The 72,089-nt window shown below is 44.7% G+C and overlaps 1 protein-coding gene across 1 annotated transcript; it reads right to left on the reverse strand.

The window, feature by feature from the left end:
* Nucleotides 1–5,460: 5,460 nt before the first annotated feature.
* LOC137427469 (delta-type opioid receptor-like) lies at nucleotides 5,461–56,320 on the reverse strand. The gene is made up of 3 exons (XM_068116994.2): nucleotides 56,046–56,320; nucleotides 8,910–9,265; nucleotides 5,461–6,559 (listed from the first exon to the last, which is right to left on the reverse strand). The coding sequence occupies exons 1-3, from the start codon at nucleotides 56,198–56,200 to the stop codon at nucleotides 6,033–6,035; spliced, it is 1,038 nt and encodes a 345-aa protein (XP_067973095.2). The 5' UTR covers nucleotides 56,201–56,320; the 3' UTR covers nucleotides 5,461–6,032.
* Nucleotides 56,321–72,089: the final 15,769 nt, after the last annotated feature.

The following is a 72,089-nucleotide window of genomic DNA, read 5'->3' on the forward strand; positions in this document are numbered from 1 at the left end:
AAAATTACATAAACAAAGAGAAGATTTCATAAACAGCCACAACATTGCATAAACAGAGAATATTGCATAAACAAAGAGAAAATGACATAAACAGAGCAGATTGCATAAACAAAGAGAAAAATACATAAACAGAGCAGATTGCATAAACAAAGAGAAGATTGCATAAACAGAGCAGATTGCATAAACAAAGAGAAGATTGCATAAACAAAGAAGATTCATAAACAGCCACAACATTGCATAAACAGCCACAACATTGCATAAACAGAGAAAATGACATAAACAGCCACAACATTGCATAAACAGCCACAACATTGCATAAACAGAGAAAATGACATAAACAGAGCAGATTGCATAAACAAAGAGAAAATTACATAAACAAAACAGATTGCATAAACAAAGAGATTACATAAACAGAGCAGATTCATAAACAGCCACAACATTGCATAAACAGAGAAGACTTGCATAAACAACGACAACATTGCATAAACAGAGAAGACTTGCATAAACAACGACAACATTACATAAACAGAGAAAATTGCATAAACAAAGAGAAAAGGGAACTAGACCCTAATTTAAAGGTCCTCCAGAAAACTCTCATGTCAAGTTCGATTCTTTTAAGCCTGCCGACCAGAAGGTGAATTTTCCTGGTGGTCAGAAACAGACGGCGGGGTTCTCGTCCAGGCTTCCGTGTGCTTATTGCATGAGGAGAGGACACCTAATCTCTCGGTGTCGCATTTTGGAAAGGAGAAATCCGAGCCGAGCGATTAATCAGCCAAAGGCTACATCACCTTTCATTACAGAGGGTTTTGGGTCAGCAGTAGGTGACAATGCCAATCAGAAACCTGTTAAAGTATTGAGAGACATGGGGGCATCTCGGTATTTGATGTTGGAGGGCATTTTGCCACCATCGGAGAAGATGAGGACCGGTGGCCAGTGAACAGTTGCAAGATGTTAGTAGCTTTGTTAATGCACCTCTTCAGGTGGTTCACCTAAAGTCTGAGTTGGTGTCAGGACCTGTTACTGTAGGCTTCCAGTCTACTCTTCCAGTGGAAGGAGTTTCTTTTATTATCGGAAATGATTTAGCAGGTGGTAGAGTCTCGGTTGAACTGCAGTCATGGAAGAAGTGATTGCTGAGTCCAACACAGAGCAGCTGGAGCAGGAGATCCATGATATTTTCCGTCATGTGTAGTGATTCGCTCCAAGTCTCGGAAGTGCTCTGAAAAGGGTAAAGTGAAAAAAGATGTGGACTCAGAAGCCATGTACACCATAGAGGATATGTTTATGGGCCAGGTCAGAGATAACTCGGATAAGAATGAAACTATTGATGATCATATTCTTGGACCAGAAGCCAAATCTAGTAGCCAATCAGAATAAGTCTGGGAATGCATTAGGACAGTCTGGTCTCACACCAGAAAGACTTATGGAAGAGCAAAGGAAAGAGTTCAGATTTCTAGCTAATGGAGTCCACACAGAGGAGGATATTACCAAAGTAGCAGTTTGTTACTTTAAGAAGGATGGGGTCTTAATGGGGGAAATGGAGACTTCCTGATGTACCTGCAGATGTTGAATGAAAGGTATGTTATCAAATTGTGGTTCCGTAACCACAACATGAGATATTGAGTTTGGCACACGAGACACCGTTGGCAGGTAACCTACGGGTAATCATAACGTGTGACAAAGTTTTGACACATTTATTTTGGCCCAGCTTGCGATGTGATGTTGTGGAGTTTTGTAAATCCGGTCACTCATACCAGGTGGCAGGGAAACCCAATCAAAAGTTCCATCAGCACCGTTAAAACCCATTCCTGATTTTGATGAAACCTCCAGTCGGGTTATCAATGATTGTGTAGGTCCCTTATCCAAGACTAAGGCAGGTAACCAATACATGTTGACTATTATGTGTGCTGCCATGACGTTCCCAGAGGCGACACCTCACAGGAAAACTGTTGCCCCAAACGCTGTCAAGGCATTCATTAAGTTCTTTGCTCTTGTTGGCCTACCTTAGGTCATAGAGTTTGATCAGGGATCAATTTTCATGTCAAACCTTTTCCCAACAGGTTTGGCACCATGTGGGAGTGAAACACGTTGAGTCAGATGCTTACCATCCTGAGTTTCAAGGTGCCTTAGAGAGATCCATAGGTGATGCCATGCCAGTAAAACAGAACCCATACAGGGACTTAACCAGTATAAAGTTCTTCCTTTCAAACTAAAGAATGGCCTCGCTACAATTCACTGCCTCATCAATGACCTTACCATGGATTTGATGGGGGAGGAGGCGTACACTGACAATGCCATCATCCATTCCATGACTTAGGATGATCACCTCAAGATAATCCGTGCTTTCTTTGTGAGACTTACTGGTGCCAAACTGACCATAAATATGGTAAAATCTGAATTTGATAAAGCACAAGTCGTGTTCTTAGGTCATATAGTGGGTCAACGTCAGGTTGAGCCAGTAAAAGTAAAGGTGGGAGCAATTGATAGCTCGGCAGCACCTTAAGGTAAAAAGGAAGTCGAGATTTCTGGGTATGGCTGGATGGTATCGGAGATTTTGTAAAATGTATCTGACATTGTTGTCCCTTTGACTAATCTGCTCGGTAAAAAGGCCAAATTTGTATGGGATTGCAAATGTCATTCGCATCCCATAAGTTTAAAGCTTAATTGGCACCAAATTGTCAGAAACACTTCAATTTAGCAGTAGATGCTGGCGATGTCGGGGCCGGAGCTGTTTTGCTGCAGGAAGATGCTGCAGGCATCGATCACCCTGTATGCTATTATTCAAAGAAGTTTGACAAACACAAAATAACTATTCTACCATAGAAAAAGAGACCCTTGATCTTCTACTAGCGTTGTAACAGTTTGAGGTATATGTAGGTACAACTATTTTTCCAGTTGTAGTTTTCACAGACCACAATCCTTTAACTTTCATCATAAAATGAAAAAGAAAAAAAAATCGGAGATTGATGAGATGGAGCTTGTCTTCACAAGATTTAAACTTGGAAATTATACCCATCAAAGTCAAAACAATGTAATTGCAGATGCTCTGTCAAGATCTCAGTAACTCGGGGATTCTTCCAGCTGTCTATTGGGAAGCATTACTGAGGGTAGTCTGTTTTTATTTTGTATTTCTGAATGCTACTCTAGGCTATGAAAGTATTTTTGTTGTTGTTTGGATTTTGTTTAAAGGGTAAGAAACTTCTCACTCTGTTCAAACTTTCTTCCTTGAAGGGGGAGAGTGTTATGGACCAGTAAAACCATTTAATTGTGCTTTGGTGAAGGTAATTATATTGGCTGTTAAATTTCCTGTTAAGTTACAACAACAACAATGACAATAACAACAATACAAGGGATAAAAGGACAGCAGTTTGAGAATGGAAGGAGAACGATAGGAAGAGATGAGGAGGAGAAGGCAACGACATTTCTCTGGAGCTGTTATGCTCATTTTCAAGCGTTAATTCATTTTAAAACCGACTTATCCAGTGAAGGAGGAATCAGGGGTCTTCTGTATGCGAACCTGGGAAGGTTTAGTGCCTCGATTATTCCCTGACCACGATGGACCAACTTCAACCCGTGGTGCATTGGTCTATGGAGATTCACCTTCGCCTCTTATATTGTACCCTGTGAGGTATTATTCGCTGAACTCCCTCTACTCATTGAATCTATTTGTCGTACATTGCACTGCTGTTATCTCGGTGATGATTTCAAAGCTTGTATATCCTCGTGCCATTTCAGGTGATTTACGTGCCATTTTCGAGGAGGCACGCAGCTGATTGACCCGTGCATAATCTTGGAGCTTATTTGTCCCTCCAATCTCTTTCTCCTTTTCTTCAAGTAACACATTGTCCTTTATAGCTTGGAGTTCCTGTCTTTATTATCTGTGATACAGCTTTATCTGTGGACTTGGGTTCTTCTCCATGCTTCTGCGATACGAGGACTTCACCTTCTGAGGACTTGTAAGATGCGACTGTCCAGTCAGCTTCACAGCCATTTATAACCCACTGTAGTGGGGCGGCTTAGCCCAAATATTCAAAAGAATTGTGCATTTTGTGAAACAAGCACCAAATTTGGCACAAATGTACATTAATATGTTGCGAACATTTTCAGATATTGGGCCACTTGAAATTGCGTAATTTTTTTTTCAATTTTTTTCAAATTTCGTAATTTCAAATTTTTCGGGTGACACCGTCACAATTTCGGTCTTCGAGACCGGCCGATAGGCAAAGTGTGACCGGAAGGGACGAGGTTCTCCTGACCACGTGGCCCTCGATCTGGGAAGCGAGAGGCGTTCCATTAGTGGACGCGCCCCTCACGCCCGACTTTTGGGCGGCCCCGGCAGGCCGTTTGTTTTGACGTTCCGTGACGGGCCCCGCACTCCCACCTCCGGGCCGACCGGAAGCTTGTGCTGAGTACATCATACCTGAACAACTCAGTGAGGCAGAACACAGCAGTGCACACCAGGGTGACCCCTTCAGTGCATAAACCAATTAACCTGTCCACTGCAGGGCATATAGAAATGAAGTTATTTTCTGCATATAATAATAATATAAGTTCAGTTCTATATAATAATTTCTGTTATCACCACTACCACTACAACTACCACTACTACAAGCTTTGTCTGGAATTTTGTGGACTAACAGACAAACAGACATACAGACAAGCTGGGATCAAAACATTACCTCCTTCCACCATTGAGTGTAGAGGTAAACATCATGGAAATTATATCATGCCCTAGATTTAATTCATGCTTACCCGTGTATTTGCTTCACTGGTTCACAAGGTCTTTTGCATACATGTAATTCAGACTCTCGTCTTCATTGCTGACCACACAATGTTCGCAACATATTAATGTACATTTGTGCCAAATATGGTGCTTGTATCACAAAATGCACAATTCTTTTGAATATTTGGGCTAAGCCGCCCCACTATATCGGCTGGCCTCGAAGACCGAAATTGTGACGGTGTCACCCGAAAAATTTGAAATTACGAAATTTGAAAAAATTTGAAAAAAAAAATTACGGAATTTCAAGTGGCCCAATATCTGAAAATGTTCGCAACATATTAATGTACATTTGTGCCAAATTTGGTGCTTGTATCACAAAATGCACAACAGGTTTGCTATGCTGCTACACTACTGGGGTTTACTGTACAAACGGCTTGCTTGAGAAAAGGTACCACATCAAGAGTCCCGAGTTAGCTTATAGCTGCATTGGCACATGAGACACCGTTGGCAGGTCACCTTAGGTGGCAGGTCACCTTAGATTGCATGACCTTAGGTAGGACAATACGAGTTGGCTGTGATGTTTGTACATATTTAATTTGATGATTCTTCAGAAAGTCATTAATTGTTACATTTAATTTGTATTATTGTGCTTAAGATATACAGCAGGGATTAATCAATTTTCCTTATAAAGTTACCCTTCTGTCTCCTGTGGTATTTCGTTTCACCATTAAAACAACACTAAGGGCACATCAGTTTCTTTATTTATTCTCTGCTGTGACACTCTTCGGGGGACGGATGCACCACCTGCGGTGGCCGAGGTCGATACGTCAGAAGGTTACTTTACATGTAAAGAAAATCCAGGTTACTGTACACCAAAACATGCCATCACAACTACAAAGTTAAAAGCCAGAGCAAATTAAACAAACAATTTTAACATTTCTTTATCAAGGAGTTTTCTAAGTCCATCTCGTATTTATTCGGTGTGGTTGATGCAACAGATTGTGGACGTGCTTTGGGTTTGTGACATCGAGGAAATTCTCTACGTGAAGCACCGCATGTTATGGTTTGTCCCAAGTTTGCACATTCTCAATGGAGATCATCTATCATTGATTCATGGCCCTCCCATATTTCGATGAGAAATGGCCCTCCCATATATAGATGAGAAATGCCCCCCCCCCCCCCCCATATATAGATGAGAAATGGCCCCCATATTCACCCTCATGCGGACATTTCTTTTCACCACAAAGACAATAACCACAATGATTAACACAAGACAAAAAACGATCATTAACAAATTTCTAAATGTGGGCCTTCACAGCTGCTCTGGAGTCTTGTCCGCCGTACGAACTGTTGAGGTCTCCTTCACCAGGCTTTGGACGTTTGTGCCCAAGTTGAAGCTGTTCTGACGAGTCGGGGAAATCACACAAAATTCCCGATAGCAGCGCTTGAAGTTCTCGTCCAGGAAAGCATAGAGAACGGGATTGAGACAACTGTTGGTGTAGCCCAGCACGATGCAGATATGCCACAAAACTTGAGTCGCGACGTTCGACGGAACGGCGACGAGGGCACGGATGATGACGAAGATGTGGATGGGCGTCCAACACACCACGAAAACGGCCACGATTACGAGAACCATACGGGTGATTCTTCGTAGGTTTCGGTCCTTCTCTTTGGAACCAGAAAGGAGCCGCACGCGGCGGAGGCGCAAGACCATGAGGCCGTAGCAAACTGTGATGATGCACATTGGCATGACGTAGGCAAACACGAACACGCAGATTTTGAGTAGGTTGGACCCATACCATTGTGGCTCAGGGAAATTCATGATGCATTCGATTTTTCCTGGGGGTAAAAACAGCATTCTTTTACTTCCCAACTATTATCGAATCAAAGTACATAGTATGCGAGTAATACAATAGACTCGCGGAAAAGCACGTTAATGTGACGGGCAATCCGTCTGTACTTTTACACGATTAAGCCTTGAAAACGTAGGCTAAAATCGAAATTACACACACAAAAAACCTTCATTTATCACAAAAATTGCACTTCCCTTTATTTGGGCGGTGTATAGGCAATAGACCACTGCAACCTGGATTACATACATGAAGCAAAAACATGCCTAATGCTTACGACGGGCGGCCTTACTATATTTTCACACCAATCAGCCTTGAAAACTCTGGCTAAAACCGAAATTACGTTGGAAAAAACTTTTGTTTATGATAAAATTTACTCCTTCCCTTCTTTGGGCGGTGTATAGGCCACAGACCACTGCCGCGATCGCTCCCGGAAATAATGAAAACTAGAGCGAAGTCGATGGCGCACCATACTGTAAATCCCCATGCTTCCCACCAAAACCAAAGTTGAAAGATGGCAAAAGGTTCCACCAGGAATGACCCCATATCAAATTTTGAGTTATTTTTCTATTTTGACCCCTGTGACCTTGAGTCCACACCCCCTGGGGGCATGATCAAAAAACATCATTACATATTTCATGCGTCCCCAATGTTGATACTTATACAAAGTTTCATGAAGAAATGTTTCGAAATGTGCTCGTAATTGCATTTTTTGGGACAGTATTTGACCTTTTGACCCTGCCTCAGGGGGCGGGGCCAGAATGATGCTGCTCTTGCACCTTTGTGCCTTGTGCTGATTCTAACTACCACATTTGGTGAATTCCTGCCCTACCGTTTAGGCGGAGATAGTGTTAGAAACGGACAGATGGATGGACAGACAGACAGACGGAGGCGATTACAATGTCCCTCCCATTTTTTCCAAAAAGCGTGGGGATAATAACCCGGGTTGTATACATGAAGCATAAACATACCAACTGCTTATGTGCATCCTATTTAATAATACGCTTGTTCGTGTGTCCGTGTTCCTGTAACAATCCTTCCCACCCATTGGTTGGACAACTGGCCTGACTAACAAAAATTAGTTCTTAATTCGTGTCTTCTTCGGTACGATTGCAGTGTGCTGATGGCTGGTGGAGTAACAAAATGGCGGGTATCACGACGCCATACTTAAGTTGACCAGACTCTTTCTCTCCCCCTCTCTCTTTAAATATATATATATATATATATATATATATATATATATATATATATATATATATATATATATATATATATATATATGCACTGCTCTCACTCTCCCCTCCGTCCCCCCTGAGTGTTACGTAATTTTTGAACGGCCCCCATGTCACCTGAAACTTCAGATCCCCTGAAACTTTGGATCCCTCCTCGTCCCTTATTTACCAACCGATTGCTCTGAAACCCGATACAGCCCTTCTGCTCGATCAAGCGATGATTGTCAGCCCACTCGGGGCTATTTATTACTCAATCCGTTCCATCCGAACAAATGACACCTACCTCACATGGAGTTCACAGGTGAACGTTTTCTTGAATGTGCAATTGATTTTCTGAAATAATTATTTGGTCGCTCTTGTTGAAGAAGAATTTCAAAACTTTATTTCCGTTAATTGATTCCAACTATTCTCACGATGCTTTGAGCATGTAGACCAGATGAAGCCGTGTACGTTTGTCTCTCACCTGGAGTAAAATACCCACTCAATGAAATTTTCTTATTTGTTCTAAACATCTAATTATTATCCAGGTGCACAGTTTAGGGTTTGATGAGTAATGGAGTTGGTCCAGCAGATCTGCTTGGGCAATGCTGTTGATTGATGACTTGAACGTCCCAAATTATTTAAGATTGTACTGGTGCTGCCAGGCGGGCAGCGGTTCAGAAGCGGGGTACAGCCACGTAGTTTGAATGTGGGATCAATGAGGGGGGGGGGGGGGGGGAGGAGAGGGAGAGGGGTTGAGGTGGTGGAGATGGTTGAAGATGGAGGAGTAGAGGTGTATCGTGTTCAAGGTACAGCAGAAGCTTGGTACCATTGGGCCTCGCCTTCTACAAAGGGATGAGGGGAAGGAAAATAATATCTAATTATTAGGTACAACGTTTAATGTTCTCCCATCTAAGTAGATAAAGATTCGTTTTATAACATCAATAGACAATATTGTGCCCTTGGTTGTGTTCACATTGTATATGTATAAGTTTACCGTACTGGACTTATTCCATTTCACTGCAATTTGAGCGATAACTTTTTAAACCTATCCAAACACAAACGACCAATGTTTTCATCTTGGCACAAGATCTACTCGTTAAACACCTGGAATTGGATGGCACACACCGTTTTTTTTGCACCTGGTGACCGCAATGATCATGACCGGCAATCCGATGGCCGAGGATATGAGCCAGATGTAAATGTTGACGAGCTTGGCGTTCCGGGGCGTGCGGAAACCCAGAGCTCGTACCGGGTGGCACACGGCGATGTATCGATCGATGCTCATGGTCGTCAGTGTGAATATGCTTGTGAACATGTTGTAGTAATCGATACCGAGAATGATCTTGCATAGGCCCAGACCGAAGGGCCAACTTCCAATCATGGTTACAGCCCCTTGAAAAGGTAATGTACTGGTGGCCAGCGCGTCGGCCAAGGCAAGGTTGAGGATATAGATGTTGGTTGCTGTTTTCATCTTTGTGTACCTGGAGAAGGAAGAGGGTGGGGAGGGGGGAGATTTGTCAATTTGAACAACTAGTACACCCGCAGACTCTGGGAGGGGCAGGAAGGGTCATTCCTCTTTGGGGTATATAGGGGAAGGTGGGGCAAAATGGCACACTTAAGCTTTCTTTGAAATTTTATCCAAAATGATGCAGTATATCTGAAATCAGACAGTGTCTTTACAATCATTATTCCATTATAAATACACAAATTACTTGGTATTAGAATCAAATCAACCATTCACTGGTGAGAACCAAAGACCAAAAATGTGCTAAGTGGGCCATTTTGTACACCACGTTGGGCAAAATGGCCCCCACATATGGGGCAATATGGTCCACCCGTGGGGCAATATGGTCACCCCATTGAAAAACATAATAATTACCCTCAGAGTCACCAATCAAAACACTTTGAACCTGAAATAATATTTATTGTGAAAAATTACAGACTACAAGGTGAGATTATGCACATAATTAGGCACAAAAGTCACAGATGAAATTCACATCTTCTTCATCCACACCTGCACAACCATCATGGGCCCAAAGACGACAGACTGTGCACTTTATCCATCCTTCTCCTATCACACTATAACTTTCCCGGCAGAATAAGCACATTGTTCCATCATCATCCTCAGACTCGCTAGATTCTTCTGGTGCCGTAAATATAGCCCGTTTACCCTTCACTATCTTCTTTTTTGGCTTTTCTGCAACTTTCTTTTGCTTCTGAGGTTTTTTTTCAGCTCTCTGCTTTGCCTTCTCTGCCTTCTGTGCTTCCTGTCTTTTCTTTTCTTCAGCTGCATCAGCAAGTCGTTTCTTGTATGGGCTTGATGTTAAATGCTCTGACATTGACCTTTTTGATTGACGTGTTGTAGGCCTACCCTTAGCAGGAGTAGCCTTAGGTGGGGGACTGATTTGAAAGGGTGAAATGAACTCCCTACTGGTGCTTGCAACAGCAGGTCTTGGAACAGCAGCATGTCTTTGAGTGTTACCAATGGGTCTCACAGTATTTTCGGGGCCTCTCACAGCATTAGCATCAGGTGCAGGAGCACCAACAGGTCTCACAGCATTTTCAGGGCCTCTCACAGCAGATGTCGCTTCAGGCTGACGGATGGAAAGGTCTTGATGTCGTGAAAAAAAGCCTCGCAACCAATCTTTTCCAGCGATTGCATTCTTGAAAGGATGCTGGAGGTGATTCTGTTCTGCCATCTGGTACGCCAATCGACGGACCTCCACTGTGGTCATCCCAAACATCATCTGCTCCATACTCAATATATACTGCACTAGTGCTGTTTCCATTTCTGTGGAGAAGACCATCTTGTAACGACCAAGAGTTTTTGATGAGCCCTTAGCACTAGCAGTCTTGTTCCCACCCTTGTGGCGTCGTTTAAGTGTGGTTTTGGGGACTCCAAATTCTTTCGCAGCCTTTTTATACCCCATGTCACCATTCTCTATTGCTTGAAGGGCTGCCTCCATTGCCTCCACAGTCCAAGACTGCCTGGTTGATTTCCGTACATAATTGCGGGGCATCTTCACCTGCAAATACACAAATGTGTGTATAAATACTCATGCATTGTTCCAACTAGGCAATTGTACACGGGTGCCCTCTCAGATTTATTATAATCACCCTGCCCCTTTGTGAGAGTAAGGTCCAATGTTTCTATCTTACTTCCACAGAAAATCAAAATTCAAACAGTGACCATTTTGATGACCCATAATCCCTTATTCCTAACCCTCATTACCCGACTTGGTGAGAACAGCACTAACTAAAGCAGACAACAATCATGAAGCACCCTGCCCAATAGATGAACTTATATTTCAGTGCATAAAATGACATGGTATAAGTAGATATGTATAAGTTACATGCATGCATGCATGCAGCCAGCCAGCCAGCCAGCATGCAAGCATGCATACATACAGACATACATACATACATACATATAGGGTAGGCCTACATGTATACATAGGCCTACATATTTGTAACAAAAATAAGAAACATGTATGGGGTAAAATGGCCCACTAAAGGGTAAAATGGTACCCCACGGGCCATTTTACCCCAGGGAAATGGACCGTTTTGCCCCATGAACGACCTCCATGAAAACCTGACATCATTGGAAACCACATGTACTGGGCAGAATGTTTCAAAGGTCAATTTTAGTGACTGACTTATACTCTAAAAGCATGCAGTAACACTAGGAAATATGAGTCACTCTGTCACCACAAACACAATTTTCTCACATACCTACCGATAGATCCTAGTAGGTGTCAAAATGTTGGATGGTTCAGCTCGAGTTCAAGACTGGATAGGGATGGCCACCATGTTGTTACTTTCTGCTAATCCACAAAGGAATGTTTTAACATGAACAGCCACAAGATGGCAGCAGCTGCTGGTGGAATATACCAAGGGGTCCATATGACCCAAGGGGTCCATTTTGTACCACTTTCCCCTATACACAAAGAATTAAGTTAAGCACCCCTACACAACGAATTAAGGTAAGCACCCCCTAATATATATTCTTTGTGTATATGTATACATTGGCATATATTCTAAGGTATGTGAGATCAAATAATGATTGGTATGACATTAGTTATTGACGTTATTGACGTTATTGACGTTATTGACGCAAAGATCGCTAGAGGTCTTCTCAGAACAATGACTGTACGTTAGAAAACATAAACGTCATCCACACTGTCCGTGATGGACCTATAGCTCCATACTTATATTGAGGTGAAAATATGCCTAAAATTCCCAAAAAATTTCACCTTAAATTATTCAGAATAAAATATTGAAAACGGCATGATTGTTATGTTTTTATGTGACCATAATATCACTTCTCCAGAAAATATAGCAATATCATGGGTATATTACACTGTTTTGACGACAACAAACTTGTAATGTGCGAGGTTGTAAAAAAACGGGGGGGGTGCTTAACTTAATTCTTTGTGTATATATACATTACAGTCGATCTATGGTCTGGTCTCAAGTACATTGGGTGTGTGTTCATTTAGCAAGTTCATTGTGAAGAGATCGCCAAGTGGTTTAAGCATTTGAGCAAACACTCCATTCAAAACCGTTAAGGAACGGCTGGCTTGGCAAGCGCTAGCTAGCTGCTTGGTAAATGAGCACAATCCGAGCTTCTACCTTTCAGTTTCGTATGAAACAGCAGGAGCGAGTTTCAAAAGTTCGCTACGAAAAATGCCATGGTAACGGCAGGAAGGGCCATGTTATTAACCCAACATTTGTGGGTTATATAGAGTACAGTAGATCTTCGCTCAGTTCTGTAAGTAAACCTTACTTCACGGATGTCGGGATTCCTCCAAATTTCTTCATTTAGTGTTACTAGGGCATGCCCGTACTATATATATGCCCGTACTATATATCTATCTAAAATTATATCCCCCCCCTCTATTTACATGAAATGGTTTGGTCCATTCGCAACGCCAAAGCGAACGGCGAACGGCTTGCAAGTACAGTGACAATCCCCCCCCCCTCTATTTACATGAAATGGTTTCGTCCATTCGCAACGACCACAGAACCCCCCCCCTCTATTTACATGGAATGGTTTGGTCCATTCGCAACGCCGGCACACGCGATCGTTCGCTGCTCTCTGATTGGTTGAATCGTTTTTTGTACATAGCTCGGTAAGTAATTGTCCGATTAATATGAAACCTTGAAAAGGCACATCCTCGGGTCCCCAGCAATATACCTGGCAAGTTAAAAGTATATCGGACCCGTGGTTGTCGAGAAACAGCGGTCACAGACAGACAAACGTACAAACGTACAAACGTACAGAGATTACTGGAATTATAGATAGACTAGGGCATGCCCGTACTATATATATGCCCGTACTATATATCTATCTAAAATTATATCCCCCCCCCCTCTATTTACATGAAATGGTTTGGTCCATTCGCAACGCCAAAGCGAACGGCGAACGGCTTGCGAGTACAGTGACAATCCCCCCCCCTCTATTTACATGAAATGGTTTCGTCCATTCGCAACGACCACAGAACCCCCCCCCCCTCTATTTACATGGAATGGTTTGGTCCATTCGCAACGCCGGCACACGCGATCGTTCGCTGCTCTCTGATTGGTTGAATCGTTTTTTGGACATAGCTCGGTAAGTAATTGTCCGATTAATATGAAACCTTGAAAAGGCACATCCTCGGGTCCCCAGCAATATACCTGGCAAGTTAAAAGTATATCGGACCCGTGGTTGTCGAGAAACAGCGGTCACAGACAGACAAACGTACAAACGTACAAACGTACAGAGATTACTGGAATTATAGATAGATAAAGAGCATTAGCGACTGTTTAAAAAGCGAATCATACGTGTTTGTGGTTCATAATATTTTTTCTTCCTGGAGAAGCTGCTGCTCACACGGAAACGCCATTACAACTATAAGCCATTTATACACATTATCAGTTATCACTGGAGGAAAAACGCCTCGGGGAAGTGGGACATTATTAGTATTAATATTGTTTTGTCATAACATTGATAATTTACGATTATCATTAATTTTGTTATTAAAAGCGTCTTTGGAAAACCGCACGATAAATCTTCTTCTTTGGAAAAACGCCACGATAAAGCTAACTTAATATGGCTATACACCTCAACACGCAACCCATTGATGGCAATGGCAAGGAAAACCCGCTTGGGGGAGAAAACCCCCTTGGAGAGGGGGGGGGGAAATGAATGAGCTACAACATTCATTATGTAACCCTTGGTCATCCTGTCAAGTTTGGTTGAGATTGGATAAGTAAGGACGGAATGTATTGGCGTCAAAAATTTATCAGACAGACAGACACAAATGGTGTATTTTAGTACTAGCCGAAACCCGTGGAACATCCACGGAAGGGAGGATGTGGTGTATGGATAGAGTGTACCATTATGGATGGCATAGGGGATTTGCTTGTCCGAGTAAGAGTTAGGAAGAAAGATGAGAATGAAGAGTGCGTATATGAACAACGATCGCCGACACCGGCACAAATGCATGCTCTGGATTGTCCACTCAGTGGACGGCTTGCTTTCGCCTTCACCTGTCCAATCAGCGGACGGCTTGCTATGCCTTCGCCCAGCAGACGCCAATACGATGGCGTCGTAAGATGGCGTCGTATCGGCAGTTAATCGGATGCTTTTGGGCCCCAATGTCGGCTAATTCAGATTTTTCGAGTATGGCTGTATGTGATAAACAAAGAGCGCGGTTCGTAGATCGTAAATCCATTAGTGCTGTGGGCATCGGGTCACTGGGTGCGGCGTAAAAGGGATAACAAAGTCGAGTCCTTACGCTATTATTATGTAGATGATGATAGGAAGGAGGGAGAGTGACGCGGACAGAGGAGAGGTGAAGGAGTGACGGAGATAGAGATGGGAGGAAAGATGACGATGAGAGTGGTGAAGGGGTAGTGACAACGACAGCACGTGGTACATGCTTGGGAGCCTCAGTGGTGCGCATTTCTGTTTACTGTTGTTGCTGATGACTCGCCAACAAGTGATGTAACCGTAGTTGAGGAGTGTGTAGTGTTACATATTTAGGGGAATGTATGTGAATTACTATTCAGGTCTGTGCTTATCAATGTGTAGTCGATTAAGGGTTGTTGTGGTTGGAGGGTCAGGAGCCCTTCTGGAAAAAGAGACCGGAAACGGAAGAAGAAAGACACGAGGTCGGAAGAAGCGACGAAGATTCTTCTTCCTCGCCCCGCTCCGACGAGAGGTGGGATCGACATTGAGCCGTGTGGAAAAGCGGCGTTCCCAAGCCGTCTGGCGAGAGGAGTTACCGGGACGGGTACCTGCCCGGTGGAGACGTCAAGCTGCCGTGGGGGCCGTGCACCGACCCAGCGTCTGGCACCGTTCGCGGCACCGTCTACAAAGACGCGTACGGGTCGCACGTTGGGGCTAACACGCGTTGCAAGCGGCATGTGGAATTTGCCTGCTGTACAGTACCCGCTTTGCGTGGCCAAGAGGGGGCTGCAACCTTGGTTCCCGGTACGATACATGCCCGGTGGGAAAACGTCCACCCGGGGTTCGTTCAACCGCCCGAGTGCGGCGAAGCCGACCATCATCTTGGTCAGGAGGGGCCCAGAGACATTGTGAGGGACAGAGACCAAAGGGGGTCGTGAGTACAAAAGGGGACACACGTATGTAAGATGGCCATCTTAATCATCTAGGGGATTGATTGGAGTGTGAATTGTGGAGGGTGGATTGCTCGGGGAATATATCCTTGATTGTATCATTGACATTGTATGGTATCATTACCATTGAAATATATCATTGAAAATCAGTTTTCTCTTGGGTGGAATTCCTAGGGATTGCGTTGCGAAAGCGCATATATAATACCACTGTCTGGCGAAGTTCCTCTCATGGTCCGGGGGTCACCGAGACCGGGTAGTCACCGAGGGGACCACGTAACAGAATTGGGGGCTCGTCCGGGATTACGATTTGCGGATTCGCAATTGGGTCTACGTCCGGGATCTAAAATTGTATAAAATAATATTTTTATTAATTAAAATTTATTAATTAAGTATTAATTGGTAAATTTTTGGGGAAAGTGGGGTAAAGTCTTGGGTGAAGGTTAACAGGTGTTAACGATAGGCACCATGGCGTTTGTGGCACAGAACTTTGCGGTAACCCCGAGTGAGGCACAGTTCCGAGCGTTACTAAAGTCGGACCTCTTGAAATTGGCCAAACATTTTAACTTGGAGGTCCGAACTAATTTGAGGAAGGCAGAGTTGCAGACCATGGTGATACAGTCTATGGTGGGATTAGGAACATGGGACGAGTTAGCCTGGCAGTGGCTACCCGAAGAACCAGAAGACGTTGAGCTCCGGAAACTGGAGTTACAATTACGGAGCCAGGAACGGATCAAAGAAGAAGAAAGGAAAGCAGAAAAGGAAAGAGCAGAAGAAGAAAGGAAAGCAGAAAAGGAAAGAGCAGAAGAAGAAAGGAAAGCAGAAAAGGAAAGAGCAGAAGAAGAAAGGAAAGCAGAAGAGAGGAGAGAAGAGAAACAAGCAGAGGAAAGGAGAGTGGAACGAGAACTCCAGGAAAGGTTAAAAGAAGAAGAAAGGAAAGCAGAAGAGAGGAGAGAAGAGAAACAAGCAGAGGAAAGGAGAGTGGAACGAGAACTCCAGGAAAGGTTAGCAGAAGAAGAAAGGAAAGCAGAAAAGGAAAGAGCAGAAGAAGAAAGGAGAGTGGAACGAGAACTCCAGGAAAGGTTAGAAAGGATGAAAACAGAGGAAAGGAAAGCAGAAGCAGAGGAGAGGAGAGCTGCAAGGGAACTCGAAGCAGAGGAGAGAAAAGTGGAAAGGGAATTGAAGGAACGTGACATGGCGCTTCAGCAAGAAATTAAATTCAAGGAGCTGGAGTTAATGAGAGAACGGGGAGAGGTACCACCCTTGCTGACGGGGTCGACACCTAACCAGAAAACCTGGGATGTGGGCAGACATGTGAGGCTGGTTCCACCGTTCAGTGAAAAGGAAGTCGCGAAATTTTTTCCACACTTTGAGAAAGTGGCTCGACAATTAAACTGGCCGGAGGAGGCCTGGACCATACTAGTGCAAAGTGTGCTGGTGGGAAAAGCTCAAGAGATTTATTCGGCGCTACCAATGGACCAATGTGCAGATTATGAGGTACTGAAGAAGCACATCCTCAAAGCCTATGAGTTGGTTCCGGAAGCTTACAGGCAAAAATTCAGGAATGCCAGGAAGAGGGAGAGTGAGACCCATGTGGAGTTTGCCAGAGTGAAAGAAAACATGTTTGATCGGTGGTGTGAGTCAAAAGGAGTCGTGAAAGACTTCGAAACATTGCGTGACTTGATCCTGGTGGAGGAATTTCAGCAGTGTGTCCACGAGGACATCAAAGTGTACCTGCAGGAAAAGAAAGTACCAAAGTTGTGGGACGCAGCCACCATGGCAGATGATTATGCCTTAACCCACCGAATAGGGGTCCACGAACCTAACTCCTCGCCTAGATCTCCGCAGGGGAGGTGGGGAACAGCAGGTGCGGAGAACGACAATACATGGCGGCGGCCTCGAGAGGATTATGGGGACAACGCGGATACCCCACCTGTTCGAAATCAGAGGGAGGCGGGCCCAAGACAAACTTATATTTCGGGGGGCCCGAGGCAGACCACGAGTTTTTCCTCCGGGCCTACTTGCGCTTTTTGCAAGAAACCTGGACACTTGATGTCCAGTTGTTACCGCATGAAAAGGGAAGACCCAGAGCGGAGTCCGACTATTACGACTCCAAATGCAATGGCCATTGTGAGAAATCGCCATCAAAAGGGTTACCAACCATTTATTTCAGAGGGGTTTGTGTCACTGGATGGAGCCTCGACTAACCGGAGACCGGTTAGGATATTGAGGGACACAGGAGCACATCAATCTTTAATGCTTGAAGGCATTTTGCCATGGTCCGAGGAGACGGCAACGGGGGATAGTGTTCGTTTACAGGGGATCGGGGGTGGTGTTAGTGCTCCACTTCATGTCATCCATTTGGAGTCCGATTTGGTGTCAGGACCGGTCACCGTCGGTTTACAAGCCACACTTCCTGTAGAGGGTGTATCTGTGGTTATCGGGAATGATTTGGCCGGGGGTCAAGTTTATGGTAACCTGAGGGTTGGTAAAGAGCCCAGCAGGGAAAATAACACCACACCAGCTCGGGATGGCGACAAAAGTACCAAGTTATTTGTAGGGGGACTGAACTTCAAAACAGAGGAAGAAGTTCTGACCTCTGTCTTCAACAGATATGGGCCGCTGGTGGAAGTGCGGTTGGTAAGAGACAGGGAAACGCAACAGTCAAGAGGGTTCGGCTTTGTCACGTTTGCAAGCACAAAAGACGCCAGAGAGGCAGAGAAGAATTGGAATGGCAAGGATTTGGAGGGTCGGACCATAACAGTAGGGAAGGCATTTCGTAGGCGTCGAGAGGTCTACAGGAGAGTACAACTGGGCGGTAGTTTTGGTGGTGGCCGCAATCAATATTATTATGGAGGCTCCCTGAGTTACGGCAGCTCCCGAAGGAAGGATTGTCAAAGTAGTGGCCGAGAAGGAGACCGCTATTCATGGGACTACAGTGACAAGCGGTCCCACCATAATTATTAGGGAAGTTCTGAAAAGCTGAAGCACTGAATGCGGCGGAGCCGCCGAGCCAAGATTCCTACACGGATTAACCGTGAACGCCACGGTCCTAAAGGCGTCCATGTAGTGAACTTTCATGCACGGACTAACCGTGAACTCCACGTTCCTCAAGGCGCCCATGTAGAGAACTTTCCTGCACGGACTAACCGTGAACTCCACGTTCCTAAAGGCATCCATGTAGTGAATACTCGGCTTGGCCTCCCGGAAAAAGTGCTATCGAGTTGCTTAACTTTGGATCTTTGATCAACCCCTTAACCTTCATTCACAAGAAACTGACAGTCAAAGTCAGAGGGTCATGAGATGGAGTTTGGCTTGGCAGGAGTCCAACGGGAAATTGAACATGTAAAGGGCAGGGACAATGTCGTTGCTGGTGCTTTGTCCAGAGTGAATTACCTTTGAAAATCTCTGGGGGTTGTGGTGAAATTTTGTTGCTTTATTTTAAAGTGATAACTGTGCCCGGGGGGAACTGATAATGTGGGGGGGGTTGAGTTATCTGGTTTGTTTATCCAAGTTGGCCGGCAAAGAAAGTTTTCGCTGGGTTCAAACTTTCTTTCTTGAAGGGGGGGAGTGTTACATATTTAGGGGAATGTATGTGAATTACTATTCAGGTCTGTGCTTATCAATGTGTAGTCGATTAAGGGTTGTTGTGGTTGGAGGGTCAGGAGCCCTTCTGGAAAAAGAGACCGGAAACGGAAGAAGAAAGACACGAGGTCGGAAGAAGCGACGAAGATTCTTCTTCCTCGCCCCGCTCCGACAAGAGGTGGGATCGACATTGAGCCGTGTGGAAAAGCGGCGTTCCCAAGCCGTCTGGCGAGAGGAGTTACCGGGACGGGTACCTGCCCGGTGGAGACGTCAAGCTGCCGTGGGGGCCGTGCACCGACCCAGCGTCTGGCACCGTTCGCGGCACCGTCTACAAAGACGCGTACGGGTCGCACGTTGGGGCCTAACACGCGTTGCAAGCGGCGTGTGGAATTTGCCTGCTGTACAGTACCCGCTTCGCGTGGCCAAGAGGGGGCTGCAACCTTGGTTCCCGGTACGATACATGCCCGGTGGGAAAACGTCCACCCGGGGTTCGTTCAACCGCCCGAGTGCGGCGAAGCCGACCATCATCTTGGTCTGGAGGGGCCCAGAGACATTGTGAGGGACAGAGACCAAAGGGGGTCGTGAGTACAAAAGGGGACACACGTATGTAAGATGGCCATCTTAATCATCTAGGGGATTGATTGGAGTGTGAATTGTGGAGGGTGGATTGCTCGGGGAATATATCCTTGATTGTATCATTGACATTGTATGGTATCATTACCATTGAAATATATCATTGAAAATCAGTTTTCTCTTGGGTGGAATTCCTAGGGATTGCGTTGCGAAAGCGCATATATAATACCACTGTCTGGCGAAGTTCCTCTCACGGTCCGGGGGTCACCGAGACCAGGTAGTCACCGAGGCGACCACGTAACAGTAGCATTGGGATTCTCATAAATGTAGTACTTGTGAATGTTTTGCAGCTGTTGAGGAACTCAGGTCGAGTTTGTAACAGCAAAGGGCTTACCTTGCATTACTCAAATGCAGCTTTCTTCAGCGAGAAGAGCATGAGAGGAGTTTATTTATTTATAGTCCTAGCCACCTCGGGTAATTGATTAGGTGAGAGCTGATTGGTTACTCCCTCCAATTACGGGTGAGAGATGTGATTGGGTCTTGTTATTACCCTTGCCAGAGGAGAGGGTATTGCATTTGGGTCCATTTGTCTGTTTGTTTCTTGTGAAAATCGAAGATTTTTCAAGTATATTGGTTGGTCGCGTGTATTATTCTGTTTGTTTGTTTGTCTGTCTGTCTGTCTGTCTGTCTGTATGTCAATCGCCTACATGTCACAATTTTCCACTCGTCACAATTTTCAACCAATGTTCACAAAACTTCACCACCAAACAGAAGGGTAAGGCCATCTTTAGCATCTCGACATGCGCACACACATACACATACACATATATGCACATGCACACGTACACGTACACACACACACAAAGGTGGATACTTTGAGACCTGGGAGGGCTTCGTTCCACCTTCTGAAACCCACAAATGGAGACAGCAACAAACGACACACACACGGACATGTTGAAACAAGAATGACCACACTGTGGTCACAACCTGCGACACTATATATATATATATATATATATATATATATATATATATATATATATATATATATATATATATATATATATATATATATATATATATACGTATATATATATATATATATATATATATATATATATATATATATATATATATATATATATATATATATATATATATATATATATATATATATATATACAAAGTTACACGAGTATATCCATATTATAAAACATGAGTGTCTGTCCGTCCCCAAACTACTCCCTCAGTTTTGGGGCTGCAAACCTGTGGAACGTTTTGGGGTCCCAGCGGATGTTGTAAGGTAGGTAGGTAGGTAGGAGGTTTCATAGGTTCCTCAATAAAATTATGATTTTGAAATTGGCTCGATATGAACCTGCCCCAAATCCGGAAGTGAACAGATGACGACAATGAGCTGGGTGGATAATATCTCAATGCAATCGTCATTTAACACAGTATTTTGTTATCTATCTATAATTCCAGTAATCTCTGTGTGTGTGTGTGTGTGTTTGTCTGTGTGTTTGTCTGTGTGTCTGTGACCGCTGTTTCTCGACAACCACGGGTCCGATATACTTTAAACTTGCCAGGTATATTGCTGGGGACCCGAGGATGTGCCTTTTCAAGGTTTCATATTAATCGGACAAGTAGTTACCGAGCTATGGCGATTTCTTTACCAAACTCCGCAAGCCGTTCGCTTTGGCTTTGCGAATGGACCAAACCATTTCATGTATGTGTGTGTGTCTGTGTGTCGTTTGTCTGTGACCGCTGTTTCTCGACAACCACGGGTCCGATATACTTGAAACTTGCCAGGTATATTGCTGGGGACCCGAGGATGTGCCTTTTCAAGGTTTCATATTAATCGGAGAAGTAGTTACCGAGCTATGGCGATTTATTTACCAAACTCCGCAAGCCGTTCGCTTTGGCTTTGCGAATGGACCAAACCATTTCATGTAAATAGAGGGGGGGGGGGGGGATTGTCACCGTACTCGCAAGCCGTTCGCTTTGGCTTTGCGAATGGACCAAACCATTTCATGTAAATAGAGGGGGGGGGGGACTGTCACCGTACTCGCAAGCCGTTCGCTTTGGCTTTGCGAATGGACCAAACCATTTCATGTAAATAGAGGGGGGGGGTATAATTTTAGATATATATATAGTACGGGCATGCCCTAGTTGTATCAATTTATGGTTGGAATGATGCTGTTTGGAATGCAGTGAATACAATTATGATTTTGAATTTCCAATCGTACGGAACTGCTCCATATCCGGGTGTAATGTCAGCAGGAATTTGAATATTTGTTTATGTCATGAGTGTTGGTAAAAGTTTATTACGGCGTAGCACATAGGGCAAAGCCGTCTAGAACAGCGTTTGTCCGTCTGTATGTATGTATGTCTCCTCAAACGTATACCAATCAGAGCTGAGGATCTGGTCACATGACAGGGTGATGTGATTACATCTGATGTCATTATGGCATGCAACGGCTGACTCCACACTCCGCCATTTTGATTCTAATGTCGTTCAGGCCGAACATATCGTTGAACCTGTCATATATCACAATCGCCATGCTCTACCTTTACGTTTTTCATTCAGTGTGAAACACAAACAAACCGATTGTTAAAATGATCATCAACTATCAAAAGCATAGATGTTACGGATCCTCCAATGACACAGTATGTATAGGCCTTAGGCTTCATGCCGCTTCGGACAAATTAGCCCAGGTTTCTTAATACAGTAGTATTGTTTTTTAAATAATAATAGCGTTAACACTAATAATATAGTAAATATAATTGTAACACTGCAATTCATTTGTCATTATTGCAAAGTTTCTACATTGAAGTTGGTGTATGGTTCATGAATCGATGATAAGCGGTATACGGTACAAATGACGCGGAAGTAAGGAATTAGCCTCGGTTTTTTTTAGTAATGTCATTTTCAAAAGAATGATAACGTAACGTTAATATTATAGTAAATCTAATCGTAACACTAATCCCTTCGTAGTGACTGCAAAGTTACTGGAGGTTAAAATATATCATCCTGAAGTGTGGTGCTGCGCACACAACTTGCTTGCCAAAGAGGTAGGCCACAACGCGTTTGTTAAAACCAAAAGAGACTTTATTACGAAAGCTCGAACTGCAGCACTGGGCGGGCTCGAGCTTAGAGCCCGCATATATGTGCCGAGGCCACGCCTAGTCCCCGGGCGTGGTCGATCGGTCGAAGGGCGGGGCATGTACCATCGGTCCCCGCCTGGGCGCTCTCGCCACCCACTGGTGCGCGGAATTATTACCCCTTGTGCCGGCCACACACGCCCCCCCAAAATTCCCACGCACCTGAAGGGTGAGTTTGCGGGGAAGCCGGATGACCTGGCCGAAACGCCCCCTGGCGATGGGCGCAGGGCTGGGGGGTAGCAGGCTGGCAGAGCTGGGGGTGCCGGGGGTCCGACCGCCGGGGGGTGGCCTCGACGCGGAGGCAGAGCTGCTGGCGGGGGTGCCAGAGGTCCGACTGCCGGGGGGCGGCCCCGACGCGGAGGCAGAGCTGCTGGCGGGGGGTGGTCCGGATCGAGGTGGGCCGGCTTGAGGCGGTCCACAAAAATACGATCCGGGGCACCGCCGATGTCGACCGTGAAAAATTTGACCCCGGTCTCCAGCACGTGGAAGGGCCCGTCGTACGGGGGCTGTAGCGGTGCCCGGTGGGCATCGTGCCGGATGAACACGTACTTTGCCGTGCGAAGCTCCGGGGCGACTTTGGAAGGCGGGCAACCGTGGTGTGCCGTTGGCACCGGGGCGAACCTCCGGGCGGTCTCCTGAAGGGCGGAGCGCTGTTGCGCCGCGGACCAAGAAGCCGTGGAGTCGGGGATAAATTCACCCGGTACCCGCAGTGGTTGCCTGAAGACCAGCTCCGCCGAGGACGCGCGCAGGTCGTCCTTGGGCGCCGTCCTGAGGCCCAGCAGGATCCAGGGGAGCCTGTCGACCAGCCGCCGTCGCGGAGGCTGGCCCGGAGCGCGGCCTTCATGGAGCGATGAAAGCGCTCGCACAGGCCATTGGCCTGGGGGTGGTAGGCCGTGGTGTGGTGTAGCTTCACCCCGAGCCCTTGCGTCACCACGGCCCAGAGCTCCGAGGTGAACTGGGGACCGCGGTCGGACGAGATGTCCGAGGGGGCACCGAACCGGGCAACCCAAGAGGTGATAAAGGCTTGCGCCACCTCCGCCGCAGACGTCGCCACCAATGGGACGGCCTCCGGCCACCGTGTGGTGCGGTCGACCATGGTGAGGAGGTGGGTGAACCCTCGCGAGGGGGGCAGAGGTCCCACCAAGTCGACGTGCACGTGGTCGAACCGCCGCTCGGGCACCGTAAACGGGGCCAACGGTGCCTGGGTGTGGCGGTGGACCTTTGTGCGCTGGCACGCGAGGCACGTCCTGGCCCAGTCGCGGACGTCCTTCCTGAGGCCATGCCAGACTAACTTCGCCCCGACGAGTTTCTGGGATGCCCTCGCGCCAGGGTGGGACAGGCCGTGGATGGCGTCGAACACTGGGCGCTGCCAGCCAGCGGGCACGATGGGGCAAGGCCAGCCGAGGGAGACGTCACATACGAGGGCCGTGCCCGCGGCGTCGAACGGCACCTCGGTGACGTGGAGGCCCGTGACGGCGGTCCGCAAGGCCTGGACGCTGGGGTCGGCGGTCTGGGCCTCCGCCATCCGGGCATAGTCGACCCCGAGGTGGACCGCGTGCACGACGGCCCGGGAAAGGCAATCCGCCACCGGGTTGTCCTTACCCGCCACGTGACGGATGTCCATCGTGTACTTGGACACGGCAGATAGGTGGCGCTGCTGCCGTGCCGACCATGGCTCGGCGACCTTGGCCATCGCGAACACAAGGGGCTTGTGGTCAACGAAGGCCGTGAACGGGCGGCCCTCCAGCAGATGGCGGAAGTGTCGGACCGCCAGGTGGAGCCCGAGCAACTCGCGGTCAAAGGTGCTGTACCGGCGTTCGTGCGGGCGAAGCTGCCGGCTGAAAAACGCCAGCGGTTGCCAAGCACCACGCACCCATTGCTCGTGCACCTCGCCCACCGCGTAGTCCGACGCGTCGGTGGTGAGAGCGATCGGTGCATCGGGCGCCGGGTGCGCCAGCATGGTGGCGTCGGCCAGAGCCAGCTTTGCGCCCACGAACGCCGCGGCCATCGGCTCCGACCATGCGATGTCACCTTTGCCCAGCTTGCCCCGAAGGGCCTTGTGCAAGGGGCGGAGGAGCTGGGCGACGTGGGGCACGAAGCGGTGGTAAAAGTTTACCATGCCCAGGAACTCCTGGAGCCCCTTGATCGTGCGGGGCCACGGGAAATCCCTGACCGCCTCCACCTTGGCCGGTAAAGGGACGGCCCCATGCTCGGTGATGCAGTGCCCCAAGAAGTCGATGGTGGCGACGCCGAAACGGCACTTGGCGGGGTTGATGATTCGGCCATGCTGGCCCAGGCGTTCGAAAAGCATGCGGAGGTGGAGCAGGTGCTCCTCCCGGGACGCGCTCGCAACTAGGATGTCGTCCAGGTAGACAAACAGGAAAGGTAAGTCACGCAAGACGCTATCCATAAGCCGCTGGAACGCCTGAGCCGCATTCTTCAACCCGAAGGGCATCCTTAGGAATTCGAAGAGGCCGAAAGGGGTGATGACGGCCGTCTTCGGGACGTCGTCTGGTTGGACAGGGACCTGATGGTAGCCCCGGATGAGGTCCACATTAGAAAACACAGTCGTGTTGGCCAACCGGGCAGAAAAGTCCTGAATGTGTGGGACCGGGTAGCGGTCGGGGGTGGTGGCGTCGTTGAGCCGGCGGTAGTCCCCGCACGGCCGCCATCCCCCACCGGGCTTCGGCACGATGTGCAGCGGAGAAGCCCAAGCGCTGTTGGAGCGCCGCACGATCCCCAGCCGCTCCAGCGTGGCGAACTCCGCTTTCACCACCGTGACCTTTGTGGGCTCGAGTCGGCGTGCCCGGGCATACACTGGCGGCCCGACCGTGGGGATGTGGTGCTCCACCCCGTGTTTAACGGCCACCGCTGAGAAGGTGGGCCGCGTGAGGGCCGGGAAACTGGTGAGGAGGCGGGTAAAGTCGTCCGCTGCCGGAAGCGTGCAAACCAAACTCGCCGGGATGGAACCGTCCAGCAAGCCGCTTGGCAAGCCGCTCGGTGAGCCGCTCAACGAGCTGCTCAGCGAACAAGCAAGCGAGCTAAAGGTTTCGGCCTGGATGAGCCGTCTGCGCTTCACGTCGACCAACAACCCATGCGCACATAGGAAGTCCGCACCGAGCAATGCCATTGGCATGCTGGCGGTCACGAACGACCATTGAAAGTGCTGCCCTCCGAACCGCAGGGAGAGGCAGCGCTTCCCGAACGTGCGGATGGGTGTACCGTTGGCGGCAAGCAACGCGGGGCCCCGGCCCGCAGTTCACTTGTCGGACATGTAGGCGGGGATGACGCTTACCTGCGCTCCTGTATCGCAGAGGAAACGGCACCCGGACAAGGTGTCCATGATGAATAGGAGGCTGCCGGAATGGCCGACGCTCAGGGCCACGAATGAGCGCCGGCCCGGTCGTTTCCCGACTTGTCAAACGAGCATGGCGGGCAACACTTCTTAGCCTTGTGGCCGAACCTGGCGTGGAAATAGCACCAGGCTTGCGGCAGCGGGGGCGGCGGCGGCCGCGGTGTTCTCAGCGGTGGTGGTGGTGGGCGGGGCGTGGCAGCGGCCACGAGGGATGCTGTAGCCTCTGCTCCAGGATCCACGACGGCAGCACCGTAACTCGACCGTGTGTCGCAAGCCGCAAAGAACTTGTCGGCCTCTACGGCCAGGGCGCGGGGTTCCCTTATTTTGGAACCGGCCAGCGCGAGGCGTACCTGTAGAGGTAGCTGGCGTAGGAAAAGCGCCCGGAATAAGAAACCCGGGGCTTGGTCACCCAGCAGCGACAGCATGAACTCCATCCGCACGGATGGTCGTGTGTCACCGAGTTCGGGAAGGTCCAGGAGGCGGTCGGCCCGTTCGATCTCCGTGAGGCCGAACATGGCGATGAGGAGACGTTTGAGCACCTCGTACTTGTGGTCGACCGGCGGGTGCCGCAGGATGGACACGACTCGGGCGGCGACCACGTGGTAGTAACGGGTCTCGTCCGCCGTTATGCCTCGAAGCTGAAATTGCGCTTCGGCCTGCACGAACCACACGTCGGCCTGTGCTTCCCAAAACTCTGGGAGTTTTACTGCATTGGTGGCCATGGCGCGTTCGGTGGTCAGCAACGGCTGAACCAATCGGGGTCACCAGTGAAGTGTGGTGCCGCGCACACAACTTGCTTGCCAAAGAGATAGGCCACAACGCGTTTGTTAAAACCAAAAGAGTCTTTATTACGAAAGCTCGAACTGCAGCACTGGGTGGGCTCGAGCTTAGAGCCCGCATATATGTGCCGAGGCCACGCCTAGTCCCCGGGCATGGCCGATCGGTCGAAGGGCGGGGCATGCACCATCGGTCCCCACCTGGGCGCTCTCACCACCCACTGGTGTGCGGAATTATTACCCCTTGTGCCCGTCACAATCCTCTATAAATTAAAGTAGCAGCAGTTTTGTATCCGTTCATCACGCTACCTCATTAAGTCTATGATGTCATTACGATGGCTGACTCCACCGACCGACATTTTAGTTTACTCGTGAGATACCCATGCTACGCACAGGTGGGATCCCAGAAGCAAACAAGCAATGCAGATACGGCGAATGCTAAAGCATGAAACCAATAAATTCCACATTCCTGTAGCACCCTCAGTCGCACGTCAGACATGGACAGCAAGTTCGTGAAGGACTTCCATGAAAAACGTACCCGTTCGCAAACAAATGGGTACGTTCACGTATAGAACGTCGATCGTGGTTCTGTGGCGAATCTGCATATGGCGATCAGCGAAGTTCACGTGTAGAAAGTAGAAACCATCACGGCATGTCATCATTCACTTGAACTCAATATCTCTTTTTTCATTCCAAACAACATAACTCCAATCAGAAATTAATCACAAAATAAACTTTTAACAACATTGTTAATGTTTCCTTTATTGTAAAAACTACCAAGTCAACAGTTAAAAGGATTTTGAGCTGATATGCGTTACGGCCTGGCAAGATCGATGGAGACAGCGATCTGTTGGCTTATACACAGTCCAAATAGCTATGTGGAATTCTCTCATGTCGAGATTAAACTCACGTCATTTGAACTTTGGCCGAGGTCATTATTTACTTTTAATGATGTTTATACAGTGCATACAGAAAGTATTCAGACCCCTTCACTTTTTTCACATTTTGTTATGTTGCAGCCTTATGATGAAATCGTTTAAATTCATTTATTCCCTCATCAATCTACACTCAATACCCCAAAATGACAAAGAGAAAATAGGATTTTAGAAAGTTTTGCAAATTTAATAAAAAGAAAAAACTGAAATATCACATTTACATAAGTATTCAGACCCTTTGCTATGACACTTGAAATTTAGCTCAGGTGCCTCCCATTTCTCTTGATCATCTTTGATATGTGTCTACACCTTGATTGGAGTCCACCTGTGGTGAATTCAATTGATTGGACATGATTTGGAACGGTACACACCTGTCTATATAAGGTCTCACAGCTGGCAATGCATATCAGAGCAAAAACCAAGCCATGAGGTCGAAGGAACTGCCTGCAGAGCTCAGAGACAGGATTGTGTCAAGGCACAGATCTGGGGAAGCCTACAGAAAACATTTCTGCTGCATTGAAGGTTCCCAAGAGCACAGTGGCCTCCATAATTCTAAAATGGAAAAAGTTTGGAACAACCAGGACTCATCCGAGAGCTGGCCGCCCCAAACTGAGCAATCGGGGGAGAAGGGCCTTGGTAAGAGAGGTGACCAAGAACCCGATGGTCACTCTGGCTGAGCTCCAGAGATCCTGTGTGGAGATGGGAGAAACTTCCAGAAGGACAACCATCACTGCTACACTCCACCGATCTGGGCTTTATGGCAGAGTGGCCAGACCGAAGCCAAACAGTTCAATCTTGGTTTCATCAGAACACAGAATCTTATTTCTCACAGTCTGAGAGTGCTTTAGGTGATTTTTTGCAAACTCCAAGCGGGCTTTCATGAGTCTTTCAATGAGGATAGGCTTCCGCTCCGTTTGGCCGGGCAGCCAGCTCCAGGAAGAGTCCTGGTTGTTCCAAACTTCTTCCATTTAAGAATCATGGAGGCCACTCTGCTCTTGGGAACCTTCAATGCAGCAGAAATATTTTTGTACGTTTCCCCAGATCTGTGCCTCGACACAATCCTGTCTCTGAGCTCTGCGGGCAGTTCCTTCGACCTCATGGCTTGGTTTCTGCTCTGATATGCATTGTCAGCTGTGAGACCTTATATAGACAGGTGTGTGCCTTTCTAAATCATGTCCAATCAATTGAATTTACCACAGGTGGACTCCAATCAAGGTGTAGAAACATCTCAAAGATGATCAAGAGAAATGGCAGGCACCTGAGCTAAATTTCAAGTGTCATAGCAAAGGGTATGTATACTTCAACAAGATTTTAACACCTTCTTTAACAAGGTAACACAAGATGAACGTGCTGCGATAAACACAAGATGAACATGCTGCGATAAACACAAGATTAACGTGCTATGATAAACACAAGATTAACGTGCTGTGATAAACACAAGATTAACGTGCTGTGATAAACACAAGATTAACGTGCTGTGATAAACACAAGATGAACGCGCTGTGATAAACACAAGATTAACGTGCTGTGATAAACACAAGATGAACGCGCTGTGATAAACACAAGATTAACGCGCTGTGATAAACACAAGATGAACGCGCTATGATAAACACAAGATTAACGTGCTGTGATAAACACAAGATTAACGCGCTGTGATAAACACAAGATTAACGTGCTGTGATAAACACAAGATTAACGTGCTGTGATAAACACAAGATTAACGTGCTGTGATAGACACAAGGTTAACGTGCTGTGATAAACACAAGATGAACGTGCTGTGATAAACACAAGATTAACGTGCTGTGATAAACACAAGATTAACGTGCTGTGATAAACACAAGATTAACGTGCTGTGATAAACACAAGATTAACGTGCTGTGATAAACACAAGATTAACGTGCTGTGATAAACACAAGATGAACGCGCTGTGATAAACACAAGATTAACGTGCTGTGATAAACACAAGATTAACGTGCTGTGATAGACACAAGATTAACGTGCTGTGATAGACACAAGATTAACGTGCTGTGATAAACACAAGATGAACGTGCTGTGATAGACACAAGATTAACGTGCTGTGATAAACACAAGATTCACGTGCTGTGATAAACACAAGATTAACGCGCTGTGATAAACACAAGATGAACGCGCTGTGATAAACACAAGATTAACGTGCTGTGATAAATACAAGATTAACGTGCTGTGATAAACACAAGATTAACGTGCTGTGATAAACACAAGATTAACGTGCTGTGATAAACACAAGATTAACGTGCTGTGATAAACACAAGATGAACGCGCTGTGATAAACACAAGATTAACGTGCTGTGATAAACACAAGATTAACGTGCTGTGATAAACACAAGATTAACGTGCTGTGATAGTCACAAGATTAACGTGCTGTGATAAACACAACATTAACGTGCTGTGATAAACACAAGATTAACGTGCTGTGATAGACACAAGATTAACGTGCTGTGATAAACACAAGATTAAGGTGCTGTGATAAACACAAGATTAACGTGCTGTGATAAACACAAGATTAACGTGCTGTGATAGACACAAGATTAACGTGCTGTGATAAACACAAGATGAACGTGCTGTGATAGACACAAGATTAACGTGCTGTGATAAACACAAGATTAACGTGCTGTGATAAACACAAGATTAACGTGCTGTGATAAACACAAGATTAACGTGCTGTGATAAACACAAGATTAACGTGCTGTGATAAACACAAGATTAACGTGCTGTGATAAACACAAGATTAACGTGCTGTGATAAACACAAGATTAACGTGATGTGATAAACACAAGATTAACGTGCTGTGATAAACGCAAGATTAACGTGCTGTGATAAACACAAGTTAACGTGCTGTGATAGACACAAGATTAACGTGCTGTGATAAACACAAGATTAACGTGCTGTGATAAACACAAGATTAACGTGCTGTGATAGACACAAGATCAACGTGCTGTGATAGACACAAGATCAACGTGCTGTGATAAACACAAGATTAACGTGCTGTGATAAACACAAGATGAACGTGCTGTGATAGACACAAGATTAACGTGCTGTGATAAACACAAGATTAACATGCTGTGATAAACACAAGATTAACATGCTGTGATAAACACAAGATTAACGTGCTGTGATAAACACAAGATTAACGTGCTGTGATAAACACAAGATTAACGTGATGTGATAAACACAAGATTAACGTGCTGTGATAAACACAAGATTAACGTGCTGTGATAAACACAAGATTAACGTGCTGTGATAGACACAAGATTAACGTGCTGTGATAAACACAAGATTAACGTGCTGTGATAAACACAAGATTAACGTGCTGTGATAGACACAAGATTAACGTGCTGTGATAAACACAAGATTAACGTGCTGTGATAAACACAAGATTAACGTGCTGTGATAAACACAAGATGAACGTGCTGTGATAAACACAAGATTAACGTGCTGTGATAAACACAAGATTAACGTGCTGTGATAAACACAAGATTAACGTGCTGTGATAAACACAAGATTAACGTGCTGTGATAGACACAAGATTAACGTGCTGTGATAACACAAGATTAACGTGCTGTGATAAACACAAGATTAACGTGCTGTGATAAACACAAGATTAACGTGCTGTGATAGACACAAGATTAACGTGCTGTGATAAACGCAAGATTAACGTGCTGTGATAGACACAAGATTAACGTGCTGTGATAAACACAAGATTAACGTGCTGTGATAAACACAAGATTAACGTGCTGTGATAAACACAAGATTAACGTGCTGTGATAGACACAAGATTAACGTGCTGTGATAAACACAAGATTAACGTGCTGTGATAGACACAAGATTAACCTGCTGTGATAGACACAAGATTAACGTGCTGTGATAGACACAAGATTAACGTGCTGTGATAGACACAAGATTAAAGTGCTGTGATAAACACAAGATTAACGTGCTGTGATAGACACAAGATCAACGTGCTGTGATAAACACAAGATTAACGTGCTGTGATAAACACAAGATTAACGTGCTGTGATAGACAAGATTAACGTGCTGTGATAGACACAAGATTAACGTGCTGTGATAGACACAAGATTAACATGCTGTGATAAACACAAGATTAACGTGCTGTGATAGACACAAGATTAACGTGCTGTGATAAACACAAGATTAAGGTGCTGTGATAAACACAAGATTAACGTGCTGTGATAAACACAAGATTAACGTGCTGTGATAGACACAAGATTAACGTGCTGAGATAAACACAAGATTAACGTGCTGTGATAAACACAAGATTAACGTGCTGCGATAAACACAAGATTAACGTGCAGTGATAAACACAAGATTAACGTGCTGTGATAAACACAAGATCAACGTGCTGTGATAAACACAAGATCAACGTGCTGTGATAAACACAAGATCAACGTGCTTTGATAAACACAAGATTAACGTGCTGTGATAAACACAAGATTAACGTGCTGTGATAAACACAAGATTAACGTGCTGTGATAAACACAAGATTAACGTGCTGTGATAAACACAAGATTAACGTGCTGTGATAAACACAAGATTAACGTGCTGTGATAAACACAAGATTAACGTGCTGTGATAGACAGAAGATTAACGTGCTGTGATAAACACAAGATTAACGTGCTGTGATAAACACAAGATTAACGTGCTGTGATAAACACAAGATTAACGTGCTGTGATAAACACAAGATTAACGTGCTGTGATAAACACAAGATTAACGTGCTGTGATAAACACAAGATTAACGCGCTGTGATAAACACAAGATTAACGTGCTGTGATAAACACAAGATTAACGTGCTGTGATAAACACAAGATTAACGTGCTGTGATAAACACAAGATTAACGTGCTGTGATAGACAGAAGATTAACGTGCTGTGATAAACACAAGATTAACGTGCTGTGATAAACACAAGATTAACGTGCTGTGATAAACACAAGATTAACGTGCTGTGATAGACACACGATTAACGTGCTGTGATAAACACAAGATTAACGTGCTGTGATAAACACAAGATTAAGGTGCTGTGATAAACACAAGATTAACGTGCTGTGACAAACACAAGATTAACGTGCTGTGATAAACACAAGATGAACGTGCTGTGATAAACACAAGATTAACGTGCTGTGATAAACACAAGATTAACGTGCTGTGATAAACACAAGATTAACGTGCTGTGATAGACAGAAGATTAACGTGCTGTGATAAACACAAGATTAACGTGCTGTGATAAACACAAGATTAACGTGCTGTGATAAACACAAGATTAACGTGCTGTGATAGACACACGATTAACGTGCTGTGATAAACACAAGATTAACGTGCTGTGATAAACACAAGATTAACGTGCTGTGATAAACACAAGATTAACGTGCTGTGATAAACACAAGATTAACGTGCTGTGATAAACACAAGATGAACGTGCTGTGATAAACACAAGATGAACGTGCTGTGATAAACACAAGATTAACGTGCTGTGATAAACACAAGATTAACGTGCTGTGATAAACACAAGATTAACGTGCTGTGATAAACACAAGATTAACGTGCTGTGATAAAAACGAGTTTATCCAAGGGAAGCAATCCTCCAAAAGGGGTAAAGACGGTGAATGGTTATCGATAACCATTATGGTTGCACATGATGATGATATCCATGACGATTATTCATGGAAGAATGGAGATCATCTGCTGGAGCTGGAAGATTTAAATTGCTCCGAGAATAATGGCACCTGTAATGGAAAAGGACAACAGATGGATCCTGAATGTTATGCAGTGAAAGAGGAGAGGGCTTGGTTCATTATGGTGAAGTCAATATTCCCAAAGACGTCCTTATGGATCTCCAGTTGTCTGTGCTTTGAGATGAAGGACGAAGCTTTGGGAATCTTATGGTATTCAGGTGTCCAAAGGGCGCGAGAGATTGTTCGAATAATAATATCGAACCATTACACCACCAAGTCTGGTTTATACACCACCAAATCTTACCAAAAGTCGTGCTGTTTTATCGCTGATACAATACAATGATGACTATTTTATATCAAATTGATGACAGATTCAACAGACTACTAGCAAGTGCTTCAAGGTGACCAAAGTACACACCTGGAGTGTTGTTCCCTGAAAGTGAAATGTCGTTTGGATTAGTACAACAGGTGCCAGGAAGCAAAGTTAAGCTGTTTCGGTTCATTTATTTTAAACACTTTTCCATGTTGTTGCTCCGTCACTGTTCAATAACGTCACGACGTTTCGATGTACAAGGACGTGACGTAACTCAGATGTGATGACAGCATGAAATCTACAACAGGTGTAAAATGGCCAGATGCACCTAACTTTACAACAGGACATCAATCTACCTAACCACCAAATACACCTGACAGGTGTATTTGGTGGTGGGTTAGATTGATTCCTGCAGCATATCGACATAATTAATACACAATGTTGCAGACAACACACACACACACACACAGAAATATTCAAATATTAACCGGAAAGCATCTGAAAATGCAAATCCCGTCCCCGTCCGTTTGTATTCAGACGTCTTCTTCTTCTTCCGTATGCTCATGCTCAACATAACGAAAACAGTTTAAAAAAAAAAAAATTATGATTTTATTCAACCTTGACCTTTTACGTTTATATATGAAAAAAAAACAATTGGCTATTAGCATTTGATTGGTGAAGCAACTCAGGGACCCAATTATGCAAATTATTTAAATTTCAGGTCAATTGGATGAAAATTGACGATTTTATGTGATACTGACCTTTGACCTTTCGACAAAATTAGTAATTTGCCTTCTAGGTATTACACCAAATGTCTGTCTGTCCGTCCGTCCGTCCGTCCATTCCCAGGTACCGCAAAAACGGCTGAACCGATCGGAACGATATTTTGGGTGGGTAATCCTGGGACCCCCTGGAGTAAAATTGGCCATATTGTTTTTCCAATTTCAGCTTTGGTCTCCAGCATTCTCAGGTTTGGACTCCCGCATAACGTTATTTTCCCGGGTACCGCACAAACGGCTGCACCAATCACAACCTGACGAATGAAAACACAGTTAAAAATAATGACCTCGGACAAAGACCGTTTATAAGGACATGGGTTGAATCCCTGCTTGAGAGAATTCCAACCCCCTCCCCGCCATCACGGTCTTCTCTCTAACTCACAATCCCACGAGATATGTGGAAAGGACGACCCAAAACCAATTATCTTCTTTTTGATTCGTATATAAACATCATTAAAAGTAAATAATGACCTCGGCCAAAGTTCAAACGACGTGGGTTTAATCTCTACATGAGAGAATTCCACATAGCTATTTGGGCGGTGTATAAGCTAACAGATGACTGTCTCCATCGATCTTGCCGAGGCCGTAGCACCTATCGGCTCAAAATCCTTTTAGCTGTTGACTTGGTAGTTTTTACAATGAAGGAAACACGTATCGGGAGTACATACGACATAGCGATTGTGAATGTGACAGCTCTGAGGCGTCTTTCACTTCACATCGCAGTGACGGTGAGCACCAAGATGGCGGCTGTAAGATTAAAATCTGGCTTCAAGCCCCCTCACCACCCAAAGCCTTCAACCAGACATATTAACATGCTCCTCCCCCTTCATTCCCGTTCTTCAAAGCAAAGCGGTAAAAATTGTTGTATCGCCATTATATATGACTAAGGGCGGGGCTTCAATTGGGAGGCGCAAATGAAAAGGCAAAATATCAGAAATTGAAGAATTGAATTGAATTGAATTGAATAATTGAAATTGAAATTGAAATATGTTTGTTTATATGTGAACAAAACGTCTTCTTCTTCCTCAAATATAATTAACACCCTCTTAATTTACATTTAGACTGCTGAGACCCTTCAGAACTTTGACGACCCTTGAAGTCCCCAGAGACCCTTAAGACCACCAAGACCCCCTGAAGACCCAAAATACCCATAAAGACCCAAAAGACCCCAAAGACCCAAAACACCCCAAATACCCAAAACACCCCGAAGACCCAAAACACCCTGAATGCCCCAAAGACCCTTAAATACCCAGAGGAACAAAAAGACCCTGAAGACCCAAAAGCCCCTGAAGACCCCGAAGACCCAAAAGACCCCGAAGACCCAAAAGACCCCGAAGACACAAAATACCCAGAAGACCCAAAAGACCCCGAAGATCCAAAACATCCTGAAGACCCAAAACACCCTGAAGACCCAAAACACACTGAAGACTCCAAAGACCGTTAAAAACCCAGAGGAACCAAAATGCCCTTTCGACCCAAATGCCCCTGCAGACACTGAAGTCCCAAAAGACCCCGAACACCCCAAAGACCCAAAAGACACCGAAATGGTCAAATATGCCTATCCCTCTGAAACAACGTGTGGTGAGGCATGCGAAGCACGCCGAGTCACACTAGTTATCATATTAAGGTTTTGGTGAACATTTGATGACGATAGCTCAAATGGTAAAAACGTTACTGCCTGGACATACACACACACACACACACACACACACACACACACACACACACACACACACACACACACACACACACACACACACACACACACACACACACACGATTGCAAAACCCCATCTCCTCCGGACGGGCTAACGGGGCAGGTTGCTTATCCATGCGAAAGTGAAGGCAGTGCCACGGAAGGTCATTTTCAATACCGGGTCCATGGAGACCCCCTCGGCTGTGTCTGGAGAATTAGAAATTTGAAAAGTGTACCGACACGGCCGTGCCCCTGAATAAACTGCATCCGTCCCAATTTGCGGAACGTTTGAAGGTTCCATTGGACGGAGTGCCCTCTTTGGCGTCGCACCTTGCAGGTGCCGGTTGTTTGAGGACACGCATTCCCTTATTCGGCTCCGCTAAGCATCATCTGCATGGATCACAGCAAATGATGGAAACATTACACGCCTTCGATCTATCTCGCCCGACCTCGTGCCTTTTACCTGGCACGGCACGATTCCAAAGCCCAGGTCATGCCAACCTGACCTCACCATTTAATTTTCATTGAGGACCTGAGAAATGCATAACACATTGGAATGACTTTTCAAATGTCATTTCTTGGAACAGCAGTGGACGACGGTCGCCGATGATGAATGAATCGATACATCAAATGATGCTCCTCTCTCTTCGTTTATTCATGTGAATTTTAAAGAATAATCTAAAAAAACATTTGTCGCAAGGATAAAATGAATAGTAACTGGAGCAATGAGACTGCGTTGCCAATATGCCTCCGCGTAGTCCCTGCCGCCAATATGCCTCCACGTAGTCCCTGACGCCAATATGCCTCCGCGTAGTCCCTGACGCCAATATGCCTCCGCGTATTCCCTACCCGTGACAACGGGTAGGTGCCCTCGTTCACTGTCCTAAATATAAACAAGTTTGATTTAAATCCCTTCAGATGTTTTCAGGTATCACTTTTTTTTTTTACCAGACATGACGGGTTTTACATTGATCGGTGAAGTGGTTTTGGAGAAGTTTTTTTTTTAAAATATCGGCTTTGAAGATAATATGGCTGCCAAACCACGTGACATATAACATCAAAAATATACACTCTGCCTATGTATGGGTAGGGGATCATGTTTGTGAAGTTTCGCATTGATCGGATAATGTTTGATTTTCTAACCAAGATGGCTGCCAAACCACGTGACCTACAATGTCATCATTTTCAAACTATATGCAACAATGGTGTTAGATGACACTTATAAAGTTTCGCATCGAGAGGGTAAGCGGTTTCTGATATAATTATTTAATATTATCTTTCAATCCAATATGGCTTCCACATCATGTGACCGATGACGTTTTCGTAATCAATTTTTAATTGCCATAGAGTCGATGACGCACATAAAGTTTCGAATCGATTGCTTCAGTGGTTTGGGAGAGGATTTTTTAAAAGGTTTTAGGTTAAATCAAATATGGCTGCCAAACCATGTGACCTATGATGTCATAAATTTAATATTTCAATACAAATGATTCATGGATCATGCGCAGGCAATTTCTGATTTTTAGGATAAAGAATTTGATTAAAACAATTTTGGCTGGTATACCACTTCACCTATGATGGTATCATTATCATGCTTTTATTCCCCAATTGGGAGTACTTGACAATGTGTCAACTTTCAAATTTTTCAATTCAGCGGTTTCCGAGAAATATATTTTTAATTATTTGAATTTAATCCAAGATGGCTGCCATATCACGTGACCGATGACGTCACAATTATCAAATAAACATTCTATTTTGGCATCGCTCCTACCCTGAAAGTTTGATCTCAATCGGATATGTGGTTGCTGAGAAAAACGAGGTTTAGCCCGTACGGACAGACATAAGGACGGACGGATGTACAGACAACCCGAAAACACAATATCTCTGGCCGACCTTCGGGGGCGGAGCAAAAAGACGGAAGTGAGAATCTATAAACAAATTATTTTCGGCCTTACCCTTCGATGGAGGGGGGTTGTTTCCCTCGCCTGAGGAGAGGGTATTGCATTTGAGTCCATTTGTTACTTGGCAAGAAAAAAAAAAAAAATTGTAAGTATGTTGATCACTCCGGTTTGTGTGTGTGTTTGTGTGTGTGTCTGTGTGTGTGCTCCAAAGAGGATGTAAACAAGGTGGGGATGATCACAAGAAATGATCACGTGTTACGTTTTCCTCCCCAAACCCCGGTCACGGTGTAACTCCGAGCCTCGAGAGGAGTCACGGCAGAAAGATGTGTTATTCTGTGTGTCAAAGATCAATGGTGAAACCACACCAATTGTTACCAACAAACAAGTATTGTATTAAGGTCACACAAGAATAACAGTACAACTAGAACGGGCACTCGGTAGAGCGCATACCTTCGCCGCAGCTACTTTTGTTGCCAAAATAAAAGACTACAAGATCTGTGTAGCAAGATTCGAGGGAATGACACTCGATGACTACAAGATCTCGGCGCTGATTCGTTGTCACTGTGCCATAGTCCCGTTGATTTGCACGGAAAGAACCATGTTTACGGCTGCTAATCCAAGTTTATTACATGCATCCTTACAACTGTAAAAAATTGACCGCGCTATGGTAAAAAGACGATTTTGACCTTTTCATGACCTTGACCTTGACCTTTGACCCGATCGATTCCAAAATCTAATCAAATGGTTCCCGGATAATAACCTATCATCCCACCAAATTTCATGCGAATCGGTTGAATACTTTTTGAGTTATGCGAATAACATACACACACACACACACACACACACACACACAGACATACAAACTAGAACGGGCACTTGGTAGAGCGCATACCTTCGCCGCAGCTACTGTTCTGTACTTGGCATGGGAGTGTAGGGAACAGAACAACAAAAATACGATTTTGACCTTTTCGTGACCTTGACCTTGACCTTTGACCCGATTGCTCCCAAAATCTAATCAAATGTGTCCCGTATAATAACCAATCATCCCACCAAATTTCATGCAATTCGGTTGAATACTTTTTGAGTTATGCGAATAACATACACACACACACACACACACAGACATACAAATAAATACACAGCGATCAAAACATAACCTTCCGCTTTTGCGAAGGTAATTACACTTTAGAATTACACTTCAAAATTACACTTTAGAATTACACTTTAGAATTACTCTTTAGAATTACACTTTAGAATCACCCTTTAGAATTACACTTTAGAACTAGAACGGGCACTCGGTAGAGCGCATACCTTCGCCGCAGCTACTGTTCTGTACTTGGCATGGGAGTGTAGGGAACAGAACAACAAAAATACGATTTTGACCTTTTCGTGACCTTGACCTTGACCTTTGACCCGATTGCTCCCAAAATCTAATCAAATGTGTCCCGTATAATAACCAATCATCCCACCAAATTTCATGCAATTCGGTTGAATACTTTTTGAGTTATGCGAATAACATACACACACACACACAGACATACAAATAAATACACAGCGATCAAAACATAACCTTCCGCTTTTGCGAAGGTAAAAATACACAGCGATCAAAACATAACCTTCCGCTTTTGCGAAGGTAATTAACCTGAAATTGCAGACAGAATTATTTATTTTATCTGAGAAGCTAAACGAATCTTCTTCTTCTTTAGTACCTCAAACTTTATGTGAAATGCGATCGATTTTTAAAAATCAGAATTTGAGCAAATCTGTTTCATTCGTCTGTTAATATGCCTCCCCGATTGACAAATCTGCAATTTGAATTTCATTTGAGGTTGAAATGATTGCGGGAGATCGCGTTATAGTGATGACGTCTTGGATGGACATCCTCTTCTTCAGTCGCTCATAACTTTGAGTGAAATACGATCGAGTTAAAAATAGTCAGAATTTGAGCAAATCTGTTTCATTCGTTTGTTAATATGCCTCATCTCTTGACAAATCTGCAATTATAATTTTTTTTGAGGTTGAAATGATCGCGGGAGATTGCGTTATAGTGATGACGTCCTGGATGGACATCTTCTTCTTCAGTCGCGCATAACTTTGAGTGAAATACGATCGAGTTAAAAATAGTCAGAATTTGAGCAAATCTGTTTCATTCGTTTGTTAATATGCCTCATCTATTGTCAAATCTGCAATTATAATTTTTTTTGAGGTTGAAATGATCGCGGGAGATCGCGTTATAGTGATGACGTCCTGGATGGACATCTTCTTCTTCAGTCGCTCATAACTTTGAGTGAAATACGATCGAGTTAAAAATAGTCAGAATTTGAGCAAATCTGTTTCCCAAAATCTAATCAAATGTGTCCCGTATAATAACCAATCATCCCACCAAATTTCATGCAATTCGGTTGAATACTTTTTGAGTTATGCGATTAACATACACACACACAGACATACAAATAAATACACAGCGATCAAAACATAACCTTCCGCTTTTGCGAAGGTAATAACAATATTAATCAATTGTACAACCAATATATCATTCCTATGATGGTACCATCAGTTTCGTACAATATAACTCACTGTGCTCCAAGTGAGCGAAAATAACATTCCCAATGTCTCTGTCCCAGCTTCAAGCCAAAGTCGATCCACGCTCCAGTGATCATCAGAACGATGTTGTATCGAGACCAGAATCCCGCTCGGTTGACAGTCACACTGCCAAAGATAGGCAAAAGTGTCCTCAAGAGGCGGCTGGGAAATCACACCTTCGGGTATGGACGTTCAACGGCTCCCAATCGGTGAACCGCAAATTCACACTCAAAATCCACATTACACACACACACACACCAGGTTAACGTCTCGATGCGGTGAAATGGTTGAAGCGAGGTGAAAAACCTGAAGCGATGCGAAAATCCAGCACGAGACAAAATGGCCAACGGTCCGTTCTCGAGACGTAATGGCACTCCAATGATTCTCTTCGGAATCAACCGCAAAACCTGTCACGCAGGTTTATCTGTCACAGCGATAACAACTCTGTCGCAGGAACCCCTTTCCCAGGAAACCCCAAAGTTCGCTAGTGACCCCCGTTCACCAGCGTTTGCTCCAGACCTCCAAGTAGCTCAGCTCCTTCTCCGACCTTACTCGCTCCACCTCTTTTTCCTCTTCTTCTTCCTCTTCTTCCGGTTTTCCATCCGGTTTCCGGTTTCTTTTAAAACATTAATTTATTTTACCATTTGAAAACAGATCTCCATTTCACTTAAACGATAACAATAATAGTACATGCAACCAAAAATGTTAACAGTGGATGAAAACCACAACAACGGAAGTGACAAATCCATAACACTTCCCCCCCTCAAGAAAGAAAGTTGGAACATAGTGAAAACTTTCTTGGCATGCAAAAACTCTTTTAACAAACAAAAGTAAAACTCACTCCCAAATTATCAATTGACGTGAGCAACAATAATTAATATTCCCCAAAATAAAGCAACAAAACTTCCAAACAACCTTCAGGAATTTCCAAAGTTAGTTCACTCTGGATAAAGCATCAGCAATGACATTGTCCCTGCCCTTTACATGCTCAATTTCCAAGTTGAACTCCTGCAAAGCCAAACTCCATCTCATCAACCTCTGATTTTTATTTTTCATTTTTGAATGAAGTTTAAGGGGTTGTGATCAGTGAAGACTTTTATAGGAAAGGTAGTAGTTCCTAGATACACCTCATAATGCTGAAGCGCTAGCAGGAGAGCAAGGGTCTCTTTTTCCACGGTGGCATAATTTGCCTGGTGTTTGTTAAACCTTTTGGAATAGTAGCACACCGGGTGATCCACGCCATCACCATCTTCCTGTAATAGAACTGCCCCAGCCCCCAAATCACTTGCATCAATGGCCAACCTGAAAGGTGCTTGAAAATCCGGGGCTGCTAGGACAGGAGACCTCATTAATATCGCTTTGACGTGGGCAAAGGCAGCCTGACATTTGTCATCCTAAACAAACTTGGTCTCTTTCCTCAGCAAATTCGTTAAAGGGGCTACCACATCAGAAAAATTCCTGCAGAACCGCCGGTACCAACCAGCCATACCCAAGAATCTCATAAGCTCCTTCTTCCCTTTTGGAACTTGGAAGCGATCAATGGCTTCTATCTTGGCTGTCACTGGTTGCACCTGACCCTGACCTACTACATGGCCTAGGAACACCACCTGTGCTTTTACAAACTGACTCTTAGATAAGTTGATGGTCAACCCTGCCTCGATCAGTTTCTTGAAAAATGCATGAATTTGTTCAATATGATCTTCCATGGTCATGGTGTGGATGATGATATCATCCAGATAAGCCTCCACCCCCTCAAGGTCTGCAATAAGCTTATTAATCAGCCGTTTAAATGTAGCAGGCCCGTTTTTCAATCCAAAGGGAAGAACCTTGTACTGATACAACCCATTTGGTGTGACTAAAGCCGAGATTTCCTTGGCTCTATCAGAAAGAGGAATCTGCCAATACCCTTTCAGCAAGTCAAATTTAGTTACAAATTTAGGTGGGCCTATTCTATCAATACAGTCATCAATCCTCGGGATGGGATATGAGTCGGTCTTGGTCACTGCATTAACCCGTTTTAAATCAGTACAACAGCGAAAACTGCCATTGGGTTTTGGAATCAACACACATGGTGAGCTCCATTCACTGCTGCTTGGTTCGATGATGTCATTCTCCAACATTTACTGAACTTCCTTCCAGCTTCACTGGAACTCCAGCCTTCCAGATACTCCAGCTTCACAGGATTCATGCGGTAGGGGTGTTGCTTCACAGGAGTGGCTTCCCCCACCTCAATATCATGATATACCAAGTCAGTATGACGAGGCACATCTGTGAACAAATGTGCAAACTCAAAAATTAGGCTGTATAGTTGTCCTTGCTGTTCCCTCGTCAAATGACCTAATTTCTCATCTAAATGACTCAACACTTCCGTGTTCGTCAATCTGGGACAAGCCTGGTCATCAAAGTTATCAAACTTCACACCGGCCTCAACCTCTGTATTCTCTTGCACCCCGGCTACAGGCACGACAGGTGAGACAGGAACCATTTTTTCCACAGGCTTCCTCTCATAATATTTCTTCAGTCGGTTGACATGACACAGCTGCCGCTTTTTCCGTCGGTCGGGAGTTGTCACCACGTAATCTGTTTCATTAACCCTCCTTTCGATTGCATAGGGACCAAAATACCTAGCCTGTAGTGGCTGACCTGGAACAGGAAGTAACACTAACACTCGGTCCTCAGGACTGAAATTTCTTATCTGAGATTTCTTGTCATGTCTCACTTACATTTTATCCTGTGTCACTTTCAAGTTTCTTCTCGCAACTTCACAAGCCTCTGCCAATCTGTGCCTAACCGTTGACACATGCTCTACCACTGTTGCCTGCGACTCCTCCTGTAGCCACTGTTCTTTCACCAATTTCAATGGTCCTCGAACTGCGTGTCCAAACACAAGTTCAAAAGGACTGAATCCCAATGACTCCTGAACAGATTCCCTCGTAGCAAACAACAATAAGGGTATTCCTTCATCCCAATCCTTGTCACATTCAAAACAATACGTTCTGATCATATTCTTCAATGTCTGGTGAAACCTTTCCAAGGCCCCTTGGCTCTCGGGATGGTAAGTACTTGATCTTACTTGTTCCACTCCCAACAGGTGTACCACTTGCTGAAAAAGTGTTGACATGAAATTGGAACTCTGATCAGACTGGATGACCTTAGGTAGGCCGATCAAAGTGAAAAATTTAATCAAGGCCTTTGCAATAACTGCCGCAGTAATTTTTCTAAGAGGCACTGCCCCTGGGAACCTTGTGGAAGCACACATGATGGTCAGCAAATACTGATGTCCAGCCTTAGTTTGAGGTAAAGGGCCTACACAGTCAACAATGACACGGTTGAATGGCTCTTCAAAAGCTGGAATTGGTTTTAAAGGTGCGGATGGGACTTTCTGATTAGGTTTTCCCACCAGCTGGCAAGAATGGCAAGATTTACAGAACTCTGCCACATCACGTCGCAATCCTGGCCAGAAAAAATGAACCAATATTCTGTCACATGTCTTGTTCACTCCAAGGTGCCCAGCCAAAGGTGTCTCATATGCCAAACTCAATATCTCCTTCCGGTACGGCGGTGGCACCACAATTTGGTAATGAACTTTCCACTCATCATTTGCTGGCACCTCCGGTGGTCTCCATTTTCTCATGAGTATTTCCCCTTTCATGAAGTAACCAACAGGTATCTTCATAGCCTCTTCCTCTGTGACGGCTTTATCAATCAAACTCCGGAGCTCCGAATCTTCGTGTTCTTCAACAAGTCTCTTTCGGTCCAGCAACGTTTGTTCAACCTCGTTCCCAGATGTCTCCGACGGACACTCCATTTCCTCTTTTGGTCCAGATGCCACCTTTTCCTTAGGTTCCTTGATGTCACTCCCTTTCCTATTATCTCTTTCAGAATTTTCCTCCAATACCTCTAAGGAACCCAAATCCACATCGCCTTCCTTCTCCTTCTCTTCAGAGCGCTTCCTACCCATAGCACGAGTCACTGCACAGGATGGAAAGATACCAGGAATCTCCTGCTCTAACTGTGCGGTGTTATTTTCCATACTGGGCTTTTCAACCAACATTGGATTACCAGAAACTCGACCACCGGCCAAATCATTCCCGATAACAAAAGAGATTCCCTCTACAGGAAGAGTGGCTTGTAACCCCACAGTGACCGGTCCTGACACCAAATCAGACTTCAAATGGATGGCATGAAGAGGAGCTTTAACATAGCCACCAACCCCCTGTAAAAGAACACTAACACCAGTTGCCACCTTCTCTGACATGGCAAAATGCCTTCAAGCATCAAAGATTGATGTGCTCCTGTGTCTCTCAATACCCTAACAGGTCTCTGGTTCGTTAAGTCTCCATCCAGTGACACAAACCCCTCAGAAATAAAAGGTTTGTAACCCTCTTGAACAAGGTCGTTCTGTGATGCCGTAACTTTGGCATGGGAACCTTCACAAGGCACTGTCCCCCAAGGACGATTTCTCGCATTTGCCAATGCATTCGGAGTTGTACTAGTTTGACTCCACTCATGATTTTTCCTTTTCAGGGCGTAATATTGGGACATCAAATGCCCAGATTTCTTGCAAAAAGCGCAAGTAGGCCCGGAGGAAAACTCGTGGTGTGCCTCGGGCCCCCCGGAAGATAGGTTTGTCTTGGAACTGCAGTCTTCTGATCCCTAAAAATCACGGTATCAGATTTGTCCCCATAGTCCTCTCTAGGCCGCCTCCATGAAAATTTGTTCTCCGAACCTGATTTTCCATAACTCCCCTGGCTAACTCTAGGCGAGAAGTTAGGTTTGTGGAACCCCATCCTGTGTGTCAAAGCATAGTCATCTGCCACAGTTGTTGCCTCATACAACTCTGGTACTTTCTTCTCATCCAGATGTACTTTAATGTCCACGTGGACACACTGTTTGAATTCCTCCACCAAGATCAATTGTCGTAACAGGTTCAAGTCTTTCCCAATCTCCTTCGAGTCACACCACCTATCAAACATGGTTTCCTTCATTCTGGAAAACTCCACATGGGTCTCACTCTCCCTGTTCCTGGCGTTCCGGAATTTTTGCCGGTAAGCTTCAGGGACCAATTCATAGGCTTTCAGAATGGCTTTTTTCACTATCTCATAATCTGCACATTGGTCAATCGGTAAAGCCGGAAATATATCTTGAGCTTTACCCACCAGAACACTTTGCACTAACATAGTCCAGGACCCCACAGGCCATTTTAGCATTTGAGCCACCTTCTCAAAATGTAAAAAGAACTTGGCTACAACCTTTTCATTGAAGGGTGGAACCAGCCTCACATGCTTACCAACATCCCAAGAGTTCTCACTAGTTGTCGAACTAGCCGGCATGGATACTACTTCTCTCCGTTCTCCCAGTAATTCCAGCTCCTTGAGTTTAAGTTCCTTCTGATACTCCATGACCCGTTCCTTTAACTCCCTTTCAGCTCTCCTTTCCTCTGCTCTTTCCTCGGCTCTTCGCTCCTCGAGTTCCTTTTCAGCTCTCCTTTCCTCTGCTCTTTCCTCTGCTCTTCTTTCCTCGAGTTCTCGTTCCTGTTCTGCTCTTTCCTTTGCTCTTCTTTCCTCGGCTTTCCATTCCAACTCTTTTAACCTTCCCTGGCTCTGCAGTTGCATCTCCATTTTACAGAGCTCCACATTTCCTATTTCCTCGGGTCACCAATCCAAGGCTACCTCTTTTCATATTCCTTGTCCCACGAGAGACTCCACCACCAATGTCTGCATCTCTGCTTTCTTCATACTAACTCGGACCTCCAAGTTAAAATATTTGGCCAATATCATGAGTTCCGATCTTTTTAACGCCTGGAACTGTGCCTCATTAGGGGACGCCGCAAACATTTCTGCATCAAACACCATGGTGACTATCAGTTAGCACCTGTTAACTTTCACACACACACAAAAAAAAAAAAATCCAATTTTTTGAAAAATTTGGGAATGTTAGAAAATTCCAAATTTGGGAATTTTGGGAATGTTAGGGAATTCTATCCCGGACGAGGCCCCCAATTTCTGTTACGTGCTCCTTCCCAAACCCCGGTCACGGTGTACCTCCAAGCCTCGAGAGGAGTCACGGCAGAAAGATGTGTTATTCTATGTGTCAAAGATCAATGGTGAAACCACACCAATTGTTACCAACAAACAAGTATTGTATTAAGGTCACACAAGAATAATAGTACAATAACAATATTAATCAATTGTACAACCAATATATCATTCCTATGATGGTACCATCAGTTTCGTACAATATAACTCATGTGCTCCAAGTGAGCGAAAATAACATTCCCAATGTCTCTGTCCCAGCTTCAAACCAAAGTCAATCCACGCTGTAGTGATCGTCAGAATGATGTTGTATCGAGACCAGAATCCCACTCGGTTGACAGTCACACTGCCAAAGATAGGCAAAAGTGTCCTCAAGAGGCGGCTGGGAAATCACACCTTCGGGTATGGACGTTCAACGGCTCCCAATCGGCGAACTGCAAATTCACACTCAAAATCCACGTTACATGCACACACACCAGGTTAACATCTCGATGCGGTGAAATGGTTGAAGCGAGGTGAAAAACCTGGAGCGATGCGAAAATCCAGCACGAGGCAAAATGGCCAACGGTCCGTTCTCGAGACGTAACGGCACTCCAATGATTTTCTTCGGAATCAACTGCAAAACCTGTCATGCAGGTTTATCTGTCACAGTGATAACAACTCTGTCGCAGGAAGCACTTTCCCAGGAAACCCCAAAGTTCACTCGTGACACCCGTTCGCCAGCGTTTGCCCAGGACCTCCAAGTAGCTCGGCTCCTTCTCCGACCTTACTCGCTCTGCCTCTTTTTCCTCTTCTTCTTCCTCTTCTTCCGGCTTTCGATCCGGTTTCCGGTTTCTTTTAAAACATTAATTTATTTTACCTTTTGAAAACAGATCTCCATTTCACTTAAACGATAACAATAATAGTACATGCAACCAAAAATGTTTACAGTGGATGAAAGCCACAACAACGGAAGTGACGAATCCGTAACACATGTGAAACCATCCCTACATCTTTCTTTGAATAATGCTTGTCCTTCAAAAAGAGTGTGTGTGTGTGTGTGTGTGTGTGTGTGTGTGTGTGTGTGTGTGTGTGTGTGTGTGTGTGTGTGTGTGTGTGTGTGTCTCATTGGTTGTTATCTCCACATGTGCATTTCAGAAGGTGAAGCGAAGCCCTCGCAGGTCTCAAAGTATCCACCTCAGTTTAAGTAAGGAATGATTCATGGACCAGTTTGTGAAGTTTTCTTATTCTCAAAGTTGTTTTTTCCGAGTGCTCTTTTGAGGATCGTCACCGAGTCTTGGACAGCTTCCAACTGCAATTTGTTTGTAAGTAGTAATATTCCCAGGGATGGTTTTTAAGATCTCTGTAATCATTTTTTTTTATCACAAAGATGGTTCTTTTTATTATTCCCATTGCTCCAATAATCACTGGTACAATTTCGTTGCTCTTCAGCTTCCAGGATTCTTTCACTTCATTTTTGAGTTTTTGATGTTTGGTCATTTTCTTGATTTCTGCATTATTAAGGCCAAAATCGCTGGGTACTGACGCCTCAATTAGCAATACCTTATTTTCTTTTTGTAACTTTTGTAACTACTACAGACTACAGTCATGTGAAAAAGTAAGGTCACCCCATGTAAAGTTTTGACTTTTTCAACATATTTCAACATACAGCTATTTGATCTTCATTTCAACAATATTGATAGATAAAGGTGATATAATATAACAAATATCATGAAACATTTACATTTTGTAGTCCATTGTATAATTTAAATAAACATAAATGCAAATTTCGCATGTGGAAAAAGTAAGTACACCCTTGGCTCTAATAGGTGGTATTGCCCCCTTTGACAGAAACAACCTCAAGTAGGCATTTCTTATAACTGTCTCCCCGTCTTTGACATCGACTGGGAGAATTTTTTGCCCACTCCTCCATGCAGAATTCTTTCAGCTGTGCGATGTTTGAGGGGTTTCGTGCATGCACAGCTCGTTTCAAATCCCCCCACAACATCTCGATGGGATTTAGATCCGGGCTTTGACTTGGCCATTCCAGAACCCTCCATTTGTTTCTTTTCAGCCATTCCTTGGTGGTTTTACTGGTATGTTTAGGGTCATTGTCATATTGCAAGGTCCACCTTCGGTTGAGCTTCAACTTTCCGACAGATGGCCTCACATTATCCTCAAGCACCCTCTGGTACAATGAAGAATTCATCGTGGATTCTATGATGGTGAGCTGCCCAGGCCCTGATGCAGCAAAGCTGCCCCAAACCATAATATTTCCACCACCATGCTTTACAGTTGGTATCAGCTTCTTGTGGTCAAATGCTGTCTTTGGTTTTCGCCAAACATGTCTTCTGGTACTGTGGCCAAGTAGCTCTATCTTTGACTCATCTGTCCAGAGCACATTGTTCCAGAAGTGCTGGTCTTTGCCTAGGTGTTCATTGGCAAACTTTAGTCTTGCCCTGATGTTATTTCTGGACAGCAAAGGTTTCCTCCTGGCACACCTCCCATGTAGATCAAATTTGTGCAGCCTCTTTCTAATGGTGGACTCGTGCAATTTGTCATCAAGAGTTGCAAGAGCTACCTGTTGGTCCCGTGATGACATTCTGGGGTTCTTGGAGACTTCTTTCAGCATCTTGCAGTCTGCTCTCGGGCTGAACTTGCTGGGCCGGCCTGGCCTGAACAAGTTGGCAGTTGTTTGGAATCTTCTCCACTTGTAGATGATCTTCCGGACAGTCGAATGATTGATTTCAAATTGTTTGGATATCTTTTTAAATCCCCTCCCAGATTCGTAGGCATCTATAACCTTCTTTCTGAAGGCCTCAGAGAGCTCTTTTGATCTAGGCATGGTGACGCTGCACACTTCAACAACAAAGAGCAAACCAAACTAAATGTCTGAGGTTTAAATAAGACAGGATCCTCCAAGATCCTCTCTAACGATGTTCTAATCATTTGCACCTGAGCTGGTGCACCTGATTCTAATTTTAGGTATTTGAAGTAGTGATAAATGTAGGGGTGTACTTACTTTTTCCACATGCGAAACTTGCATTTATGTTTATTTAAATTATACAATGGACTACAAAATGTAAATGTTTCATGATATTTGTTATATTATATCACCTTTATCTATCAATATTGTTGAAATGAACATCAAATAGCTGTATGTTGAAATATGTTGAAAAAGTCAAAACTTTACATGGGGTGTACTTACTTTTTCATGTGACTGTATATCCGGTCGCAATGCTTTGTTTCCTAAGTTCATGCTTGAAGGGATCATTCGGTCGTATGTGAGCATTACCTCCTTGTTTTCAGCGATTGCTTTTGGTTCATGTTTCCACAAGCTTTCTGGAACTGAAATATTGAGACTTTTGCGGATGTGCTGTTGACAGATGTGCTGGATGTACTCGACATACGTTGTTGTGTTTTTGGGTGTAAAACTGTTCTGACATGAGCTTTTTTACATCCTGATAGGAGGTGGCTCGTAGTTTCTGTTTCCACCTTCTGAACCTACACTTGTCTGATTGCATCAGTACCACCATTTTCTTAAAGCCATTGGTGTAGTGTCCTTGGCCTTGGGCATTAATATAATGATTCGTTCTCCATCCCAGTTGGGCTGAACTCTTCTTAGCCATTCCAAAGAGCCTTCCTTGTCTACTCCCAATCTGTCCAATTCTTTTTTTTTTAAATACCTTCCTGATTTTTTATCATTTTCCCAGTTGTTGGTGTATATCTGTTGATAATTACCCTGTGCTCACGAAGCAAAAAGCAGGGTTAGGCATTCGGTTGCGTACGTATGTGTGGCGTGTCTGCATTTTTAAAATTCTTTTTCTTGGCAACCGTTGGTCCGATTGACACAAAAGTTTACCATAGGAGCACCTCCGCCTGTATAATTTTTTTATTTATAATTATGACATCATAGGTCACGTGGTCCAGACGTCATCTTGGGAAAAATGTTACACCTCTATATCTCCCAAACCACTCAATGGAAAAAGTTGAAACAGGGCTCATTGTCAAGTATTCCCCATGGAAAATACGATATGTTAATGATGATGCCATCGGTGCCTTCATTTAGACGTCATAATTCGACAAATGCAACGCTTGATCTGATCAGTATGAAAAAAAAAAAATTCTTCTGCATCTGTTTGTCCGATGGACAGGAAATTTGTACCATAGGAATGCCTCCTCCTGTAGAATTTTTCAATTATAATTATGACATCATAGGTCACGTGGTACAGGCGCCATCATGGAAAAAATCCAAAAACGTCGCACCTCTATTTCCGAAACCGCTCCATGGAAAAAATTGAAACATGGCTCGCTATCAAGTACTCCCCATGGGGAATAAGATACGTGATGATGTCATCAGTACCTTAATTATGACATCATAATTCGACAAGTACAATGCTTGTTTCGATCAGTATGAATTTTTTCTCTGCAATTAATTATTGGTCCAATTGAAACGAAAATTTCACTATCGGAGTGCTTCCTCCTGTAGAACATTTTAATGATAATTATGACGTCATAGGTCACGTGGTCCAGGTGCCATATTGGAAAAGAACGAAAAACCTTGCACCTCTATATCTCCAAAACCGCTCCATGGAAAAATTGAAATGTGGCTCATTGTAAAGAACTCCGCCTGGGGAATAAGTGTCGTTAACGACGATGTCATTGGTGCCTTAATTATGACGTCATCATTCGACAGGGACAATGCTTAGTCTGTTCAGTTTGAAATGTATTGAGCGTGATCTATGCAACAATTATTTTAGAGAATATAACTTTATGATGTAATCGCTCACGTGGTCTGGCAGCCATATTGGATCAAAGAAAAAAAATGTTCAAAAACAGAACAGTTGGCTCGCACCAAGTTGACCTCGTCGGGTAAGTATTCTATGAATACCATCTAGTTCGTGTTATATTTTTCTTTCTTCTTTTTTTTCAATTTTTGGGGTTGGACTCATTTTCGTTTCTTGTATGACATCTTCCATTTGCACCTGTCTTTGGAATTTTTTTGCTAGGTCGGTTAGGGATACCTTTTCTGGTTTGATGTCTTTGTGTTTGCTTCGAAATTGGATTCGGTAGTTTGTTGCACTTTTCACGTATTTAGCCAATCCTCCAGTTGTCATTCTTTGCACTTTGATGAACTCCATCAGGCCGCTACCTCCTTCTCATCTCAGCAGGTACATTCTCTGGATGCATTGATTTTTGTAAAACATTTTGTGGATGGTGAGACGTTTCCTTGTTTTGATGTCCAGTTTATTGATTTCTGATTGTGGCGAGTTTATCATTCTGCACCTGCACTGGAATACTGGTATTGTGAGCTGGTTTATGGCTTTCATTTTGTTCCTTGGATAAAGGTATGTTTTCAGCATCGGCCTTTTTCTACACAGGTATTCTTTGGTGATTGTTTTGCGCATTTGTTTGTGACATATTTGGTAGCCCTTTTCTACCCCGAGGTATTTGTATGATGTTTCCTTTTCTAGTTCCTGTCTTGTTGTATTTGTGTCAATTTTTATGTTGTCTGCTTTTTTGGTCTATTTTGTATGAAGGTGCACTTGGCACACTTATACAGGCCAAAGCTCCATTGTGTGTGTGTGTGTGTGTGTGTGTGTGTGTGTGTGTGTGTGTGTGTGTGTGTGTGTGTGTGTGTGTGTGTGTGTGTGTGTGTGTGTGTGTGTGTGTGAAAGACACATGAAAGCCCGCCCGGAGTTTGCAAAAAAGCACCTAAAGGACTCTCAGACTGAGAAACAAGATTCTGTGGTCTGATGAAACCAAGATTGAACTGTTTGGCTTCCGTCTTGCCACTCTGCCACAAAACCCAGATCGGTGGAGTGTTGCAGTGATGGTTGTCCTTCTGTAAGTTTCTCCCATCTCCACACAGGATCTCTGGAGCTCAGCCAGAGTGACCATCGGGTTCTTGGTCACCTCTCTTACCAAGGCCCTTCTCCCCCAATTGCTCAGTTTGGCCGGGCGGCCAGCTCTAGGAAGAGTCCTGGTTGTTCCAAACTTCTTCCATTTAAGAATTATGGAGGCCACTGTGCTCTTGGGAACCTTCAATGCAGCAGAATTTTTTTTGTAGGCTTCCCCAGATCTGTGCCTCGACACAATCCTGTCTCTGAGCTCTGCAGACAGTTCCTTCTACATCATGGCTTGGTTTCTGCTCTGATATGCATTGCCAGCTGTGAGACCTTATATGGACAGGTGTGTGCCTTTCCAAATCATGTCCAATCAATTGAATTTACCACTGGTGGACTCCAATAAAGGTGTGGAAACATCTCAAAGATGATCAAGAGAAATGGGAGGCACCTGAGCTAAATTTCAGTGTTATATATATATATTGGTGCTGAAACCCATATTCAAATGTTATTTTGTTATTTGCTTTGTACATATGTATTTCGTTGCTGAAAGCCATAATTAAATCAGTGCTGGACTTTGGTTTTGCTTGGCATTTTTGCCTGTCGCAACAAATTGGGGGCTCGTCCGGGATTTTGGAACTCTACTATTCTGTAACTGGCTACTGCTGTTGCACTCCATTGCTGATAAAGGATTCAATGCCAAATAATTTGTGGATAGGAATGAATTATCAGGACAATATGTAGAACTATCACGTAAGGAAGATTTATCGGCTGTTGCTGATAATATGGGGATTTGTGTGACACCCAGTATGAGAAACTGGAGATTGTCTCGATTATTGTAAAACACAGGGGTTTTGCACCATTGGTAGACAAGACTCGTAGTGAGGTAGTAGAAGTAGCCATGATTGATTCAGAAGAAAGATAGCTCAGATTAAAGTTAGAATATATTATGTGCACTTTGAACCCAAAAGGCTTGCGTGGCTTGAACCCAAAAGGCTCATGCACCTTGAACCCAAAAGGCTCACGCACCTTGAACCCAAAACACCTGCATGCCTTTGTGTGTCTTCAACCCAAAAGGTCCGTGTGTTTTGAACCCAAAAGCCTCGTGCGTATTCAGCCCAAAAGGCTTGTGCGTCTTCACCCCAAAAGGTTCATGCGTTTTGAACCCAAAAGGCTCGTGCTTCTTTAGCCCAAAAGGCTCGTGCATCTTCACTCCAAAAGGTTCGTGCGTTTTGAAACCAAAAGGCTTGTGCGTCTTCAGCCCAAAAGGCTCATGCATCTTCATCCCAAAAGATTCGAGCATCTTCAGCCCAAAAGGCTCACGCATCTTGAATCCAAAATGGTAGTGCGTCTTGAACCAAAAAGGCTCATCGTCTCAAACACAAAAGGCTCGTGCGTCTTGAACCCAAAATGGTTGTGCACCTTGAATCCAAAAGCCTCGTTTGTCTCGAACACAAAAGGCTCGTGCGTCTTGAACCCAAAAGACTCGTGCATCTTGAACCCAAAATGGTAGTGCACCTTGAACCCAAAATGCTCACGCATCTTGAATCCACAATGGTTGTGTGTCTTCAACCCAAACGGCTCATGTGTCTCTAAACACAAAACGCTCGTGTGTCTTGAACCCAAAAGCCTCGCGCATCTTGAACCCAAAATGGTAGTGTGCCTTAAACCCAAAAGGCTCGTGCGCCTTGAACCCAAATGGCTCATGCGTCTCAAACACAAAAGGCTCGTGTGGCTCGAACCACAAAAGGCTCGTGCGCCTTGAACCCAAAAGGGCCGTGCGTCTTGAACCCAAAAGGGCCGTGCATGTTGAACCCAAAATAGTCATGCACCTTTAACCCAAAAGGTTTGTGAGTCTTGAACCGAAAAGGCTCGTGCGTCTTGAACCCAAAAGGGTCGTGCACCTTGAACCCAAAAGGTTTGTGTGTCTTGAACCTAAAAGGCTCGTGCGTCTTGAACCCAAAAGGTTTGTGCGTCTTGACCCCAAAAGGCTTGCGAGTCTTGAACCCAAAATGGTAGTGCGCCTCGAACCCAAAAGGCTCGTGGGTCTTGAACCCAAAATGGTAGTGCGCCTCGAACCCAAAAGGCTCGTGGGTCTTGAACCCAAAAGGCTCACGCGTATTGAACCTAAAATGGTAGTGCACCTTGAACCTAAAAGGCTCGCGCATCCTGAACCCAAAAGACCTGCATGCCATCGTGCGTCTTGAACCCATAATGTTCATGCGTCTTGAACCCATAATGTTCATGCGTCTTGAACCTAAAAGGTTTGTGCATCTTGAACCCAAAAGGTTTGTGCGTCTTGAACCCATAATGTTCATGCGTCTTGAATCTAAAAGGTTTGAGGATCTTGAATCCAAAAGGTCCGCACATCTTGAACCCAAAATGTTTGCGCATCTTGAACCCAAAAGGTTCGCGCAACTTGAACCCAAAAGAACTGCATGCCTTCGTGCGTCTTGAACCCATAATGTCATGCGTATTAAACCGAAAATATTTGTGTGTCTTTGTTTGCAAAAAAATATAGCGAAGTTACTCTTGTTGTTGTTTACACATTCAGAAATAATATAAATACTGAATATGTGAGAATTATTAGTGCCAGGAAAGCAACAAAGAATGAACAAAAAACATATAAGCAAAGGTACCAGAAATGAAAGACGAATATGACTTTTCCAATGCAGAGCAAGGTAATTTTCCTTCAACCCAAAAGGGTCGTGCGTCTTGAAACCAAAATGGTCATGCACGTTCAACCAAAAAGGGTTGTGCACCTTGAACCCAAAAGGCTCGTGTGTCGTGAACCCAAAAGGTTTGTGCGTCTTGAACCTCAAAGGTTTGTGCGTCTTGAACCTAAAAGGCTCGAGTGTCTTGAACCTAAAAGGCTCGTGCGTGTTGAACCCAAAATGTTTGTGCGTCTTGAACCTAAAAGGCTCGTGTGTCTTGAACCTAAAAGGTTCGTGCGTCTTGAACCCAAAAGGTTTGTGCGTCTTGAACCTAAAAGGCTCGCGCGTTTTGAACCCAGACTCGCATCGGTAACCTAAAGACAGTCGTTGAAGCTAAAGATGCGCACACGTTGAAGCAATAATTCACACTCTGACGTTTAGTGCGTAAAACCCACACCGAACCCTTGATACGCACAATGGATGGAATCAGCTGGACGGTGGTCCAGGTGTGCTAATTGCCATGGCAAGAAGTCGAAGCCCCGCGTTTCGGACGTTCAACCTTCGTCGCAGCAAAAGGTACAACGTTGCGTTACCACCCGAAACGTCAGCTTCTCGTTTCCCACGGAGGTAAGCACACCTGGATCATCGTCCTGTTCATTTCACCCACTGTTCTGACACCGTGACGACTGTGCGTGCACACACCCCATGGTGTGCACCTGGGTGCGGTGAGCGCGGCGCACGCACCTGAGGATGACGTAAATCACCAAGACGTTTCCCACCAAGCCGAGCAGGCAAACCACCGAGTACACGGTCGTCACAACGATGGGAATGAGCGACGTGGACTGTAGGGTCGTCACATTCGGTGGTACACAGTCCGCCACTCCGTCGTTCCGAGCCATGTCTGCATTCAGCGCATTTCAGGTGCAGCCCTCCGGGTATTAAAGGTACGATCGGAACGAAAGGTTCGTCTGCGTGACGTTTTGTGACGTGTCGACTTCTCGAAAGAATCTGATGAATACTAAGACTCGTTCGCACGTGTTCTTTCAAGCGCTCCGAAAAGATCGCGGGCAATTATCGCCTGCAACAGGCATAGGGGATTGATCACACACACACCCTCTCGCCACGCGCACAGAGGCGGAGCCCACTAAAAAGAGAACGTGGGAAACAGTCTGAACTAGGACAACTGGTACTGATTGTAACCTTTACTGTGGGTACTGACTGTCACCTTTACTGTGGGTACTGACTGTAACCTTTACTGTGGGTACTGACTGTAACCTTTACTGTGGGTACTGATTGTAACCATTACTGTGGGCACAGATTTTAACCCTTACTGTGGGCACTGATTTTATCCCTTACTGTGGGCACTGATTGTAACCCTTACTGTGGGCACTGATTTTAACCCTTACTGTGGGCACTGATTTTAACCCTTACTGTGGGCACTGATTTTAACCCTTACTGTGGGTACTGATAGTAACCTTTACTGTGGGTACTGATTGTAACTCTCACTGTGGGCACTGATTTTAACCTTTACTGTGGGTACTGAATTTAACCTTTACTGTGGGTACTGATTGTAACCCTCACTGTGGGCACTGATTTTAACCCTTACTGTGGGCACTGATTGTAACCCTTACTGTGGGCACTGATTTTAACCCTCACTGTGGGCACAGATTTTAACCCTTACTGTGGGCACTGATTTTAACCCTTACTGTGGGCACTGATTGTAACCTTTACTGTGGGTACTGATAGTAACCTTTACTGTGGGTACTGATTGTAACCCTCACTGTGGGCACTGATTTTAACCCTTACTGTGGGCACTGATTGTAACCTTCACTGTGGACACTGATTGTAACCCTCACTGTGGGCACTGATTTTAACCCTTACTGTGGGCACTGATTGTAACCTTCACTGTGGGCACTGATTGTAACCTTTACTGTGGGTACTGATTGTAACCCTCACTGTGGGCACTGATTTTAACCCTTACTGTAGGCACTGATTGTAACCTTCACTGTGGGCGCTGATTGTAACCCTCACTGTGGGCACTGATTTTAACCCTTACTGTGGGCACTGATTGTAACCCTCACTGTGGGCACTGATTTTAACCCTTACTGTGGGCACTGATTGTAACCCTCACTGTGGGCACTGATTGTAACCCTCACTGTGGGCACTGATTGTAACCTTCACTGTGGGCACTGATTGTAACCCTCACTGTGGGCACTGATTGTAACCCTCACTGTGGGCACTGATTGTAACTCTCACTGTGGGCACTGATTGTAACCCTCACTGTGGGCACTGATTGTAACCCTCACTGTGGGCACTGATTGTAACCCTCACTGTGGGCACTGATTGTAACCCTCACTGTGGGCACTGATTGTAACCCTCACTGTGGGCACTGATTGTAACCCTCACTGTGGGCACTGATTGTAACCTTCACTGTGGGCACTGATTGTAACCCTCACTGTGGGCACTGATTGTAACCCTCACTGTGGGCACTGATTGTAACCCTCACTGTGGGCACTGATTGTAACCCTCACTGTGGGCACTGATTGTAACCCTCACTGTGGGCACTGATTGTAACCTTCACTGTGGGCACTGATTGTAACCCTCACTGTGGGCACTGATTGTAACCCTCACTGTGGGCACTGATTGTAACCCTCACTGTGGGCACTGATTGTAACCCTCACTGTGGGCACTGATTGTAACCCTTACTGTGGGCACTGATTGTAACCCTCACTGTGTGCACTGATTGTAACCCTCACTGTGGGCACTGATTGTAACCTTCACTGTGGGCACTGATTGTAACCCTCACTGTGGGCACTGATTGTAACCCTCACTGTGGGCACTGATTGTAACCCTCACTGTGGGCACTGATTTTAACCCTTACTGTGGGCACTGATTTTAACTCTTACTGTGGGCACTGATTGTAACCTTCACTGTGGGCACTGATTGTAACCCTCACTGTGGGCACTGATTTTAACCCTTACTGTGGGCACTGATTGTAACCTTCACTGTGGGCACTGATTTTAACCCTTACTGTGGGCACTGATTGTAACCTTTACTGTGGGTACTGATTGTAACCCTCACTGTGGGCACTGATTTTAACCCTTACTGTGGGCACTGATTGTAATCTTTACTGTGGGCACTGATTTTAACCCTTACTGTGGGCACTGATTGTAACCTTCACTGTGGGCACTGATTGTAACCTTTACTGTGGGTACTGATTTTAACCCGTACTGTGGGTACTGATTGTAACCTTTCCTGTGGGTACTGATTGTAACCTTTACTCTGGGGTACTGATTGTAACCTTTACTGTGGATACTGATTGTAACCTTTACTGTGGGTACTGAATTTAACCTTTACTCTGGGTACTGATTGTAACCTTTATTGTGGGGTCCTGATTGTAACCTTCACTGTGGGTACTGATTGTAACCTTTACTGTGGGTACTGATTGTAACCGTTACTGTGGGTACTGATTGTAACCGTTACTGTGGGTACTGATTGTAACCTTCATTGTGGGTACTGATTGTAACCGTTACTGTGGGTACTGATTGTAACCTTCATTGTGGGTACTGATTGTAACCATTACTGTTAGTACTGATTGTAACCTTCATTGTGGGTACTGATTGTAACCGTTACTGTGGGTACTGATTGTAACCGTTACTGTGGGTACTGATTTTAACCTTTACTGTGGGTACTGATTGTAACCTTCACTGTGGGTACTGATTTTAACCTTTAATCTGGGTACTGATTGTAACCTTTACTGTGGGTACTGATTGTAACCTTTCCTGTGGGTACTGATTGTAACCTTTACTGTGGGTACAGATTGTAACCTTTACTCTGGGGTACTGATTGTAACCTTTCCTGTGGGTACTGATTGTAACCTTTACTGTGGACACTGATTGTAACCTTTACTGTGGGTACTGAATTTAACCTTTACTCTGGGTACTGATTGTAACCTTTATTGTGGGGTCCTGATTGTAACCTTCACTGTGGGTACTGATTGTAACCTTTACTGTGGGTACTGAATTTAACCTTTACTCTGGGTACTGATTGTAACCTTTATTGTGGGGTCCTGATTGTAACCTTCACTGTGGGTACTGATTGTAACCTTTACTGTGGGTACTGAATTTAACCTTTACTCTGGGTACTGATTGTAACCTTTATTGTGGGGTCCTGATTGTAACCTTCACTGTGGGTACTGATTTTAACCTTTCCTGTGGGTACTGATTTTTAATCGAACTGAAGTGTCGACACCCTTTGAGGATATGACCGACTCTTATCCATCGACATGAAATTTTTCTAATGCCTTGAACAAACTATTGGAACATCACGGGTGGTGAAGGTTGTAGTGAAGTTTCATCGAAATAGTGTGTGTAGTTTCAGGGGAAAAAGCAAATTCCTATTTTGGGGGGTCAAACCTGGATCCATTTTGACCCCCGCTAGATCCCCATAACCCCGGTAAATCCCCTTAGACCCCGATTTTTTTTTAATGCTGTGAACAAACTTTAGTCACAATACAATCTGTAACATTTGTGCCAAATTTGGTTGCAATCCCATCAGCGGTTTCGGAGAATAAATTTCAAGTGTTTACGGACTGACTGATGGACGGACGACGAGCATCCTATAAACTCCCATGAACTTCGTTACAGGTGAGCTAACAATCGAAGGGGTGGGCTGGGCTGGGATAGAGTCCCTTTGTATAAAGTCCCTATAGGGATAGAGACCCTATAGAGTCTGTATAAAGGGACACTAGTGAGGAGCGACTCCTCTTCACCACACTCTGAAGGGGAGGAGGCGGATCGAGGTGGTTGAACCCTCTCCCATTTCGTCCACTGTACACGACAGTGCGGACGATACCATGGAAGTATCGGTAGCGGACACCAGGAAAAAAGGTCAGAAGCGTTCAAGTGATGAATCCTGTGATTCCAAAGAAAAACAAAATAAGATTCAGATCGTGTCAGGCTCGCAGGACCTCCAGGGTGAGGCCTACACCGGAAACTCCTTGGCGGTAATGGAGATGGTACCGGAAGTGTGTGTACGTGAGGAAGATTCGCTTGCACCACTTGCCGAGATTCTGTATGACCCGGAAAATAGTCGATCCTCTCAGGATGTGGTAAGTCCTTGTCCTGATAACCAAACTCGCTCAGACGAGTTAGCAGCTGGATCTGCTAGTGAGGGAAAAATAGATAAAGGGGAAAGTCCTTACGACTGTGAGGATAACGTTAACCCTGCCCTGACAGATAAAAATGAAAGGGATGATGAGCTGGGGGACATACTTATAGCCACAGAGGATATGGTAAATTTGGAAGGGTCTGCAAAGAGCACGGAGGTCCTTGACCCTGTAGAATTGCTGTTTCCAAAACTAAGTGCTCAACAAATAGTAGGAAAAGGTGCAGATCAAGATGAAGCACTTGATTCTGATGAAACCTCTTCTTCTCCACTCTTTAGTGCTTTAAGTGCTCAAGAGAGTGAGGCGGGTGATGACAACACCATCACCATGGTTTCTCAAGAAAATGTTATCAAGTTTCTTGATGAAACGTTCAGGAAAAGACATGTAAAAATCAAAGACTACTTTCCGAATCTGCATGATTTTATTTTGACTGCAAAGAACATGATTCGTGAACCTTAACATGTCAGAACCTCAATTCCAGAGGCTAAGAAAATGTGTAACTCGAGCAGGCAAGGAACTTTATGAATAGTTAACAGAGTGGAGATAAAAGTAGCATCCTTAAACATCAACGGTGGTCGCAGTTGTGTGCGTCGCCTCCAGGTGTTTCAAATGTTTCAGAATGAAAAAATTGATGTGCTGATGTTACAAGAGACGCATGCAAATCAGTCTTCTGAGGTTGAGTGGCGTAATATCTTTAAAGGTTGTCACTTTTTCTCCAGTGCTTTCGTTGATGCCAAGGCTGGTGTGGCAGTAGTGTTACATCCTAGACTCCAGCCGTTGGAGATCAGATGTAGGGAAATTTCCAAGGGCCATTTACTATCTGTGGAGTTTGTCAGCGGTAACCAAAAGATTTGCACGACTAATGTATACTGCCCTAGTGCTAACTCTGCAAGAAGTGCTTTTCTTCACAAGTTAGCAGGTTTTTTAAGCACTATTGACCTGTCAATGTTGGTTTGTCTGGGGGGGAGACTACAACTGTACCCTCAACCCACAAGTTGATAGAAACACTCCTGAACCTCATCCACCGAGTGCAAGGCCTTTGGCACAGCTCATTAAAAAATTTCAACTTGTGGATGTGTGGCGGGTACAGAACCCTAACATCCGGCAGTACACGTGGGTTTGTGCCGCAAGAAATCTTTTGACAATGGCTCGTTTGGATAGAATTTATGTTAACCGTGATAAGGTAAATCTTGTCAAGAATTCTTATATAAGGCCATCTGGTTTTTCTGATCATCACATGGTCGTTGTTGTATGTGGCTTACCTCATCACGTTTGCAGAAGTGCATATTGGACTTTCAATGTCAAACTTTTACAAAGTGAGCATTTCAAAGAAGCATTCAGAATGGTATGGAAGGAATGTGAAATGCAAAAGTTTTCCTACCTAAATTTAAGGCAATGGTGGGATTGCACAAAATCCCAAATTAAGTGGTTTTGCCAGCAATACTGTCGTTATAATACCTGTAACACATTCGGTGTGATATCTGCCTTAAAAAACGATATACTTTATTGTGAGCAGAAATCTGGAATGTCCAACGAAAATGTCCAGCAGTTGTCAGAGAAAAGAACACTACTGGCTGAAATGGTGAAAGAGCGTGCATCTGGTGCTTTCGTCCGACTGCGAATGGACAATATCCAACTTGACAAACCAAACAAAGACTTTTTCAATTTGGAAAAGACAGCCAAGATCCCTCAACAAATTCACGCTTTGCGCTCTTCTGCCGGTGCGCTTCTGTCTTCTCAAAGTGACATCAAAGATGAATTACGAAACTTTTATTCAAAGCTGTTTGCCTTGAGAACGGTGGACCAGGAAAACAGAAACGGGATGTTTGAACTGCTCCCATCTCTGTCTGAAGACCAGCAACAACAACTGGAGCCTGGCATCTCTCTCGGAGAACTTACTGTTGCTCTTAAAGGAATTCAAGATGGGAAAGCCCCTGGACTTGACGGCCTCCCAGTTGAATTTTACAAGGCCTTTTGGGACATGCTAGGCCCTACTCTACTTGACATCTTTCATGATAGCCTTGAACAAGGTGAATTGCCACTAAGTTGCCAGAGGTCAGTTTTGTGTCTCCTTCCAAAAAAAGGGAACTTGCAAGACGTCACAAATTGGCGGCCTGTGTCACTCCTAAATACGGACTATAAAATATTGTCGAAGGCGCTCGCGATACGTCTAAAGGAAGTCATCCCCCTTTTGATTGATATTGATCAGTCTTATTGTGTTCCCGAGCGTTCTATTTACGATAACATTTTTTTGGTGAGAGACTTGATCAGTCTCGGTCGTACTACATCTCATGGTTTTGGTTTGGTTCTTTTAGATCAAGAAAAAGCTTTTGACAGTGTTGACCATTCTTTTTTGTTTGCTGTACTAAGGAGAGCTGGTTTTGGACAACATTTTGTTTCCTATGTTAAGTTGTTGTATGAAAATGCATCCTGTCTGTTGAAGGTAAACAACAGCCTATGTTGCCCTTTTCCCTTTCAGCGAGGCATCCGTCAGGGCTGCCCGCTTTCAGGAATGCTATACAGTCTCTCGGTCGAACCTTTACTAGCTTTGCTCCGAAACTCAGTGGAAGGAGACTCCTTAACAAAAAACTACAAAATGGTTACTTCAGCTTATGCGGATGACATTTGTGTTGCTGTTCACAGCCAAAATGATGTGGGTGAGGTCTCTCGATGTCTGTCCCAGTTTGAGCTCGCTTCCACGGCAAAAGTAAATTGGAACAAAAGTGTTGCCTTATGGGTGGGCCCCAGTCCACCTTCCTCAGCTCTGCCTGTGTTACCGGGAGGAATGCAGTGGAACAAAGAGGGGTTTAAATATTTAGGGTTATTTCTTGGAGTCCAAGCATATGAACAAAAAAATTGGGAGGGTTTCTTGGAAAGAAATAAGCAGAAACTGGCTAGATGGAAACGGTTGCACCACCTTCTATCGCTTAAGGCAAGGGTGACAATAATAAATAACCTGGTGGTTCCTTTTATTTGGCATAAAGTTATCCCCCTCCAACCTCCGAAATACTTGGTCACAGGCATTCAGAGGGTTCCAACTCAGTTTTTCTGGGGAGGCCACCATTGGCTTGGACCAGACACGGTGTGCAGACCCCGAAATGCAGGTGGCCAAAGCTTGATACATGTTCCGAGTCGGATAATGGCTTTCCGCATGTTGACGATAAAGCGTTTATTGTATGGTGAGTGTGTCCCGTGGCGGCCTCTCACAAATGCTTGGCTGCAGGAAGCAGATGGGTTGAAGTATGACCGAGAGCTCTTCCTCATGGACCTGCAGCATGTCAACACGACTCTGCTCCCCGAGTTTCATCAGAGCCTTCTGAATGCCTGGCAAGTCCTTGGAATACAACGATTAGAGGTGTCCTACGATGCCAAAAAATATATGCATGAGCCATTGGTTCTGAATCCTTTATTCCCTGAAATTTCAACCTCCAGGTCATTTATGCATTGCTTCACCTGTAATGGAATAAACAGAGTGCGAGACCTGATGAAGCCTTCCCTAAATGGATGGTTATCCACCGGTTCTCTCACATCAAAAGTGGGGGTTCGGTCATCTAGAATGGTGGACAAAGTTTTGAGAGTTGTGATTAAAACTTTCAGGGAATTAAATATCGGGTGGACTGGGGCAGATGAAGTGGTGGACTCTCGTCTCTATTTCCCCGAGCTCCAAGTCACCTCAAAAAAACAACAGTGTGTCTTCTCAAAGTCAGATGGTTGCGGTGTGTTTCATGTGATTGGAAAAAAGTTATTTATGGGATATGCCAAGAGGTGCTTATACCGGGTTTCACAAAACCTTAAAAAAATCGGTGGGATGAGATCATTCCGGCTCGTTCGTTCCTATCTCCAGTGTGGAAAGAGATGTATAGGTCTCCAACTTTAGGTCGAACCGGAGACTTAAATTGGAGACTAGTTCATCAGGCCCTGGTCACCAAGTACTTACTTAATAAGTTTGATCCTTCTGTACTGAATGTTTGTCCTTTTTGTGAAGAGGCTGAAAATGTGACCAATGCTTTCGTGAAATGTAAGAGATTGGTACCCCTTTTTTGTTTCCTCCAACAGTTATTTTATAAATTTAAGTTTGTTTTTTCTGTTGCAATTTTTGTGTATGGCATTGAAAGGAGCACCGAGAGCAAGACAGCGGTCCCTTTCTTGAATTTTCTGTGCGGAATTGCTAAACTTGCAATATATAAAACTAGGAAGATCAAATTGAGTGGCAGAGATGAAAATGTGCTCTTTTGCTTTAAAGGAATGGTGTCGGCCCGGATAAGTTTCGGCAGTGTGAACGACGATTCTTTTTTACAGATGAGGTGTTGAGTTTGTTTTTGTAAATTATACTTACGCTCAATGTCCACATATACATGTATATACATCCTTTTTGCTTGTACAACTTTCTTTTTCTTGTAAAAATTTTGCGGTGTTCTTCCGTGTGTGTTTTGATACTTTTATAATAAAAGCACATAAAAGTCAAGTCTCTCTCTCTCTCTCTCTCTCTCTCCTCCCACTTTTGCACAGCTGCCGCTCGCTTTGCACGCACGTGCGAGCGCCAGGTCTGTTGCTCAGTCACTGGCGGTACGTGCTGTGTCTTGTTGCTTTTTCCTTTCTTCCTACCTTTTGGTCCTTTCTGCTGTCCGAGTGTCGGTGTCCCTTTCTATCGTCTTGTCTACTGAGCGAGAGAGGGAGAGACAGCGCGGTTAAAGTTATCCACTTTAGGTGGTTAACGGGATTTATTTATTTATTTCCCAGTTATTGTTGTTGTTTATTTTTTCATTTATTTAGGCTTTATAGGCTTTATTTTAGGCTTTATTTTAGGCATTATTATTTAGGCTTTATTTATTTAGGTTTTCTTGGGAAAACCACATTTCCAAGCTGGCCTCCAAAGCCAGTCACCGACTGGGCATCCTCCGTCGTGCGAAGTCCTTCCTCGGCACACCTGAGCTCCTCACCACATACAAGGCTTTCATCCGCAGCTCAATGGAATACTGTTCTCCCCTATGGGCCGGTGCTCCTGCCTCACACCTAGCTCGGCTTCACGCTGTTGAAACCAAAGCTTTCAGAATCATTGGAATGTCCCGCGATGAAGCTATCTCTGAGGGCCTTTCACTCACACCGCAGGCAGGTACGTGGTCTTTCTGTCTTCTACCGACTCCTCTCCGGCCTTGCACCCCCAGCTCTCTCTGTGCTCTGTCCCCCAAATAGTCCTACAGATCGCACAAGATCTGCTAGCAACTCTCTGATGGTTAAACTGCCGAAATCTCGGCTCTCTGCTCACCTTCACTCTTTCATTCCTCTTTTCTCCCGCCTCTGGAACAAACTCCCTCACTCCCTTCAATCCCACTCCTCCCTCCAGGTCTTTAAAACAGCTGTTCACCACCATCTCTTATCTTCCCCCATCCAAAACCTTGATCTTTTCTACCCCCGCTAATTCACCCCAGATCCACCTTGTTTGAAATTCCAACTTCTTTCCTGGAAGTCCTGGCAGTGTCCATATGTTTTATACCTCTCCCACCACCCCCTTCCCATTCCCCCCCCCCTCCCAAAGCCCTCGCCCTCTCTCAGATCTCTCGATGTCTCCATGTCTCTCGGTCCCTGCTCTCAAATGTTGTGTTTGTGTCCTTCCCCCTCTCTCCCCATCTTGTCTACCGCTCCCGATGTTATATGTTTTGTGTGTCGGTTTGTCTTTCTGTGTGATTAATGTTCGCTCTTTCACGAGCCTCGATCTTGTATACAAAAAATATATAAAAAAAATAAAAAATAACCTTTGTACCATTTATTGGTTATTTTTTTTCGTTTAGTTACTTCAAATGGCTAGCAAGAATAGTCGAAGTAATGCCGGTCGTGACGCCGATGAGGTGTTAACAGATGAACACGGCATGTGTTTTGTCCCACCGGAAGATGTCTCGCTGGAGGAGACGCTCCTCGCAATCAGAGAATTGATCAGTTGTGAGAACATCCGGGCAGCGTCCCGAATGCACCACAAGGTGGTTGTCTTCGTTTCACGTGTCCGTTTCGCACGCATCGTCGTGCAGAACGGACTCACCTTGGGCAATGACCAGTTTGTTCCGGTTTCGCCATGGAACACTCCGGCCTCGAAGGTAATACTATCAAACGTTCTACCGACGCTGTCTAATGAGGAAATTCTTCAGAAGCTCGGTCAGTACGGTACTGTGGTGTCGAGAATTATCCAAGCCTCCATTCGCACCACAGACGGGAGGCTGAAGCATATCGAAACGTTTAGACGGTTTTGTTATGTTGTTTTGAAGGATGGTTTGACGCAATTGAATGTCTCTCTCGTTTTTAAGTCGTCAAAACGTGAGCACAGGATTTTTGCGGCAACGGAGAGGTTGATTTGTTACGGGTGTGGTGCACATGGACACACTCGGCAGTATTGTCCTGATGGGGAGAAAACGTATGCCACAGCAGCCGGACCACCTCCCCCCGTGACCACTACGGATGATTCTATAGATGTTTCGCCTTCAGTGCGGGAATCTACATCGGACCATCAAGGTACGGCTAAGAGTGGTGCTGATGAGACCCATACGGATGTGCTTCGTGTAAGCGATGAGTCATCCAGTACAGCTGGCCATCGTGCAAACGATGAGTCAGCAAATGTAAGGGAGAAGCCTCTACCTGTAGAGGGAATGATTTGTGAGGAGCAGCAGATTGTAGATGCGGCGTCTCGGGAAAATCTGAAACGGTCACTTGTAAGTGCGAGGAATGAGGACAAAGGTGTTAAAGTGTTGGTGGTGCAGACAGGAAGCAGTTTAAACGATTCAGACAGTCCTCCACATGAAGATCAGCAAGGTGGTGAGACTATGGCTGACATGATACCACCTGCTCAGGATGAAGGGGAACTTTTTCCTGAAGGTTGTAAATCAACCTGCGAAACCGAACAGCCTACTGATGACCATATCAATTCTAATGGGGAATGCAAAATACCCATTACTACTAATAACGACTCCTCCCCCCCCATTGCAATGATGCATGAGGATGAAGAGGATGAAGAACCTAAGGTAGATGGGGATGGAACAGGTGTTTCTGTACAGGTTCAGGAGGAACTCGTTACTAGCGTCACGGAGGGAATTCTAACTACAGAGACACTGATCGGCCATGAGGAACCAGTGGCAGTGGTTCACAGGGCTCCCCCCCCCTCAGGAGGAAGAGCAGCCTTTGGAGATCTCAAAAGAAAATATTGTCAGATTTTTGAAGGAAACTTTCAGACAAAGGCATGTACGAATTAAGGATCATTTTCCTAATATCCAGGCCTTCCTTGCAGCCGCAAAACCTTTGCTGCAAAGGAGCGAGCATGTGGAAATCTCCGAACCTGAATTTCAGCGGCTGAGGAAATCCATCACGAAGGCAAACAAGGAATTAATTGAGGAAGAGGACTTCACCCCCTAGAAGAATCAACCATGGAACTAAATGTTGTATCCTTAAATATAAATGGGGGTCGTGCCCCCTTACAGAGGGTGCAAACCATTCAAGCGGTTGTAAAAGAAAAGGCTGACATTATTCTCTTACAAGAGACCCACGCTACTAGTGCTCAAGTAGCCGATTGGGGGAAACTTTTTAAAGGGCAATGGTGGCTAAGTGGGTTCCCTACACCTCGGGCCGGTGTGGCTAAGTGGGTTCCCTACACCTCGGGCCGGTGTTGCCATTTGCCTAAGTCATAAGATTTGTGCTCAACAGGTTTCATTTAAAGAAATCTATAAAGGGCATTTGATCTCCGTAGATTTTCTTTATAATACCCAAAAGATTATAGTAGTGAATGTTTATGCACCGTGTGACCCAATGGAGAGGAAAATTTTCTTTTCCACTCTGCGGGATTTTGTAAAAACTCTGGACGCAACAGCCTTTATTTGTATCGCGGGAGATTTTAATTGCACAATTTGTCCGTCGATTGATAGGAATGGTCATGAGCCTCATGTTGCCTCTACGAAAGCTCTAGAGGACACCATCAACATCTTTCGGTTTAAGGATGTGTGGAGATCACAACACCCACTCTCACGCTCTCACACTCTCATTATTATACATGGTGTAGATGCAATGATGGTATTATGTCAATGGCAAGGCTGGACAGATTTTATGTGAACAAGCCAATGTTGAATGTGGTGTCTGTCTCCAAAATTTTACCAACTGGATTCACAGACCACAGTTTAATCTCAATGTCCTTTAAGTTACCCTTTCCACCCGGTGGTAGTGCTTACTGGTATTTGAATACTCGTCTCTTACATGACAAGGAATTTAATGAGGCCTTTCACGTCGTGTGGGAGAAAATTCGCTCCTCCAGACCTGAGTATCATAGTCTCCGGCTGTGGTGGGACATTGCAAAATCCCAAATTAAGAATTTCTGTCAACAATATAGTGCATACACCACCAAAATCCAATCAATATCAATCGATCAGTTAAAATCTGAAATTATATCGTTAGAACAGAATGTTGACGAGGTTGGGAGAGGTGCACGTGACCAACTAATATGGGCAAAGAAAGCAGTGCTGGAGGAAGCGGTACGGCAACGGGCGATGGGTGCCTTGGTCCGAATGCGAATGAGCTATTTAACTCTGGACATGCCAAACAAAGAGTTCTTTAAGTTAGAGTCTTCCCTCAAAAGGTCACAACAAATTCATACTTTACTCACTCCCAATGGGTCGCTGGTGACCTCCCAGCAGGCGATCAGGTGTACTCTGAAAGGGTTCTATTCTAACTTGTATTCTCCTCAGAACGTGGACAATGAGGTGATACGAGAGTTAACTGCTGGGCTTCCGAGTGTCGAGGAGGATGAGCGATGCATGCTCGATTCCCCAATTTCGGCTGATGAACTTGAAGCAGCTGTGCGGAGCCTGAAAGATGGGAAAGCTTCTGGAATAGATGGCCTGCCCACAGAATTCTACAAGACCTTCTGGGCCCTTGTGGGACCTGACTTACTCGATGTACTCGATGAAAGCATACGTGTCGGAGAACTTCCAATGTCTTGTAGACGAGCAGTCGTTTGTTTGCTACCAAAAGCTGGGAATCTTCAACTGGTTGATAACTGGCGACCTGTCTCCTTATTGTGTGTTGATTACAAGATTCTCTCTAAAGTACTTGCTAATCGTATGAAGACTGTGATCAGTTCAGTTATACACCCGGACGACCTACTGTATGCCTGGAAAATCTATTTATGATAATATTTTTTTGGTAAGAGATATTATTTCATGCAATAATTTCCTGCGTGACGATTTTGGATTGCTGTTTCTTGATCAAACTAAGGCCTTCGATCGTGTTGACCACAAGTACCTTTTTTCTGTCCTGAAAGGAATGGGGTTTGGTGAAACTTTCACCTCTTATGTGAAACTCCTGTATACCAATACTCAATGTATGATGAAGATCAACAATAGGTTATGCTCTCCCTTTCCTTTCCAACGGGGTATTCGCCAAGGTTGCCCCCTCTCTGGGCTTTTATATATAGTCGCCCTTGAACCACTCCTTCGGTCTATTAGACAGCAAATACCTCAGGGAATGAGAAGTATAGAAGGAGCAGAATTTGTGCAGACGGCTTATGCTGATGATGTCTGTGTTTTGATTAGAAGCTCCAATGATCTCTCTGCTTTACAACGTTGTATGCAAGATTTCTCTGCAGCCTCTTCCAGTGGGATCAATTGGAATAAAAGTACAGCATTATGGTGTGGCAAAGGCAATCTCTCTTGTGTATCACCACCCTCACTCCCACACAACCTGGTCTGGAGAACGGACGGGGTTAAATATCTTGGAGTGCATATCGGTAATCGTGAAACAGAAATGAAAAATTGGGAAGGAGTGTTGGAACAAATTATGCACAGATTGAAAGCATGGGAAGGACTGCTGAGGTCTATCTCCTATCGAGGCCGTACCCTTGTCATAAACAATCTGGTTGCAACAAAATTATGGCACAGAATTATTGCTTTACAGCCATCAAACCAACTAATTATGGCTACTCAGCGAATGCTAGTAAACTTCTTTTGGAGTGGCTACCATTGGCTGAGGCCTGAGATATTGTACTACCCCCGGAAGGAAGGTGGCCAGGGCATTGTTGATATCTCTGGTCGGGTTGTGGCCTTTCGGCTGCAGTCTCTGCAGAGACTACTGTTCGCTGAACAGCTGCCCTGGCGGCCCTTTGCATTTTTTCTGTTACAACAGGCTGATAGACTGAGATATGATCGGCAGCTTCTTTTGATAGACCTCGAGCATATAAATTTTGCCTCTTCCGAGATTCTATCAGAGTTTATTGGACACTTGGAAAAGGTTTGACGTCCACCGCTTCCTTGAGGGCTATAATTGTCGAATGTTCCTTCAAGAACCCCTTTTCTTCAATAACTTTTTTCCTGGTATCCCTCATAGCCATGCCCTGATAAAAAATTTTTATCCAAGGAGGGATTAACAAAGTATGTGATCTGAGAGATTCATCTGGAGTTAAGTGGAAACCTGCTGGTTTGGTGGCAACCTCAGTTGGATCTCGGTCTGTCCGACTTGTAGACCAAGTTGTACGTATAGTCATTAGGAAATTTAGACAGCTAAACATCGGCTGGGAAGGTGTTGGTAACATTGAGGACTTTCGGTTAGGTTTCCCTGAAATCAAAGTGCTCCTTTCATCTTCTCTTCAGCCGGAGATTGAACATACCCCCCCTTTTCATCTTGTAACTAAGATTGGAATCTGTGATCTCTCTCGACAAAATAAGAATGTACCCCTCTCTGGGAGAACACGAGTAGCTTTGTGGTCAGAGCGGTTAGGGTCGGGGTCTCCGTCTACCCCCCTTTGGCCTCGCATGTACACCTTACCAATACATGGTGTGTTAGCAGACATACAATGGAGGTTAGCACACTGGGTGCTTCCCTCCAATATTTTTGTTCACCGTATTAACAGCTCACTGCCGGAAACTTGTCCTTTCTGTGATCAGAAGGAGGATTTGTTTCATGCTTATGTACAGTGTCGTAGACTGACATCGCTTTTCTTGTTCCTTGAATATCTTTTTCACCAACTGTCCTTCCCTTTCAATATGCATATGTTTATATTTGGTGTGTCTTTCAGGCCCACATGTAGAGATGTGGGTGTTCTTCTCAATTTTTTGGTTGCTGTTGCAAAATATGCAATATATAAATCTCGGAAAATTAAAATAGATAACGGCTATGGCTCTGATGCTATTTCTATTTTTAAAGGGTTTGTCTCAACACGACTCAAGCTAGAATTTGATTTCTTTGTCAGTAATGGAAACGTCCAACTTTTTGAGAGAAAGTGGTGTATTGGCAATGTTTTATGCTCAGTCGATGATTCAAAAGTGGTAATTACTTTATAATTCCTGATTGATTTGACCTTTTTTCTTTGGAACTGATTGCTTGCATATATGTTTCTTCCTGTGTCCTTGAATACATTTCTCTCTCTCTCTCTTAGTTTTTCGCTTAATTTGCTCTTGATGTATTTATAGCTCTTGCATGAGCATTTCCTTTAAAATTGGTTGTGGTTTTGTTTGTGTCTTCCCCTTTGGTTTGTAAAATATATATTTTTGTATATTTGCTGGTTTCTTTTAAATACCCTTTGCTCTTTTTGTGGTGTCTTCATGATCCTTATGCAATTTCTTTAAACTGGTTGCTTTGTTTTTTTTACAACTGCTTTG

Source organism: Myxine glutinosa, chromosome 5 (assembly GCF_964187855.1).
Source record: "Myxine glutinosa chromosome 5, kmMyxGlut1.1, whole genome shotgun sequence".
Lineage (NCBI taxonomy): Eukaryota > Metazoa > Chordata > Myxini > Myxiniformes > Myxinidae > Myxine > Myxine glutinosa.

Excerpts from the sequence above, each read along its gene's own strand:
- LOC137427469 (XM_068116994.2), bottom strand. The coding sequence starts at position 56,200 with ATGGCTCGGAACGACGGAGTGGCGGACTGTGTACCACCGAATGTGACG. Across the intron at positions 9,266-56,045 it reads GTGATTTACGTCATCCTCAG|GTACACAAAGATGAAAACAG; the intron begins GTGCGTGCGCCG and ends TTCCTTCTCCAG. Across the intron at positions 6,560-8,909 it reads CACCAGGTGCAAAAAAAACG|GAAAAATCGAATGCATCATG; the intron begins GTGTGTGCCATC and ends TTTTACCCCCAG.